At 37.3% G+C, this 72,089-nt stretch overlaps 1 protein-coding gene across 2 annotated transcripts; it reads right to left on the reverse strand.

Annotated features, from left to right (window-relative positions):
- Positions 1-10,773: 10,773 nt before the first annotated feature.
- On the reverse strand, positions 10,774-52,463 carry Pcdhac2 (protocadherin alpha subfamily C, 2). Of its 2 annotated transcripts, XM_071612305.1 has the most exons (5): positions 49,695-52,463; positions 40,635-40,693; positions 37,602-37,690; positions 13,364-13,465; positions 10,774-12,924 (listed from the first exon to the last, which is right to left on the reverse strand). In XM_071612305.1, the coding sequence occupies exons 1-5, from the start codon at positions 52,254-52,256 to the stop codon at positions 12,854-12,856; spliced, it is 2,883 nt and encodes a 960-aa protein (XP_071468406.1). In that variant the 5' UTR covers positions 52,257-52,463; the 3' UTR covers positions 10,774-12,853. The 2 variants fall into 2 exon arrangements, with proteins under 2 accessions (XP_071468406.1, XP_027783279.1); XM_027927478.3 differs by having other exon boundaries at positions 10,774-13,465.
- Between the last annotated feature and the right edge of the window lie 19,626 nt (positions 52,464-72,089).

Raw genomic sequence — 72,089 nt, forward strand, 5'->3', positions numbered from 1 at the left:
CAGACCCTGGCAACCACCATTCTACTTTCTGTCTCTGATTTTTACTCTAACTACCTCATATATGCAGAATCTTGTAATATTGGTGTTTTGGTTTTTTGGGGTTTTTTTTTTTTGTTTTGTTTTGTGTTTTTTTTTTTTTTGTGTGTGTGTGTGTGTGTGTGTTTGGCTTATTTCACTTAGTATAATGTTCACAATGTTCATCCATTGTTATGATTTAGATATGAGGTGTCTCCCAAAAGCTCCTGTGTGAGACAATGCAAGAAAGTTTAGAGGTAAAACGATTGGGTTATGAGAACCCTAACCTAATCAGTGAAACAATCCACTTGAATGGATTAACTGGGTAATAACTATAGGAAGATAGATGTGACTGAAGGAGGTAGGTCACTGGGGACTTGCCTTTGGGGTATGCGTTTTGTCCCTGGTGAGCAGCGCTCTCTCTGCTTCCTGACTGTCACATACTGAGCTACTTTCCTATGCCACACCCTTCTGCCATGATGTTCTTCCTCACCTTGGGCCCAGAGCAATGGATTAGGCTGTCTATGCACTAAGACCCCTATAACCAGGAACACCAAATAAACTTTTCCTCTTCTAAAATTGTCCTTGTCAGGTCTTTTGGTCACAGCAGTGAAAAAGTTGACTAAAGCATCCATGTTGTAGAATATATCAGAATTCCCTTCCTTTTTAAAGCTGAATAAAGGAGCTGGGGGTCTAACTCAGTTGGTAGAGTATTTGTTTTGCAAGCGCAAGGCCCTGGGTTCAATCCCCAGCACCACCACCAACAACAACAACAAAAAGCTGGATAATAGTTTACACACACACACACACACACACACACACATTTATTTATCCATTTATCCATTGATGAATACGTGGCCTGGCTCCATGTTTAGCTGTCATGAATAATACTGCATGGGTGTATTAATATTTAAGATCCTGATTTCAATTCTTTTGGGTATACATATAGAAGTGAAATTGCTGGATCATATAGTAATTCTACTTTTACTTTTTGGAGAAAAAGCCATACTATTTTCCATAACATTTTATACTCCCACCAACAGTGCACAAGGGCTCCAATTTTTCCACATTCTTACCAATACTTGTTATTTCCTGTTTTGTTTTGATAGTCACCATACTAATTGGTGTGAGTTGATATCTATGGTAGTGTTAATTTGCATTTCTCTAATGGTGTTGAGCTTGCTTTCCTGTGCTTATTGGCCACTTATATATCTTCTTCAGAGAAATGTCTATTTAAGTCTATTGCCTTTTTTTTTAATACTAAGAATTAAACTCAAGGATACTTTACCTCTGAGCTACATTCCCAGTCCTTTTTTGTTTTTATTTTGAAACAAGGTCTCATCAAGTTGCTTGAGGATCTCACTTAGTTGCTATGGTTTGGCCTTGAACTTGCAATTGTCCTGAGTCAGCCTCCTGAGTCACTGGCATTTCAGGTGTATACCACCACACTTGGCTTCTTGCCCATTTTTAAAATTTCTATTTATTTATTTATTTATTTAGAGACAGTGTCTCACTAAGTTGCTTAGGACCTTGCTAAGTTGCTGAGGTTGGCTTTGAACTTGCGATCCTCCTGTCTCAGCCACCTGAGCCACTGGGATCACAAGTGTGTGCCACTGCACCTGGTGCTTTTTCCCCTTTTTTGAAGTAGGTCGTTTGTTTTGTTGTTGATAGAAGTTCTCTATAAACTCTGGATTGATGCAAAAACATAAAAGTCACACATTCTAACTTAAAAAGACACAGAGGCATACAATCAGAAAGAGGATATCAGATTTTATCCCATAAAAATGTATTTAAATAAATTTTTATTATATTTTTTTGCTAGTCTTTTTTCTTTGTATTTCACTTTACATAGCAAGGTATGTGGCTTGTAGTAGGTGCTACAAAAATATTGATTTAATTATTGATGCCTATGTATTCTTTTACATCTTGAGTTTTGTCTTACAATGACATTTTTAGCAGATGCAACATAGGTGCATTAACCGTTAATGTATCATTAATAATAAAAACATAATGAAGATATTAGTGCATAAATCTTTAACTGTGATTTTCAGAAATGGATAAAATGCTTTGAATATCTTTAAAGCTTTGAGTACACTATGATAAAGGATTAGATTTTGAAAGGGATCCCCAAAATAGTACCCTTCTTAGTGGTCAATATAAAATGAAGACCAAAATATCATGTTTATCACTGACAAATCTGATTTTAGGGAATGTGCTCCATCTTCAGGAAAAAAAAAATGTTTTTTATACTAGCCTCTAGAATCTAACCCAAACTAGGCACCCCCATCACACCACCAGCGGAGTGGATTAGAATGTGGCTCCTGGTGAGTCATTTGAACCAAGAGAAAGCAGGGAAATGGAGTTGGTTTGTACATACCCAATTCATCCTTTCAAACTCTCTTATTAGGAAAGTCTTTTCCCTAAGAAGGAGGGATGGGTTGGGTGCAGAGAAGATAGAAACATCAAGTCAATAGCATGTTCCCAGAATGAAAAACAGAGTGGGAGAATATTAGCTTGAATCCGAGTGAGGATCAGAAACTGATTTGTTTTTCAATGCTAAATCTTAAACCCAGTGCCTCAAGCAGGCTAAGCACACAACTTTACCAATGAGCTCCACCCCAGCCCTATTTAATACATAACAAATAGTATCTAATTATTTGTTTTAACCTTTGATTAGTACTGAGGTTGATAGTTGATCATTTTCCACATTTTAAAATGCCCTTGTGAACAATCTGTTCACTTGTCTTGGAGCCTGAGAATTTTTTACATCAATTTTTGTGATTTCTTTATATAACAAACTATCCTTCATTGTATTTTCTGTTAAAATTAAGCAGTTCAATGGCTTTTAAACTTTGGGATTACAAAAGACGCTTATTTAACCATATCTATTTCATTTTTTGTGTTTTAATTTACTGCCTTGAAACTTTGATTCTCCTCACCAGGTGCTAAATAAATATGCTCCTTTGTTTTACTCTAGTTCTTCTATGGCTTAATTTATAGTATCTCTTTAATATAATTGATATCTATGCTTTTTAAACAGTAGGAGTAAAACCCCTTTTGTTTGCCTTCAATCTACCTGTATTTCTAAGTTTCCTCCTTTTAGCCCTCTTCTTCCTCTCTTATTCCATACGCAAGGAGAGAGGGAAAGAATTAAAAAGAAATACAAAATTAAGCCATTTTCATTTTCCCAATTAGAAGAGAACGATTGTTTCTGCAAGTGACCAGATTTTTCTAGACACTCTCCTTGTCTGATTAGTTGCACAATATGTGCATATTTTCTTGAAAATAAAAATAAATTTCAAAATATCCAGCATAAATTCATGTTAGAGTCTGTAAACAAGTCAGGATGGCGCCTGGCATTTTGCCAGAGGGAGTGGTTTGAGAAGTAACACCAGCGAGCCATTAAGTGTGGCGATTCCTTATTGTTTGACTGCTGTATCGAGTTTATGTTAATTAAGATAAGCTGTGTGGAATGTATATATATTCCTCCTGTCCTACAATAAACGGCTCCCACTCCTGCTGTATCAATGTACACAAGTTGCTCGTCACCCCCCCCCCCGCCCCGTTATTTTGCTGCAGCCGGACTGCGGCAAATTCTCAAAATGTGAGGGGAGAATATCAGTTTAACTACTTTTAAGCCATGAAAATATACTCAGAAGACAGCAAAATATGCATGTTCTATATGAAAGAGAGTAGATTGAAAAAAAATAAATTTTAATCTAATTAAATATTAAATAGACTCACTTTAATGTCAATTGATTTTATCAGTTCTTTATCAGAAGTTTCAACTATAACTTGTCTTTCACTAGAGATGAAAAAATGAGAGAAAAGAGTTTAATAAGTTTAGTATGGGAAGAAGGAGGGAGAAGAGGAAAGAACAGATAAGGAGAGGGAAAAATAGTAGGAGCATTATAAAAGAATCAGTGGAGGGGAAAAGAAAGTAACTGAGAGAGGATTGATTGTAGAGGGGGGAAGAGGAGGAAGGAGAAGGAAGAAAAAAGAAACAGAAATAGATTCCCAGTCACTGAAAATTGGCTCAGACGCCATATTGTCAGCTGTTTAAAAATGGCTCAGTGCTTCCTCTGTGCCTGATGCTCTTGTAAGTTCTTTACAAATATTAAGTATTTTAACTGAGTATCTTTCCTGATATGTAGTTACACATTAGTGTCAAAGCTTACTTTATTGGTATTATTAACATATATTCCCAACTTTTTCAATAAATGTAATACCTACAAAAATCTGACTCCGGGTCTGCTACTTGGGAAGTTAATTTTACTTCCATTCAAGTACCCAGAGAACCAGGAGTAGTGACATGTGGGCTCCTTTTCAGAAAAATGGAAGACAAAACTTGCATTCTCTGGTTTGGTCATTATGAAGGTTAGTGCTGTAGAGTCAAGGTAATTGGCCTCTAGTGTTTGATGGTTTCCAAGCTCCTGATCTAGCAAGCCCCTTGGGACACAGGCCTAATGCACTGTGCTTTTTCTACTGTAATGTCAAGTCTGCATTTGTTACAGTAATTATCCATTGCACAAATATATAGACTGAACATTGATTCTGAGATCTCACACTGCAATCTATCTAATATATCCACTGGGCCAAAAACACCATCAATATTTCACACAGTTTCAAAGCCAAATTTGCTGCTCAGATGTTTAAAGTCATCTTGTATTCTGGTAAATAGTTGATATTGTAAGCTAGACCAGTCAAATAATATTCTTAAGATGGAAAAATGTTCAAATTTATGATAATGAAAGAAATGTAAATTAAATTACAACTTTTACATATCACATTTTCAAAAATAAGAAAGACTAACAAATTGCAACAGTGGGCAAGGTGTAGAAGTTCTCATGAGCTGTTTCTACAATTTTGAAATATGTAGAAGTTTAATATTCCTGTTGTTTTATTTATTCCTTTTCTTTCTTTCTTTCTTTCTTTCTTTCTTTCTTTCTTTCTTTCTTTCTTTCTTTCTTTCTACAGAGGATTGAACGTAGGGGAACTTGACCACTGAGCTACATCTACAGCCCCATTTTGTATTTTATTTAGAGTCAGCGTCTCACTGAGTTGCTTAGCACCTCGCTTTTGCTGGGGTTGGCTTTGAACTCTCGATCCTCCTACCTCAGCCTCCCCAGCCACTGGGATTACAGGTGTGTGCCACCACGCCTGGCACGTATTCCCCTTTTAAGAATAAAAGTTAGCTCAGATCTCCGTTGGTAGAGTGCTTGCCTCACATGCACTAAGCACTGGATTCAATCCCTAGCGCGCTGCGCGCACACACACTGAAAAATGCATATTCTACCTCTTGATGATCTCTTTTGTGATACTCAATCACACTCTTAGCTTTTCCATACCCCTCTGTTCACTACCTTGTGAGATTGAAGTGATTTATTTGCTTGGCAATTTGTGGAAGAATAAACTGTTAATACTTGGCTCAGCTCTGCCTCTTTTCCTCCTTGGAATTGAGTTGTCTTCTGGGAATAATAGTTCTTTCCTTCTCCACACTGTCTTTTTTATTTATACTGTAATAGAAAATCTGACAAATTCAGGGGTAATTTTAACAGTCTCATTTGGTACTAACACTAACCTGTGTTCTCTAGCTCATCTTAATAATTAATAAAATGAATATTTTAATGTTTTTATGCCACTATTTTATTTATCAACTAATTCAATACCTTGGACAAGGGAGAAGTTGTTATTTATTAGGTATTTTCAACCATTCAGTTATATATGCATCAAAAAAGGAATGAAAGAATAGATTCAAAACTTAACAGTACCTCTCTGTAGATGTTTCACTTGCAAATTTCTACGTTCTGGACTTTGGAAATCTGTATTTTACTATTTATTCATTTATATTTATGTATCCCATTTTTATTTGTTCTTTTTAGATATACGTGAAAGAAAGTGTACTTTGACATATTATACTTATTCTAATTAGGATCTCATTCTTGAGGTTCTACATAATGTGGAGTTTTACTGGTTGTGTATTCACACATGAATGTAGGAAAGTTATATCCTATTCATTCTTCTGTCTTTCCTATTCCCATCCCCCCCTTACCTTCATTCCCCTTTGTGTAACCCAATGAACTTCTACTCTCCACCACTCCCTTTGCCCCCCTCCATTATATGTTAGCATCCACATATCAGAGAGAACATTCGGCCTTTGTTTTTTAGAAGACTGTATCATTTCACTTATCATGATAGTAGGCTCAGCTTGCAGAAGACCTCTTCCTGGGCTGGGGTTGTAGCTCTGTAGTAGAGCGCTTGCCTAGCACATGTGAGGCAGTGAGTTTGATCCTCAGCACCACATAAAAATAAATAAATAAGATAAAGGTATTGTGTTCATCTACAACTAATTTTTTTTTCCAAAAAAGACCTCTTCTTCACCCTATAATTAACCATCCCTAGGTGAGATCTAGCACTGCCTTTCTATCTCAGCTACTACTCACAAACATGTGCATCACCCATTGATGCTTACCAGATACCTGACTTGAGCTCTTATCTTGCTGTACCACTGTGAAAGTTGTGAAAGGAAGGATGGAGATTCCAGATTCCAAAGTCCCTAGAAAATTGGCCCTATCCTTGAGGAGAACAAAGAGGAAGATAATCTGGAAAATTCCTACAGCTGAGAAGAAATATGTGCTTTGTCTGAATAATGAGTTCGTTAACCATGGGGAATGGAATAAACCAAAGGACTTGGGAATGTCATTCTTAAAAGACTAGTGTGAGAGATAAAACAGTATTGATAATTTAGTATAAAAATATACTAAAGCAGATGGTTTTGTAATTGGTATTTTTTTTTAGACACATGAATAACTGCCTTGATATTTGGCAGTCTCAGATTCATTATTTGGTAAGCAATTGATATTTTCTTAAAATGAAATCATCCATTCCATAGATACAAATCTCATATATCTACTTCTCAGCCAAGATGTAACAACCTAGAATCAAATTAGATTGCTTTATGTCTAATGTTCAGACAAATGGTATTAAAATATCACAAGTCTGAGCAAGTATTTAAATTATATTTGAAGCTTCTGTTTTTCCTATGTGCATCTTAATCTGTGACTGGATGGAGAAATTTTGGGGTGAAATGGATTTCCCATGAAGTTGTTCTGGGTAGGTAAATGATGACAAATCTTTCTAACCTTTTTCTTTCTTATGAATGTTCGTCTCTGTTTTTCATCATCCACCTATAAGTAGAATTTTAGTTCACTGTTGATTACTAAAACAAGTGTATGTTCAGATAAAAGGATATGACTTTTATAGAGTAGGTCACATAAAAGTTCATAATGACTTTCCAAACTTCCTCTGAAATATACGTAAGCCAGGATTTATAAAGCTCAACTACTGAATTTATTATTGAAAATAAGTTCTCCTTTTGTTTTCAGTAGCAAAAATTTGGCTGTAACCCAAATGCCTTAATAAATAAAAAGCTGAATGCAATATGATCTGACCATCATATAGAACTTATACAGGAATTTAAAATATTTTTTTGAGTTGACCTGGAGAAGTTTCCAAGTTAATATAAGTTTAAAAAAATATACATGGTAACAATTATGACATTATTTTGTTTTTATTTTTAAATTTTATTTAATTTTTTAAATTTTATTTTGATCCTATGTTTATGCTATATGTATAAATGCATAGAGAAAAATGTGGGAAAACACACCTGTTAGCAATGGATATTTGTGTGAAGGGGAACTAAAAGAAATGAGTGAGGAGATGAGTGGGTTTTCTTTATATGTCTCTGGATTCTTGGATTTATTTAAAAGAACATATGTTACTTTTACAATAAAAATCCAATATGACATACAATTAATATAGAAAGGCTAGCAGAAGCAAAGCCTAAAGTAGGAGTTGTTTAACCAGTCCTCATATATGTTTGTGCATTAGTTGTCAATTTTTTCGGCTTTGTCCAGATACTGGCTGAGTAGTTGAGTAGTTGACTAAATTGCTCATGTTCTTTGTGGATCAATGATCTCCAGTTCACATTTTCTAACCTAACAAATTTCTGGGCTTTGTGCTAATTTCTTCACTTGACTCCTTTAATTTTTACTTTCTAATTTTATTGTAAAAACTAGACTCCATATTACAGAAGTCAATCTACTAGTGCACTCGCAGAGGAACTTAAGCTCAAAGACAAATTCATAGATTTTTTTTTTTTTTTTTTAGGGAAAAAGATTTTTAAGAGTTTTCAACAGACATTTCCTCATGAATCAACCCCAGGAGAAATCAGAACCACTAACATTTTACCTAACTGGTAATGTTATGTACCATTCTTAGGTACAATTTCAAAGGGAAGCTAGTACCATACTCATTTACTAAGGACCCCTTCTTAATTATAATAAAAGTCTCTCTCTCTCTCTCTCTCTCTCTCTGTATGTGTGTGTGTATGTGTGTGTGTGTGTACATGCACATAAAATCAGAGAGGACGTCTTGGTTACAAGATTTATCCTGCCAGTCAACAGCCAAGTTAATTCAGGGGAAAAACAATAAGATCAGCTTTTCCTTAACAAGAGGAAGTACATGAAAACCTGATTATATAGGGTCAAGGAATGTTCAATTTGCTATTTTTTAGGGAAGTTCTTAAGGTTTCAAGTCCTGATGAGGTACAACTGTAGTTTGTTTGTTTGTTTACTTATTTTAATGTATCTCTTGATGTTTTGTTGATTTTAAAATTTAAATTTAACACCAGAATAAGTCTTTGTTCAATTACATTTGTACTTTGGGATTTTGAACTTAAAAAACGTAAAATTCATGGCCACAACATCCTAAGACTAGAATCTTTACCTAGGAGCCTAAAAGCCACTAGCCAAAATTCCAGACACTAATTAGGGGACTCATCCTTTGAAATCAGTTGCAGTTCTTCTAAAGAGTAAATCTGCACTCTGATTGTGTGAGACCCTTACAAAGTACCCTAGCTCTTAAGAGAGACGCAAATTGACTTGTCCTTTATTACCTGTAGGATTCTAGGCAAATATGTAGGTGTGTTGGTGTTTCCGTTTTATCCATTTGCCAAAAAGAAGTTGTTGGAGGTAACATTTCTCTTTCCTAATGTTATACTTAGACTCATGGGATTTGTTCATTTGAACATGCAGAATGACTTCAAGCCTTTTGGTCCCTGGTTTTCAGATCACTAATCATTGAGGTGGAACACCTATAAACATGCTGTTCACTTAAACACTTAGAGAAGTGGTTTTTATTCATGATGGAAATAGGTAAGGAGTAATGAAACGGACTTGACTTTTTTTCCTCCAGGAATGAGCAAAACAGTGGAGTAAATAAACTATTTTAATGCCAAATCTATGTTGATTCATTTTGCCATCTCTCATTCATATTTTAATCAATAGGAAAAGTGTTCTGAGTCTAATAGCTGTTATCTGTGAAAAAGGGGTACAGAAGTGGAAGAAAAGGACTATAAATAATAACAACCGTTTATTGAGCACTTCAATAAACATTGTGTTAAAAAGTTTGAGATTATCTTGTTAAAACTTCCCCAAAAATCTCTAATATCTATTCTATAATTATCCTCATTTTAGAAATGAGGAAAATGAGGCTGAAACACAGAAGTAGTGATTTAGCCCAGGTTCCCATCTAGTCATTGACAGAACTTAACAATTTGTTTATAATTAGAATCCTTCAGCATTCCAAGTTACCTGGGAAAGTTCCAGTTTAAATCTTGATTCCTAAAGTAATTATTAACGGTATCTTCTTAACATTTAAAACATGGGTTAAACAAATTATATTGTCATTCTATCGCAAGGTTTTTCAATCTTGACATTTTGGGCTGGAAAATTTTTTGTTGTGGAAGGCTGTCTTGTGTATTGTAGGGTTTTTGATAGCACCCCTAGTATCTACCCATTAGATGCCAGTAGCAATGGCCGCCACAAGTAATAAAGATTACAATGTCCCCAAACATCTTCAAATGCTCCCTAGGGGTCGGGGAGTGGGGGACTGCTCCAGGTTAAGAACCACTGTACCTAAAGCCTATGCTAATAAAAAATTGAACTATACAAGGACAATATAACTTATTTGTTATAGAGCATGTACTATGAACTGAACCTACTCAGTAGGGTAGCATATATTCTATGCTCAATAAAAGTTAATTTCAGGTGCTTCTCACTCTCAAAATGGCCCACATTCTCTCTTGAATATGTAGCTCTTTCTTTCCCCTCAAAGCTGTCTCTCTCTTGAGATGCCCTGCATTCTCCCTTTTCAATGTGTATTAGCTTTCCTAAATAAAGCTGTCTCTCAAAAAAACAAAAAGTTGATTTTATAAGGCATTATTTGACTTTCCAATTATAGAGAGCTACAAGAACTGTAATGATCAAACTGACTGGAGGGGCTCTAGTAATAAAAAAACATTTTGATGTGATTCCCTTTTTTCAGTGCTGGGGATCAAATGTAGGGCTTTATGTATGCTAGGCAAGTGGAGTACCACTAGCTATAATCTCAGCCCTGGTCTGTTGCAATTCTTATTAAGAAGACTGAAATAATGTGAAGGGAAGTAATCAGCATCCTCCTGGCTTCCCATTCTAATAATATTATAGAGGTTTTTATTTTATTTTTTTTTATTCCATTGATGTTTTACCTCAGTGATGAACATAAAAACCAGTGTAATCGCCAGAGGGTGTTACAGTAAGTTTGATACTATGGCAATCTTCTTCAGTAATAATAGCTCATGATAATCAGTGTTCTATTTTTCCTACCCTTATACTTAGAAATGACCACCATTTCTTTCATACCACCAGTTTCCATTTATTAGCAATAACAGAGGAAATACCAATAGCACCAATTAAAAATGAATCCACATGACGTGTTTTATCCTTACAGCTGTAATGACTAGTAACTAACATGGATTGGAAAGCACTTCGCAAATTTAAAAAGTGCTGTACAGATACATTATAATTATCATCATTAATAAATTAGCCCGATTCTCCTAGTTCAAAAGGCACGTAAGGTCAGTTACATGGGCTTCAGTGGGGCAAAATGATCACAACCTACAATGTAGCAATGGTTTACATGTGTTGGCAACAAGTTTTACCCCATGCAATCCTGCAGAGCTGAAGTTACACACCCTTCAAAATATGGGAGAATGAAGCTAAAAGTAGACAAGACAGTTTTTTTTTAGTTTTTTTTTTTTTTTTAGATTTAATGCCTTTTTTTCTATGACAGACTCCTACTTCCTTTATATTAACTTTTAAATATAATCAAACTTGTAAATTGTACATAACAAAATTAAAATGTGTTATTTAAGGTAACAGTAAATTTTATTATTTTCTATGAGCTGATATTCCAGATAGCATTAGAATTTCAAGCATTCTGCAACTTCAAAGAGGTCAGATTGGTAAAATTTGTGCTTGCACACCTTCAGGGAATATCTCCAGTATTCATTCCAGAATTGTTACTAGAAAAAAAAAACAGCTTTATCCATTCTCTTGCCAGCAGGACTCTTGGCAAGAGCTAGCTCTTGGCTGACCATAAATAAAATTCCTTGAATCACCAGTATCTTGATTTAAGAAAGAAATTTTACTGTGTCTTTCATACACAAAAGCGGATTAACAATGGTTAAAAAAACACTACTCCACTTTTTCACAGGTGTACAAAAGGAAATATAATGGAATTACATTCAACAATAAAGCTTAAAGTTCACTCTAGGTAATAGTTGCATTAACATTCACATACACAAGCACAGAGTAAGTATATTTCAGGAGTCTTATAATAGCATACAGCATACATATGGGAGATTGATTTCAGGTAACATCATAGGTGTTAGTAAGATTAGCAATTCAGAGTGTTATAGAAAAGGATAACTAAACCAAAGAGAAGGTGTAGGCTAGCACACCAAGACAAGTCACAGAATTAGAGGATTGAAAAGTCTGCTCACTGTATGTATGCGAAAACAGTATTTTTCTTCAATTTCTGGGTCTTGATATAGTTGGTTAGAGAAGGTTGTGTATTCAAAGTGCACATCATTTTTTCTTAGAAAAGAGAAAGAAAGATCCTTTTATTTAGTAATTAATACATGCAAGAGGCAGCCCCAGAGTGACCTGAAAGAGTAAAGCTGTGATTGGCAGGTGGCCGGTATAATACAGATGTTTCAGGCAATTCTCTTAAAGCACTTCTGTAGCAGCAATGATCATTTAAATGGCTGTAGACTGAATTCTCTTTCAAGGGGAGTTTAGGGGAAATATTCATCATATTTCTCTTTAAAGATTTATAGTTATAGACTTTCTCTTTTTTAAATAAATCTATCAAATAACAAACAGCATAAAATGAGGTGTTGGGTTTTCTTTTTTTCTTTTGCTTTTGCATATGTGTTTGGAAAAGGATCTGGCCTTTTCATAAACATTGTGTGCAAAAGAATTTTTAATAAAGTGAGCACAAGGACATACACAGGAAACACATCAGATCTGCTTCTGTTGCCCTGGTTGACCCGCTGTTAAACACTGAACTGTTTGCTTGTACGTATAATGCAGGTTTTAGGTACAAGGACACCACAGCAAACAGACTTTAGGGACTCCTAAAGCCTTGTCAGTGGGGGAAAGTTTTGTCTGCTAGAGGTTGGCCACTACCTCTTGAGTTATAAAATTTAGAAAGTCTGGTTTCTTCAGTCTCACATTTCCCCTCCAGACTGATAACTCCCACTGTTTACTTGCCTTTATTTCCCAGCCCTTTTTGTGCAAATAGTCTAATCTGACCCACCTCAGCCAATATCTGGCACTGAAATATCTGCAGTGGCCACAAACACCCAAGCTGCTCAATCTCAAAATCATTCAGCCTGCCCTGCAAGTGTCATCAAGACAGGATCCCCGGAGCACAGGGCAGAGAGTCCAACCTCTCACTGGCGGGACTGGGATGCTTCTCCTTTGCGGCGGAGGAGAAAGGAAACTTGGGTCTGCTTTTTAGGTTCTGAAAACAAGCCAGAGTGGAGAGAAAGAGTTAACACCAGACTTAGGAAAGCTTTTAAGACAAAACCTGTTAAATTTGGTCTAAACATATACAGGGGAACTTTCTGCAGATTTCTGAGGTCTCTAAGAGGGCTCATGTTGATAGGAGAAGGGAGCAGGGAGTTGCTACATGGGAAGAGATTTGCCATTATTACAAAAACTGGCTAAGTGGCTTGTTTCCATTTGAGGACCTCACTGGTCACTGTTGTCAGTCGTGCTGTTCCCTTTCTCCTTTTTCTCCTGGGTCTTGTTGCCCTTCTTCTTTTTCTTCTTTTTCTTGGTCTCCTCCTTTTTGCCGAAGGTTATGAAGTCACTTTTATCAATTTGGCTGTTAGTAGGCTCCTGCCGGATGGAGATGATCGCAGGAGATCCTGGGATAATGAATTTGTCTGGCAACTCACCGGGACCGGATTGTTTCGGGTTGCCGGGTCCGTATTTAAAGGTCCAGCTGTTGCTGTTGACTCCAGCACCGACTGGAGGGGACACCTCTCCTGCCTCTGGTTCTGAAAGACAAAATGTCAAAAAATCAGTAAGAGTCAACATAGGCCCTTAAAGCCACTCTACTGGGAGAGAACAAGAAAAGCTGTGCAGACAGCTGGGTCCCCAAGAAATTGTGGGTTATTTCTTGAAACCTGAGGGGAGGGCCAATGTTTGGAAATCAGCAGGATGGAAGATTTTTTCACCAGGGTGTCCAAGAATTTAGTTTTCTAGTAACATATTTTTTATTCTTTGTGATGAATTTCCTAAACAACATGATTATGATGATCTTACTCATCTTACTTAAATACAAGATAGGAAATATATTGGATTAAAACAGAAAATGCAGCTTTTGGTGCATGGATTAGAGAAAACTTTTGCTACAAATGTACTTTGATTTGTATTCTACATAAAACATAAATAAACTTTTGAACAAATTAGTCAGTCCTAATCCTATTGTAATAATCTTGAGAGGTGGTGGGATGGAACAAACAAGAGATGGGAAAAAGTGGAATATAGATAGATACTGCACCACATAAGAGAAGGGAATCCTGTTATAAAATGGTCTTATTTGTTTGGATAAAACTTGGGAGCTAATCTCACTTTCCAAACCAAGTCCCCTCCCTCAGTGTAGTCACAGTCTAGTTGGGACATACACTCAAGCAATTATAAGTCAGTCTAATACATGGAACAACAATGAATTCATATAGTGGGACTCCAGAGAAGAAAATTTACTCATTTTACTTGAGAAAGATAGGGGGATCTGAAAGAAGAAGAGAAAATTGCACTGAGCCTAGGGGAAATGATTATGCACCCATGGGGGTTTTCAATACAAGACTTTCCCAAGAGTCTAGTTGGAAGACATACCATGGAGTCAGAGCAGAAGAGAAGAGTAATGGCATGTCAGGGCAGAGTGATCCCAGGAGTCATGACCCTGGAACTCTTTGACATTGCAGCAGTGTTTATGTATCTGACGCTGCTCCTTTGGTGGAGATGTGAAAACTTCTTCCAAATAATCCGTTTATGTTCAGTTGCAGTTTGGTATTATCTCCATCTGCTATTTCCATGTTTTACTCCCTATCACTTCTCAGTGTCCTCTAATTATCGCTCATGTCAAGCTCACTATATTATTTCCAAAATCAATGGTCACATTTTAGTCCTCATCTTACTCAACCTCTTAGAAGCATTTGTCATTTCCTTCCTGAAACACTATTTCTTTGTCATATAGGAGAAGAATAACCCATAGGTTTTTAGTTGGACTTGAGAGCTCTGTTACACAAGACAGATTAACAAGAGAAATCAAACAAGTTTATGAACATGTATGTTTCATATGTACATAAGAAACACCCAGGGAAGTAGTAGTTCTCAAAGAGGTAGCTTTGAATTTCAGCTTACAGCATCTGCAACAAAGAACAGTAAGCTTTTAGAGAAGTGACAAAACAAAGAAAGAGGACTTTGAGTCTCCATGGGTAGCAGCTTGAGGCAAGGCAAATAAATGGCAGACGAAGACTGGTTGGTAAAGGTTGTTAACACAGACTCTGCTGGGACCACCTCCAAGCTGAATCCAATGGTGTCCTCAGTGGCTAACCTTTGTTTTCCCTGGCAGAAGGTGGGGGAAATCTTTTATCTTTGTAAATCTATGTTCAGCTTTTAGGAAAACAGAAGGAAGACAGAGAGAATTCCTGCATTTACTACATCTTAATTGCTTTCAGCTCAATGATCTTCCATACTTCTGCCTTCTGGATCCCCAGAGACAAAACCTTCTCCTGACCTTTCTCTCTGGCTATTCTTCATCAGTTTCTTTGTAGGATACTCCTCTGGTATGTGTTGATGTTTCCTGAGGTTTGTCCCTAGACCTGCTTCTCTAATTTCTCTCTACTCTCTCCTTTTGAGATCTCAGCCATGTTTAGGGGTATAAATCCCATCTAAATATGCCAATGAGAAATAGATTTGTATTTCACATCTCTCTGTGTTCTAATATCATATATCTAACTGCCTATCTGATATCTCCAAAGTGGGAATTCCATGGAAATTCCAAACTGAAGGAATTTGAAATCAAACTCTCAATTCCTCTTATCTACTCCTTCCTAAACCTTTTCATTTTTTGTATGTGATACCCTATTTACCTCCCATTGCTCAAGCCAGGAAGTTCAGAGTCATTTTTCTTTCTTCTCCATTCTCTATTTATAATATATTATCAACACCTGTCTTTTCTGCCTCCTAAATATATTTTGTCTGTGTCCTCTTCTCCCCATTTTCACTCTGTTAGGACCTCATTATCCCTTTAATAAAGTACACCAATAGTTCTGTTTTTGCCTCTCTTCAATGTTCCACACAGTAGCCCAAGACATCTTTATTCCTTTAAGTCTTTCTCCCTTTTTAAAAAGGGAAGTATAGCATACGTTCAGTAAAATCCTTTAAAAATAGAAGTTAGATTAGATCATTCTTGTTTAAAATTATTCAGACTTTCTACTGCCTTGAGAAGAAAAAAAAAAAAAACCTCAAACTCCTTAATACAACATAAAAGTCTCTTCAATAATCTGATATTTTTTATTTTCCAAATCTCCACATATTCCTTTTACCACTATACTCCAGCCACACAGGCCTTCCTTCAGTTCTTTAAATGCCTCTTGGAGTTTTGTTTTGTTTTTGTTTTTGCCACAAGATCTTCACACTTATGGTTTCTTTTTTTCTTGAATAATCTCCCCTCCATTTTTAGCATGAATCCTCATTCTTCAAGTCTATGTTTAAATATAACTTCAGAGAAGCATTCTGTGACCATTCTAGACAACTGTTACCCCCTTCACCTAGTAGTATTTATCACCATAAAGTCTACAGAGGCAGGAAATATATTTGCTTATTCACCAATGTATAACCAGTGTTTAGCAAAACTCCTGGCCTGAACAGGTGTATAAATATTTGTTGGACTACTAGACTAAATACTAATCAGTGCCTAGAAAAGCTTGCAATGGGATAAGACTCTACAGAATGATAATGAAGGAAATGGAGAGGGGAAGCTGGCTACTTCTCTTGTCTCCAATATTCAGGTGAAGATCAAAGCAGAATGATTGTGGTTATAAAGTAAAGGGGTGTAATCATAAAACATCTGAAGAAACCCACATGCACTGTGGGTGTGCAACTATCCTATATATTTCCTGTGCTTATAGGCATGGTGCAGCCCTTCATTGTATCCCGGCCTGCCACCACTGAAGAGGGCATTAGTAATAAAATGTCCAAACCCTCTCCATGAGTCCTTATGTTCTTTCTTTGGGATAGGTAAATCGTATGCAGCCCTGGGGTTGAACATGGACAAATGAATAAAAGGACTGCTGTGAGAAGTGGAAGTGGCACCTACTCTTTAGCAGACCAAACAACGCTTCACTGATGGCACTTTTGGAGTCCCCACAGACACTGAGGTAATGCATGTAAAGTGTTAAGCTTGATCCTTAGCACAATGTAAGAGCTCCATAAATGGTATCACATATGGCTAACTATATATGGCACAGCTCTTGGGATTAGGAGAGCCAGATAAGGATATTGTGAATTTATAGCATGCAGTAGGGAGAAGGCATAAGCAGCTTTCTTTTCTCCCTCCAACCCTTTCCCTTATACCATGCTTATCCTGCCAGAACTGACACCATAACAGTTTGGGGATGGGACAATAGATATATATTTTTTTCCTTGAGGCTGAATTTTATTTGTCTAAGATAATCAGATCTGCAATTGAACCAAAATCTGCCTATTAACCTTTAAATATGGACCCTTTCTCTGAAAGACTGAGATTAAAAGAAAAAAAAGAAAGAAATATTTTAGAAAATGGTTAAGATCCTCTGATTTGGTGCCTAAAAGAGGGCTTCAGCACCACCCCACAGTTCTCTAGTTGCCCTCACAAGAGCCCAGAATGAAAAATTTTCCAGCTATATACAGGACTACCTGAGGTCTGAGGGCTGATATTCAAAAAATGCAGAGCTCAGAAATGCCTTCATTTTGTGGAGTTAAAGAACATTATTGGCCAGGTTTATTGGCCTAGGGAGTCCCTCACAGCAAGCCCGTCAAGAGTTAATCAATTTCTTTTACATGCCAGTAAGCTTCTCAAGCTTCTGCTGGGAGCATGAGTCTGACTCAGCCTAAATTCCAAGAAGCAATCAGAGATCTATTCAGGTGCATCCTCCACATGTTCAGCTTCTACAGAGCAGAACAAGATGTGGTTTCTTCAGTCCCTCACAGACATTGTGCCTAACATGTTCTGGTTGTTGTCTAAGCAAAATGTCTCTGAGGGCTGGCTCGGCAGCATCTCAATTGTGAATCATTCAGGTGAAAGGATAGCTCCAGGATCTGAAACAGCATTTACTGACCTCCTAATCTGAGTTCCTTTTGGTTAAAACATTGAAGAACCCTGGCTAATTTTGCCTATAAAATGTCCTGCCTTTGGGGCAGATTCAAGGACATAATCCCTCCTGAAGAAGATGGGAAGGGAAGATAAATCATTTCTGATGGAATCCAGGCTGGAGGTCAATCCCAACAAAAGATCAATGGAGGAAGCATTTCTTTTTTCAATGTTGCCTCCTTTCCTCCCTCCAGGGATCTCCTGTAAGTCCCTTCCCCAGTGCTCCCAGGACTTCACTCACCCTCAAATATGAGACTGAGATGCAGTCAAGACCCAAATAAGAGCCTAGAAAGAGGATTTATGGCAGACATCAAGCTTGTGGGAATCTGAATCTTTAGGCAGAGCCCTTCCCAGACATTCAGATTAAAACTAATAGGACTTAAAAAGTTTTAGTAGAGTATGATCATAATTATTTAAAAAAAATGGTGATGCTTCTTTTGGTGGGTATAGTATTCGTCAATGTCTTCACAGTGAATAGGGATACATTTAAAAGTCAGAAAAAAAGAAGTACTGGAGAATGAAATTGACCAAATTATGTTATGTGCCTATATAGAAATGTCACAATGAATCTCACTATTATAACTATTATATATAATTATGTATCAAAAATTTTAAGAACAAAAAGTAAAAATGAACTTTAAAAATCAGAACAACATACTTTTTTTGGGGGGGAGGCAGTATTTGGTATTGAACTAAGGTGTGCTATGTCTCTTAGCTAAATACCCAACCCTTTTTATTTTGTGTTTTGGGACAGGACCTCACTAACTTGCCCAGGATAGATTCAAACTTGTTATCCTCCTGCCTCAGCCTCCCAAGATGCTGGAATTACAGCCCAGCACAACATGTTTTATTAAAAAACACATATATCTTCATCTTTTACTATAAAAACTGCCCTCCAGTTGTAGTTGGCCACTTCATGTAATCCTATAATGCACTTTGGCCCTGCTCAGGAGTCTTTTTGGCAAAATTCCTAACTTTCCTCTTGCATGTTAAATTAAGCCTGGCTGTCTGAGCTTATGTAGTTGGACCCCAGGACTAGGACTGATTGGGAATCAAATGCCAGGGAAGGTTCTAATATTTTGAAGCAAATGACGCGCTTGTAAAACTCACCCTGAATCCCCCATTCTGAACTGCTTTAGATGATTACCAAGACCAGGAAAGAGTTTTCTGATTTACATGTTTCCTCTTTTTGGTTCTCACTAGAACCATATAAAACTGACATTGTTAACATCTATGTCTTTTACTGATGGACTTAGGACAAATGGTCACATGATTATTAACTGGTGGAACCTAAAACTCAAATCTAGGCAGGCTCCAGTCAAGAGATAATCTTGAGCTGTACAGCAAGGTCCTTGGAAAGCCCTGAAACATAATACAATAATAGCAATTGTTATGGTTATTAACTGTTTTGTTATCGTCTGGGAGTCACAGAGAGGTAGGCAGGATCCTCTAAGCTAGAATCAGTTGGAAAGGAGTGGAGGAGGAGGGGGGAGGGGTGCGGATGAGGGAGTGACAAGTCAGGAAAATCGCAGCACAGTCTCCAGGTTTCAGCTCCGCCCCTTCACTCCCCATTCATTCCTTTGTTACCATCTCTGGGATTTCAGTGCGGAGGTTAATAAAGAGCTTCCAGAAAACCCATCATTTTGATTTAAACTGGGGACTGTCTTGCCAGACAGCACTTTGGAGCCGGCCTACCGCCCACTTCGCTAAGTCAGTGCAGCTAGCAAAAGCTATTACATGATTACAGCCGCTTCCGGCCCAGTCAGATTGCTCCCCTGGACTGCTCCTTCTCTGGTGCGGGGCCTGCTGTTGCAGTCTCCGACTGCCCTGGGAAGAATCAGGGCTCTGAAGGCTTTGGAGATCCTCCGTTTGCAAATGAAAAGCCACAGGCTTTCTGCACGGGGACAGGACGCCTTTACTTTTCCTTGTCTTTGTCGCCTCTACCATGAAAGCCAACCCCCTGTCTGCTTTCAAGCAGCTCTGATTTCCTTTGCACCTTTTGGCTTTGAGAGACCATTTAATCTCTCTGTGTCTCTATTTCTGCCTCTCTCTCCCAGAATTTAACAGATTGTGGAGTTACACGTGCATAGCCTGACCAAAGGCAAAAGCCATCCACCCTCAATCCGCTGAAACACAGGGTTGTAAAACATTTCCAACTACCTCCCCACCCCCATCCCATTTGTGGGGTTTGTGAACCGACTGGATGAGCTCCTCCTCCCAATCCTTTATGAATTGGGCAAAGCTTGTCTGAGTAATAAGCCACAAAACACAGGAGAATCCTGGTCTGAAATCCAAATCCTGTCCTCAATCAGAGAGAGAGAGAGAGAGAGAGAGAGAGAGAGAGAGAGAGAGAGAGCTACCAACACCTGGCTTAGCATTTCCAGTGTTTCCCTGCTGCTTCAGTGAACAATGGAAAGAATTTTCCCTGGAAAGAAAGGAATGTAAAAATATACTCCCTGTTCTTTCTAACACCTTAGGCTCTGTAATTAGAATATCTAGGTTTAAGCCCCAGTACATCATGTAAATTATGTTCAGCAAAAGACTTAATGTATCTGGGCCTGTTTTCATCTATAAAGGAAATAATAATAGCACCCATCTCTTAGGGTTGTTTTACCATTAAATGTAATTGTCCTTATAGAGTCCATAGCACACTGTCTGACACAAAGTAAAACCTCATTCAATTATTCTTATTAACAAGATCAGAGCAAAAAAAGGTCATTTATTTGTTTAAGGATTACTGATTGCTCATCATGAGTCAAGCAGTTTATTGAGAACTTGGCAATGTATATTTATTTAAATACTTACTTTATGATAATTAATTAATTAAATTTATAATGTATTTAAATATGTATTTAAAGGATTTTAATTTATATGTAAGAAATCTGAAGACTGGGGCTGGGAAAGTAGCTCAGTGATAGAGTGCTTGCCCAGCAGGCACAGGTCTTGATTTGATCTCCAGCAGGAAAGAAAGAAATCAGAAGGCTTGAATTACAGCAAGATGATTTGCCCTGAATTGCACAGGGTTTTGACAATAAAAAGCTGAAAAATTCTTGTCCCACTGTTATTTAGTAATAATCCAATTGTCATTTGTTGGTTCATTCATTCATTCTTTTTTTTTTTTTTTTTACTTCTTGTGAAGCCTTGAGGGAAATGGTGGGAGACAGAGTTGAACTGGAATCACAGTCCAGCATTTTGAAATCTAGAATAGCTGGGGAGGATAGTGTAAGTGAGATTGCAAGCAAGGCTTGGCAAGCGGGAGGCTGATCCTATACCCTTCCCTAAGAGCCACTGGAGCTGCTACTCTTGGGTGTTTCACTCTCTTTGGGTGGGCTGAGCTGATCTGTAATAAGATTCTGTGGCTGTTTGGTGCCTCAGGCCACAGCTGGGCTAATTTTCAGTAATCTTGGAGCGGAAGAGATAAATACACTTGGCATATTTTTAAAGCCAAAGCTCTCTCGCTTTGTGCCCAAAATAACTATGCCATTTCTAGGTTAAGAGTATAAAGACATCATGTGCTGCGAACCCAGATTCAAACATTGGAATGGCTGGTCTCAAACCTTCATAGCTCTCCACAGTCAGCTTTTTAAAAAAAGAAGAAAATCACATTTCTTCTTTCCATGACCCCTGTAGCTCAGTAGGGCTCAGGCTACATGGTTTTCTCTATCTTATTTCCTAGTTGTTAAGGTCCCCCAGGATCTAGGGAGGGTAGTTTCCCTTTATAGCTTCTTCTCAAAATTCCCCCTCTGTATAATCTTTGGGGAACAGAGTGCTGAGAATGTAGGTTCTGCCCATCACACAGACTTGAGCTGGAATCTCAGCTTCCCAACAAGGACTTATTTGTAAGGTAACCTTAAGCAAGTCACTTGGCTTCTCAGCACCCTTTTTTCACAGGCAAAACAATGATAACAATATCTATCTAATGGGATTGTGAGCATTAAAAAGAGACAAGGCTCTTAAATTACAGAAAATAATGCCTGGCATGCAGAAACTCTAAAATAAGGATAGATATTACCACTATGTAGTATCCCTCTAGGACCCCCCCACACCAACACACACACACACACACACACACACACACACACACCACCCCAACAGCCAATTCCTAGAGAAAGTACTTCCAGGAACTCTATTTTCCCTCAAGGGTCATGGAGGACATCCAGCTGTGAAGTTTTCCAGTTTAGCAATGGTTGCTAGGGAGGGAGTTATGCTCCAGGGCCTCTGAAGGAGACACCAGAGTGGGTGAAAGGCAGATACACTGAACTAGGTATCAAAGTAAACAGCAAAAAGATCAGTAGAGAGAAGGAATAGGGGGTAGGAGGAAGAAAGGGGAAAATAAAATATTGGGGACTGAATTAGAACAAATTATATTGCCTGCTTTTATAATTATGTCATAGCATAATCTATTGTCATATATAACTAAAAAGGACAAAAAAGAAAAAAGGAGACTTGGGCTCAAACATCAGCTCCACCCTTCTGTTTTCTACCATTTTCTACTATTTGGTTAACATTGACTTTTTTAAATTTTATTTATTCTAATCAGTTATATATGACAGCAGAATTAACAATGACTTTTAATTTCTTCATCTATAAAATGGATACACTAGCTACCTCCCAGGAGCATTGTTACTCATTCAACTAAGCTGATTATTTACTATAAATTAGGCATTATGCTAGGAATTAGGAATATGAATGTGAATATTAGGTTAGTTACACTGTTGAAAAAGACAAGTAAATGAGTAAATACAATAATAGCTTTAAGGAACAGACAAGGTAGAGTAACTGGCATTGAACTTTCTGGAGACTTATGTGCAGTGGTTAAGGGCAGAGTCAGAAGTCAAACAGCCCCACTTCAGATCCTGTCCCCCTCTTACTAGATGCATAACCTTATTAAACCTGAGATGTCTCAGTTTCCTAAGCAGTAAAATGGGAATAATGATAACCTTCTTGGGCACAGTGGTGCTTACCTATGATCCTATGGCTTGGGAGGCTGAGACAAAAGGATCCTGAGTTCAAAACCAGCCTCAGCAACTTAGAGAGGCCCTAAGCAACTTAGAGGGACCCTGTCTCAAAAAATAAAATGGGCTGATGATGTGGCTCAGTGGCTAAGTGCCTCTGGGTTCAATCCCTGTTACCAAAATACTACTACTACTACTACTACTAATAGCCTTATCTCTGGGGTTGGAACAGATTAGAGGAGTTTATCCTTGAATAATAATTAGAATAGTACATGGTACATGATTTAAGTGTTCAATATATTTTAGCTGTTATTATTATTCTCAAGTAAATTTTCTTCCCTCTCTGCTTTAGTATTCTCTATCTGGAGACTAAGTCTCTTAACGGTGGTGTCACTGAGTTAAGTACATACAGCACTAGCTGGAGGTAGAGGGCAGAGGGAATTGTATAATAAGTGTAATCCAATTGCAGATAAGAGAATGCCAATTTGATGATGATGATGATGATGATGATGATGATTTTTTGGTACCAGGGATTGAACTCAGGGGTACTTGACCACTGAGCTACATCCCCAGACCTATTTTGTATTTTATTCAGAGAAAGGGTCTCAATGAGTTACTTAGTACCTCGCAGATGATGAGGCTGGCAGATGCTGAGGCTCACAATCCTCCTGGCTCAACCTCCCAAACCATTGGGATTAGAGGTGTGGGCCATTGCACTCGGCAATTTGATATTTTTATAGCCTACGACCCAGTAATCCTATTTCTGGAAATCTACCTTTTATAAGTACTAGTAGGAATGGATAAGATATAAGGATATATGTATAAGAATGTGTACTGCATTGTTTAAAATATGAAGATAGCAAAAGGAAAGTGGATAAATAAAATATCAGCATACAACATAGTACTATTCCCTTATGAAGAAGAATAAAGCAGATCTATATATACCAATTTAGGTGTGTGTTAAACATACACACACACACACAAGCTACATGCTACTATGCATAGAATTATACCATTTTGAGCAGGGTGAGGTTTAGCTCATGCCTGTAATCCCAACAGCTCAGGAGGCTGATGCAGGAGGATAGCAAGTTCAAAACTAGCCTCAGCAAACTTAGCAAGGCCCTAAGCAACTTGGCCAGACTCAATCTCAAAATAAAAAATAAAAAGGGCTGAGTTAAGTGACATACAGCACTAGCTGGAAGTAGGAGGATGTGGATCAGTGGTAAAGAATGCCTGGGTTCAACCCCCCAGTACTACTACTACTATTACTAAATATACTACTTTAGTAGTAGTTATTTCTGGGGAGTATGGCTAGAAGTAGGTAATGAGGCATTATTCATTTTTTAAAAATTCTGAACAGATTATTTTTTTCCTAATTTTTGTTTCTTTTTAAATAGAGAGAGATAGGCATTGAAAGAAACACTAACTTGATGTGGCTCAAAAACTAGCTAAGACAAAATGCCCTAAATAGCTTGAACCCCCTACATAATTTGTGGGATCGAGTGACACATAAAAATGGGGTGTGCTGGGGGCGGGAGAGCTTATTAACAAATTAAGAACCTCAAGACAGTGACTGTGTGACATTGAGACAAGCAGAGCCTTCTTTATATGTGGAGCCTCATGAAGGCAGCCTTGCCTGGACTTGAGTCCTCTGCTGGGTCTGGGTCTCTCCTTCAACATCAGCACTTAACAGTAACTTCCCAAAGGTTTCACACTGCCTGCCCCACCTGGAACTATGTGAGGCATGATCCTTTTACCTAACAGTAAAACAGCTTCTGGCTTTCGTTTAGTTCAAACTTTTCTTCTTTACCCTCCCCCTCTCACATTACAATCTGTGCTTCTTAAAATTTGGCAGCAATCCCAGGCTCTGTGTTGCTGTGTCACTTCTCAGCCTTGAGCAACCATTTCAAGACAAGTAGTGATATCTCTGCATTGAGCGTATGAAATGGAGATGCTGTCAGAATGCTGCAGTACACAGAGAACGAGATGCAGAGAAAACTCTTTCCATCACCACCATCACCCCAACTCTACACACTTCAATCCCATCCATTTAATCCAGCAAAAACATTTTGAATTCCATCTTACTGGGAGGCATGGTGCTAAGTGACAAAAGTATTAAATTGAGTAGAGATAAGATTCAGATAACATTTTTGAGTGTTTACCACAAGCTAAGAACTGTCCTGAGCATTTTGCATGCATTATCTCATTATTTATTTATTTTTTGGTACCATGGATTAATTTAGGGGCACTCAACCACTGAGCCACATCCCCAGCCCCTCCCCACTTTTTTGTATTTTATTTAGAGACAGGGTCTCAATGAGTTGCTTAGCGCCTTGCTGTTGCTGAGGTTGGCTTTGAACTTGGGATCCTCCTATCTTAGTCTACCCAGCCGCTGGGATTATAGGCATGTGCCACTGCACCCGGTGCATTATCTCATTTAATTATTACACAATCTACACTCTTTCCTCTTTTACACATTAATAAATCTGAGCACAGTTTGCACAATTATTAGGTGGTATTAACAGGGATTTGAGGCACTATGTAATGCTGCCTCTCTTAAGAAACTAATATAAGGCAAATTTTAAACAAATCTGTCCTTCATTGTCCACATTTTCTCTGACATGACCCACACCAACACACCAGAATTGCCTAAGAACATTTTCAAAGCTTGTCCTTTTGTTAAAAAAAAAAAAATATGCTATATTTATCTCCCCTTTGATTCTCCCTTTCTAGACACTTAAAGTTGTAATTCTTGGTTTGGGAGAAAAAAAAAAACACTGAGTTGTTAGTATTATCTCATCTTGTCATCTCATAGGTAGCTTTTCAAAGTTCAATAAAGCTAAGGGATCTTAAAAGAATCTCTTTTTCCTAAAAACAAACCTACCTAGTGGTTCTCCTTTGCCAGCAAATAAAACTTCACTTTTTAAACAGGATATTTAAAGCCCTACAAATCTGACTCTAGTCCACCTTTTTGGTTTCATTTCCCAGCAGCCCTATCCCACCCCATCTATCAGATGTACTCTTCCTAGTCATCCAGATTATGCACTTCTGACTTTTTTTTTTTTGCATGTATTATTTCCTTTGCCCAGATCTCTCTCCCCCTCAACATCCTACAATATCTAGTGAGTTGATATCTCTGATTTGAACCCCTAAATTCCCAATTCCATCTTCTGGTCTCCCACCACATTTATTATTCATGGTTGCTGAGAGGGGGTTTGTGAAAACAATTTTGAGGATCCTTTTGAGAAAGATGGACCAGCTTACTTTATTTACATAAGGTTTGTACTGTTTATGACAGTGACAAATCCTGGGCCCCATTCTGGAGGGACAGGCCCTGGCAATTTGTTCCAGCTTCCTTCTCTGACATTGCTCTACCTATGCATGACACAACTGTGGTCCTTATGACATTATCAAATTTCCACCTTATTTCTTTACATTTCTGCCTTATCCACTAGACGAAGACAGAACTATATTACTTTCAATATTTTATTCATATTAGAACAGAGCCTAGCCTGTATGAACTTAATACACGATGATTTGATGACTATATAGAGGGGTACAACCACATTCTATATTGAAGAAAAGACAAGGAAAGATCCCCTGGGCGGGATACTTTATATTTCACTTCTTTATGGGGGTTGGGGGTAGGGGTAAGGAATAAATAAGGATTTTAACAGAAAATGCTGCTGGTGATGGTTGATCATGGAGTTCTAGGGACCTGCCTGAGAAGTGGCTTGTGGGAGAATCTTCCTGGTGCCCTTCAAATCACAACCATTTAGAGGGCTATTATCCTGGAGGCAAGGTTGTAACACTGCATGAGAAAGACCAAAGAAGCTAATTTATATCTCTAATTCCCTAGACCTGGAGAGGATATACCAAAAAACTCATCCTCCCTAAAGAGATTTTCTAAAGGCAAATTTAGAAATCAGTTTGTGCTTGGTCTAACTGAAGGAAATTGAAGTGAAACTGACCACTGACTAAACACCGCCCCACTGACTGCAGATGACAGGGACAGTAGTTGGACTAACATCTCAGTGACACATGGGGCCCACAGGGGAGGCTGGCCTCTAGGAGAGCTCCTTCATGGAATCCATGGCCCAATCACTGTCAGTGGTATGTGGAGTGTCAAGTTGTGGAGAGTATAGAGAGGCCCTAAGTTTTAGAGGTGCCTTCTTGCCTTTAGAATCTCAAGGAGGGAACTGGTGTGAAACTAGGTTTTAAGCAAGATGCCACTAAAAAATCAGACAAATCCCAAGGTATTGTATGTATCCATAAAATTGGCCCCAAACCACTGTAACTCCTGTTCTCAATACATAAGCAGCACTGGGGGAAAACAGATGGGATTTAATAATATTGGCTGAAGCACTTCCTACTCCTCGGCCCTCAATGCATAGGTACATATGGATTAGGCCCTTAATTCTCCTCTTTTCAACTTCAGGGAAGTTCTGAGTATATATTTAATTTGCACTCACAGATGCTAGATGCATGCAAGGCAGCAACATACATTTTCCTGTTCCCTTGGATCCGTTGTGGACAGTGATTGTTTTAGTATCTACCATGTGCCATGATTAATTCCTTCCAAACTGGCCTGTGAGTGATCCAAAGACTTCTGTCCTCTCCTGCCTCCTCTCACCTCTTGGACTGATGTTCTTAAGCCTGGTGCACAGTGGTATCTCTTAGTCCTTAACATACTAATGTAGTGGGAACTCTTTTCCTCCTCTTTCCACATTGTCACCTCTATCCAAAGAGAAAGGAATGCCCATCAAATCAGTAGTCTTATGCTTTGGGGAATGTACTAGGAGGACAACTATCAGCTCTATTTTATTACTGGGCCCAGGAAGAGTTGCTTATCTAATTGGTTTATCTAATTGGGGTGGGGGTGTGGATTACTGAAAGCCTGATATTAAATGGATTGTGCTTCTTCTTTTTTTATTTTTATTTTTTATTTTTGGTGGTGCTGGGGATTGAACCCAGGGCCTTGTGCATGTGAGGCAAGCACTCTACCAACTGAGCTCTATCCCCAGACCTTGGGCTTCATTTTTAAATGGGCAAGGTTAGCATCAACAGTCATTGTTCTTCCACCTTAATTTTCCATTCCCTTTCTCTGCTCTACCTCAGCCTATATTTGATAATAATCATATCATCATCTCACCTTCTCACAAAGGGAGATGACTGCCATTTTTCAGTTTGGAAGTTGGAGACCCTATCACATACCCCAGGCCATTTTGTACCAATACTAAACCTGATGCTAACTTTGATCCTTCGATTGGCTCCTTATCTCTATTCTTAATTAATTGAAATTTGGAGGGAAAAGGGAATGACCAATCAGTCTCCACCAGATTTCTGACAATTAGTAGCCTTAAAAGGGGGTTTAAAGTCTAGTCCATACTCACTATACTCTCGTCTTGCTCCTAATATGCACCTGATTTTACCTTCACCTCTACTGTAGTACACACACACACACACACACACACACACACAGAGCTACTGCTACCTGAACTTGAAAGATCCTGTGGTAGGCAGAAGAATATCCCCCCAAAGATGCCCCCATCCTAATTTCTAGAACTTGTGAATACATTATGTTATATGGTAGAAAGGACCTTGCTAATAGGATTAAGTTAAGGATTTTGAGATAGGGAGATTATCCTTGAATATCCAGGTGAGCTCAATATAATCACAGTGTCCTTAAAAGTGAAAGAGGGGCATACAGATTTGTAGATGCCGTACGTCACGCTTTGAAGATGAAAGAAGGGGCTACAAGCCTAAAAATGCTGAGAGTCTCTAAAGATTGAAAAAGGCAAGAAAATGGGTCCTTCCATTGAGTCTCCAGAAGAAATACAGCCCTGCCAACTATAAGATAATAAATTTGTATTGTTTTAATCTTTAAATTTATAGTAACTTGTTATAGCAGTAATGTCAAACTAATACAGACCCTTAAAGTTGGCCTGGAATTCAGACAGTGACACAACTAAACTTTTCCCTTCACTTGTCATGTGGGACAAGTAATAGTCATGTGTTAAATGTATAGGGCTCAGCAGCAGGCAGGTATGGGTTCAAATACTGCCCCTTGTCATTGTATTTGTTCATGAATTCAACAAATATTTCTTAAGAATCAGTGTGTGTAGACATCTTGTTTGACACTAGGAATATTTAAGTGGGGAAAACACATTTACTAGCTATGTAAATGTAAGGAAGTCACTTAATTCCTATGAGCTCCAATCTCCTTATCTGAAACAATGTACTTCTCCCTTAAAGTTGCTTGACTATGCAATACACATGTGAAGTGCTTATCATAGTTCTCAATAAATAGTAGCTATTGTTAAGTCTTCCTTCCTCTTGTTCTATAATACAGGAGGCAACAGTACAGGATATGAAGACTTTAAAAGTTGACCAACAAAGACACTCCCACTGGCACACATCCTTAAGAAAAGAAGATCTTCCTTAGGCTTGCTTGCCCCCACCATCTCCACAAATAAGCTTTAGCTAAGTCGAAAAAATCTGTAGTCCATGGTACATCAGCACACCATCAAACACAGAGTGAAACTCACAGACTCAAAGGTGTCTTCCCCAGAGCTGTTTATACCTTGTGATACTCTTAGCCCCCCAAATCTGGCCTCTCTGACATGCAATTTAGTGTGCATCTAATGTAAGTCACTCATACTGGATGGGAATTCTAGTCTTAATACAACCCTTAGGGTACCTGATTCCAGATGAGTTTGGGAACAGAGATACTATGGGTATTCTGGGGTAAGACAGTATGTATCTATGATGCAGAGTCAAAAGAGACAGGAGAGGAATATCTATGGATTGTCACCTTGCTACTTAGCTTTGGCCCATGATGCTGCTTATAGAAATAGCTCTGGACACAGGATTGGTCCACTGTTGGAAGCAAGACCAAGTTGATGGACTTTCTTGATCCATCAACAATGAACTTGCTCATTTAGATTTTATGTACTCATTTTTAAAATTTGGTTGCTTTTTCATGTGAGAGATCCAGGACTGGGTATTCAACAGACAAAGGATATAATACTAGCAATGATAAATTTCTCATTGTTTCTGTTCTCTTGTAGATCCAAATTTGGTTCTTAAAAGTTACCTTTTCATACTCTACTGTTTTATGAATATGCCTCTGTGTATAAAGATTTTTTTTTTTTAATAAAACTCGCAATTTCCTGTTTTAACAGTAGCACAAACATCCTTTGTTCTCCCACTTCCCTCTTTAGGACTGACTTCTCCTGTCCTTCGCATAGCCCACTCCCTGGGAGATAGACCATTGTAGTCAGAGCTATTGCTGAGGAAGCTCTTGCTCTTACTTAGATAAGAGCAGAACAGCATCTATCTCTGCCACCCCCTCCGTTTTCTGATTGTGAGTAATGAGACTCCGAGTGCTGAGGCACAGAAAATCTCATCTCCAATCCACACATTCATTTCCAGGCTTTCTGGCAATGAGCAATCTTCTGACCTTTCCCTAGAGGCCTCTGGTCTCTAGCCAGTGCTTGACCTGAATATGTTTCTCCAGATTAGGCAATGACCTTCTCATCCACAAAGCTGAATGCTTCTGTGAAGATGAATTTTTCAAGTTCCTTTGGAATCTGGGCTGTTTCTCAGAAAATATTTTCATGAAAGTCCCCTGCTGTTGTTGGGGAAGGCTTTAATTTCTAGTTTACTAGGGGAGGCTCAGGGCAAGGCTTGCCAGAGATGCAAAGCTAAAAGGAATTACAAACTATTAGTATTCCTCTGCCCTAAACCCAGGTCATAAGCAGGTTTTCTTATTCAAATACCTCCTCGAGAGGAGTTCCAAGACTATTGATTCTAAACAATCCCAGCAATCTTTCCCACAGAATGAGATGCAGACACTCCACCCCATCTCACCTTTCCCACAAAGCTATCAAACACACAGGTAGCCTGTCATCTTTGGTGACTCAGGTGGCAAATTTGGTGAAGGAGTATCCTTCACCAACTAGACAATGACCTTCTCATCCACAAATTCTGATTCTTTGTGACACTAGGATCTCCCTGGCAGAAACCTGATCCTGAGAAGGGGCTTAAAAATTCAGCTACAAAGAATGGTTTGTTGTGAGAACTAGAAGTGTAATTCAGAAATTCTCCTGTTCCAAGTGACACTCTTAAACAAAAGGATAAAATGTATAATTTCTAAGATGTAGTCAAAAGTTGTTTCTGAGGATGAAGTTTTCAGGGACCACACTATATTACTTCATGTAGTTGGCACAGTAAAGGGATCAATGATAATCAAAAGAACTACAGTGAGGCTCCTCCATTTCCTTATCCTGTATCCTCCATTTCCTTATCCTATATTGGCCTGTATTTCTGCATGTGTGGGATTTGAAGGAAACTGTAGCATAAGGGAACAGTTCTTGCTGCTCTTTCCTGCTTACCATGTGTTTCATTAAAATTTGTGTCCCGGAGCATAAATCTGAGTCCCCATTTAATGTTCTCTGTTTGGGGCCACTATTATGGAAGAAATTCTTTTATTATATACCACGGCCCAATTCTGTGTTCTGTCCAGGGCTTCCAATCCTGGAAGAATTGTACAAAGGAAATGAGAGAGATGCAGGAAAATGCAAGGTATATAGGGAAAGAACTATCTCAGGAGCTATTTATTATACAGATATGTTTAATTTTAGAAAAACATGGATATCTCAATTCCAGTCCTTTACTTACATGACCATTAAAAACACTCCATGATTGTATACATATGTCAAAATATACTCTACTATCATGTATATTTAAAAAGAACAAATAAAATTTAAGAAAGAAAAAAAGAAATCATAGGGGGCTTTTAGCACAATGCCTTGCACCACCACGGTCATTCAATAAAGTTTCTCCCCACTGAAAACAAGAAATACAAGAACAAAACAGTGTTCCTCTAAGAAGGAGATGAAGAAAGTCACAAATGGATGAAGTCAGAAGCTCCATTCACTAAGCTCATGGCTTCTCCTAGATTCAGAATGCTAAGTACCCTTCCTACATCAGACTTGCTTCCTCCCTCCAGGCAAATCCAGAACAAATTCTTTGTTCATCATAACCTACATAGAGAACTCCAAGAAATATGAGCTCCACACCCCACCAGAAAGTGAAATTGCATCTTACGAGGACTAACTTTCCTCGGCTAGAGATTTCTAAGCTGAGTTGGCCCTCCTGGGCTGTCAGAAGGACAGTGAGAGTGGAGGACACTGACAGGAGGGAGCTGCCCCACTCACAAAATCTCTGTTCTCATTTTTTTTTCCCCAAATAAGGATATGTACAAACCTCCCAGGACTGTCATTGCCATGACAACGGCAGAAGTCTAGGGTGAGCAGGTTAGTGGAACAGCATGCTTTCTAAATTCTCCAACAAGGCCTGAGGCTGCAGTCACTCATGAGATGGAAAAATTCATGTTGACAGTGCTCCTAAATGGCTTCCAAAAATCTTAAGGTACATGGTTTCTTTCTGGGGAAAAAAAATCAGAGGAGTCTCCATGGAGTCTGTCCTTGGGGAGCTGGTTTTGTTAGAGAGGCAGGAATCTCTAAGACAAATAAGAGCCTGAACCTCTATAAAACTAGGGCACATAAACTGTGTACATCTTCCACAGAATAAAGAAATGTAGAAAATCAGGGAAAAAGCAATCCCCCATGGAAACAAAGAGGCACTGTAAATATATATATATATATATATATATATATATATATATATATATATATATATATATTCTCTATAATAACAGAGCTTTCTGACAGAGACTACTCAGAACAACTTGGATCTAGATTTTGAAGTTCAAGGGAGACTCATCCATTGGGAAAAAAAATCATAAAAATAGCTATTATTTACTACAGACTTGTTATTCTGTAATATGTGATTATTATACCATTTAATTCTTGTAAGAACTCTTATGAGGTAGATAGATACCCATCTTATCTTCATTTTACGGAGAAAGAAACTGAGACTAGAAAAGTTAAGTAATGGTTCCAGGATACAACTATTGAGGGGCAGAGCAAGGATTCAAAGGAAGGTCATTCTGACTCTGGAGTTCCAGCTCTCAGCAATTACTTATCTCTCTGGTATGGGAAAGGTCCCAGCTTCCCATAAGAATCATAAACATATGCCTTCCTTGCAGTTTCTGGGCCTCCAAAGATACTTGGCAACATTAGGAATATTTACTCTAGATGAATTTTTAAACTTTAGGGTACACTGGAGTCACACGGGTGGCTTGTTTGTACAGCCTGCTGAGAGTTTCTGACTTGGTAAGTCCAACATAGGGCTTCAGAATTTGCATTTTTAACAAGTTCCTAGGTATTGCTGGTACTCCTGTTCTGGAAATTGTACTTTAAGAATCACTGTCTAGTCACTGTAAATTAAAGTTCTCTAAGCCTCAATGCCTTAGTATTCTCTCCTACTTAATTATCTTTCACTGTTTAGTCCCAGATCCTCTGAGGCCTTGATCCATAAACTATAATGTTATCTTTGGCAGCTGTGTGCTTTGGGATTCCCTGAACACTTGAAGATAGAGAAATTGCATCTTACAGTTGTCCTTTGGTATCCATGGGGAATGGTTTCTAGGACCCTCATGGCCAAATCTGCAGATATTTAAGTCCCTTATATAAAATAGTGAAGTATTTGCATATGACTTATATACATCCTCCTGTGTACTTTAAATCACCTCTAGATGACTTTTAATACCTCATACAATGTAAATGCTATGTAAACAGTTGTTATAGTATATTGTTTGGGAGGAATGACAAGAAAAATGTATCTGCACATGTCCAGTATAAATGCACTTTTTTTTTCATTTTTTTTTTTCATCTGTGGTTGGATGTGGAACCTGAGGATATGGATGGCTGACTATATCTCCCACTCTAAAAGTAACTATTACCTTAAGTAAGTCTTGAGATCTCATGAAAGGTAGAAAGAGGACCCTAGAAAAACTAGCAGGAGATAGCAAAGCTTCTGGCCCACTGTGGCCAGATCAGCTCCCTGGCAGGCAGGGACCATCTTTTTATAACCTCACAGGATTCTCTCTAGGAACTAATCACAAGAGAGCATTCATTAAAACCTCTTCAGGGCATTCACATTCAGAATGTTAAAAAGAGTTGTAAAGAGAGTGACTAGCCCTTTAATACTCTTTCTGACTGAAAAGGAGGCTGTAGCTGTATTCTGTGCATTCCCTGTTTAGCTAATTTTCTTCCTTTGCTCAGTCTCATGAGAAGCTGAAAGAAAATAAGGGAGCCCATGATCCAGGTCTGCTCACACAAGAGGTAAGGCTGGAGAAAGGGGTCAGTAATCAGGATTAACCAGCTTAATGTCTGACGTATTCATCCTGCAGAAAACATCACCTGGTAATGCCTCCACTGATCCCTTCAGACTATGGCATCTTTATCCTAGGCTTTTACAGAGTGTAAAAATAAATCAACAGTTTAGTCATGAAGCAAAAGAATGAAAAGAGGAAAAAGCAACTTCAAGAAATACACATAAATGAGTACTGGAGCAAAAGGAGGCTCCACCCCCTTTATGCACATAGCCACAGCCCTCAGGAGTACCGTCACAAGTATCCATAGGAACACAGTAATGAGTGACTGGCTGGTCATGGGAAGGGCTCAGGCACAAGTGTAAGGATGCATTTGGAAGCAACCACACACTCACTATGAAGTACTAAGGACAAAAGAAACTAGACAGGCAGGCTGGGCCAAGTTTGGGGAACATTTTCCTTTTCTTTAGGCCACAACTAATACAACCTTTTTATTTCATCTCCAGAGGGGCTGCCGAGGGATAAATGGACTAAATAGATGTCAGGGAGATCCAGACTACCTCAGAGGACCTGTATCGGGGCCTACAAATGAGAACTATTGAATTCTGGCTATCAAGTTATCAATTAAGGCCATATCATAGATTGCACAAAAGTATTGCAGGAAAAAAAAAAGGAGTAATAAGATTAAATATTTATTAATGTTATATGTCAAGTCCTATGTTCAGCCTTTTTTTTTCTCTTTTTGGTCTTCATGGCAAATAAATAAGATAGGTGCTATTCTTATTACAATCAATTTAAACAAAGGATAATTAAGAAAGTGTGAACTTAAGCAATTAGTCTATGCTCACCCATCAAGCAAGTTGGAATTCAACTCAGAACTGACACCAAATCGTCCTCTTAATCTTTATGCCATATTCCATCCAAACAGTGCAGAACCTATTTTGAGTCCTAAAATCTAAAAGTACCAAAAGGACAGGATAGAAGGCAGAGGAAAAGCCTTTTAATTTTAATTGTTGACGCAGAAGCATGTTGAAAAGTATGGTTAGATCACCATTGAGTAAACGGAAGACTTGACCTGTAGCCAGCAAGGTTCATGAGGCCTGTGACTTCTGCATCACCAGTAGGAAAGGTAAGCAATGGAGACCCATTCCCTACCTTCTGTCGAAAACATCCTTTTGAATCTGAAGGAGAGACCTAGGCCAGGTGTATGAAATAATCAATAGACAGTTCCTCTTTCCTATTTGCCTAGAAATATACACCAGCCAGCATCACGAATGAGAGGGAGTACGCATTCAAAATCAGTTCCTGCCTCAACAGGCTGACCTACAGTGCTCCTATGAGAGAAAAAAAATAATAATGCTGAAATGAAAGCAGGATAGCAAGGCATGATTTCATGTGGCTGCTTTGATTGAGTAGCTCTCACTTTTCCAGATGCCTCCATATCCTGTAACATTTGGTAGTCTCAAACTTCTTTCTCCTACATCAATTCTTCACTTCAAATTGACATTGGGGTTGCAGATTTGTTCAATTAACTATTTTATGTTCTTCTCCTTGCCATCTGGCAGTATTAGCTCTCTAATAAATTGCTTCAACTTATGCATTTTTTCTGACAAAACTTACTTTCAGTTGAATTGTGCAACATTCATAAATAGCAAATGCTGGCTGATTATAATCAATGAAAGCCTTTCAGTTGCCAGTAAAAATAGTTCCTTAGGTGCACATGTTATTTAGCCTAATTATTTGAAAGGCACCTGATTATCTTTGGAAACAATTTTTTACACATACATTCTTATGTCATTTGTTATGTATGTATATATGTACATTTGTTATATATGTATATATGTACATATGTTATGTGTACATATTTGAATTCGGATGGACTCTTGCAAGACAGCCATTTTATGAAAATAACTCCAAGTTATATACACTTGGATTTGGAGCTACACAAATTTGGGTTTGAATCCTACCTCTGCTACTTATAAGCTGTGTGAACTTATATATATATTTCATAACCTCTCTGCATCTCCAATGTTTTTTTTTTAATTAAAACAGATATAAAAATTAAAACAGTTCCTTGCAAAATTGTCATGAGGAATAAATCAAACTAACATGTCATGTGCTTGGCACAGTGTCTAAGCATATTATGTCTTGATAATTAGTAACTACTATCATCATTGTGATGGTTTATTAATAGAAGATTATGGTAGACAAATTTAACAAGAAGAAACAGTATCTGCCTTGTTGCTGAAAACACAGGCTCTGGGGTTAGACTAACCCTGGTTTAATTCTGTCTTCATTACTTATTAATTCTGTCACCTTGGAGATGTTACTTAAATCTACATGATCCTTGGTTTCCTCATTTGTAAGATGGGGGTAATAATAATTTTCATGAGAAATAAATGAATGTAATTCATACAAAAGTTTATCATTATGTTGGTCATAGAATAAATAATGAAAATTCACTACCATTATTAACTAGAGTATAATTATTAATTAGTTGGATAATTTAGTCTCTACCAATAGTAATCCTCCCTTTCTGAAAACAGCCATAGGGCTGGGCCTCCAAAGCCATATATAATATGCCTCCAAAGCCATATTTCATATATATATATATATATATATATATATTTTTTTTTTTTTTAAATCATTTATTTATTTATTTATTTTGGTACTAGGGATTAGACTCAGAGACACTTGGCCACTGAGTCACATCCCCAGCCCTATTTTGTATTTTATTTAGAGACAGGGTCTCACTGAGTTGCTTAGAGCTTCACTTTTGCTGAAGCTGGCTCTAAACTCACAATCCTCCTGTTTCAGCCTCCCAAGCTTCTGGGTTGGGCAAAAGCCATATTTTTTATCTTATGACACTGCGTTAGTAATTGGGCAAGAATAAGGAAATGTGAGTTTAAGCAATTTTCCTTTATTTATTCATCCATTGACTGTTTTACCTAATGTGGCAGAATCTCTTTTTTTAATATGTATTTTTTAATTGTAATTGGACATAATACCTTTATTTATTTATTTATTTATTTTTATGTGGTGCTGAGGATCGAACCCAGGGTCTCGCACATGCGAGGCTAGCACTCTGCTGCCGAGCCACAACCCCAGCCCCCGCCCCCCTACCTGGAGAATCTCTTTCCTAAAAGTTTAGATTAAGAACCAGTCCCCATTGATCCTCTAAATGAAAAAAATCGAGGTGGTCATGTTTGGCAGTGTGAATGCCAAGGTAATAAAATTCCGTCTGCAGGAGGATATTGCTGTGCAGGGAGAAGCAGATCTGGCATCTCTATGTGGCTAGGATGGCCTACGCATTTGAAAGGTATCAGATCATTTTTTGAAAGAATTTCATTACACACACACACACACACACACACACACACACACACTCATGCTGTTTTTAACTCTTAACAAATAATAAGTATAAAATCAAAATAATTATGTATGTATAGAAATCAATATTTTCCCCAAAGGAAAGAAAGAATCAAAAGGGAGTCATCAACATTCTTGGTCTTACAAAAATTGGTCATTTGATTGTTTTCCAGAAACCAAACAGGAATATAGAGATCTCAGCTCTTTACCTGGTGTTGCACTGGATACCGTTGGCCACTGCTGATCAGGCCCTCCTGGACCAGCCCGTAGAATGCCAGCCTCCTCCAGGTGCACAGAGCTGAATAAACATATGGACCCAAATATATGTTAGATATGTTAGCACAAATGTCTTTCTCCTTCCACTTTGGAAACTGCTTACATCTATGGAGGCAGGGCTGCAACTAACACATTCTTCTCAAGCTTGAACTGCAGCAATTATTGCTGAGCAGTCACCTTACATAAACTGCATAATCATCACTGACTTACTTCCTGCTGTACCACACTGGCAATAAATATGCTCTATCTTTATGGGAATTTTGGTTTTCATTAATGCCATGTGGTACTCACTAAATCTAACAGGAGAACCACTGGATGGCTAATGGCATTTTAACATTTTAATGCTGAAGCAGATGAGGAGAGCTTGTTCTCAAGGATGCCAATCCTCCCTTGTAGGTTCTCTTGTTTCTGGGATCTCTATAGTAAAGAGGAAAAAAAATACTAAAATTATTTGCTGAAAACTGTAATATTATACAAAAATTGGTTATTTGATTGATTAATATGGTAGTATTAACATTTTGTCCAAAGCAGAGAGAGAACAAAAACTGTCCAAGGATAGAAAGAACATTGCATTTATGTGTGTGTACTGCTAATGCATATTAGACCTTCAAATATGTGTGGATGAATGAATGAAGGACAGAATAAACAGGAAAGATCTTAAGAGTCAATATCCAACTAGACTCTCACCAAAATGAGAGGACACTTCTTAACTAAACATTTGTTTATCTTGCAAATTAAATAACTAAAACAAAACTTAGACTACTGGCTGAGGGATTATGTGACGCAACAGATCAGGCAAACTTTAATTATTATGAGGAAAGGCAACTATAAGTTCAAGGCTCTCTTACTCTCTTACTTCAAACAACGTATCTAGTATAAATTTATTCATTAAGCTCTGACCTTCACCTTCAACTACTATTCCCTTTATCTTCAACCTAGAATTTCCTTTTTTGTATAAATATAATCTTCAGATGTTTTGGGATCTTACCAACAATTATATGGACTCAATCAGATTCATAAATTTGTAACTATCCTGGAACCAGTTCTGCTCAAAGCAGAATTTTCAGAAGAGCAGTTACATGATATTTGAGGCTGGAAAGGCCAAGAGGTCAAACACATGTATTGAAAAAAATGAGTATCATTTAAATTTACAACTCTAATATGTGTTCAATGTACTATACTATTTCATTTCTTCTATTTAAATCTTATAATATCTTAATTGAAATCTAAATAGGAGCATATTTGGCTTTTTTTTTCATTTGAAAGTAGAACAAGGATATAATATGTTTTAATATTGTATTTTAAATGTAGTTTTTAAGGTGCATCTCATAGTTTGGGTACTTTTCAAGCAAAGCACTAATTCAATTTCAAGAGTAAGAGTCAGTACTTTAAACATGTTTTTATCTATTGTGTGGTTCCACCAATAGCTCAGATACAGACAAAAGCATAAATTGGATTTTTTAGTATAAAGAATTCCTTCTGATACTTAGTGTTCTGGCATCTGCATGAGTGTTTCTGGCCTCAAATTATAACCCAGATTCCAATATGACATCCTACCAAGTCAACTACAATTTTCAGGCCTTTTCTGATTGCTTCTGATTCAGAAATAGTATCCATTAATAATGATTTTTGCTCATTTATAATGCTTGAGAGGATGTTAATTTATTTTAATCTAATGTATTTTTAATCGGCTAGAACGAATTTTTCATTAACTCTACATATACTCTGTAAGCCCACCCTTTAAACATGGGTCTAAGTTTGGTGAAGATTCAATTAACAGTTGCCCAGATATTTTGAGGGGCTTACGTTTGGAGTTTTATTTCTTCTTTAAAATTAAATCCTTTGGGTAATAGTGATCATTAACTTCTTGGTCCTCCCCATTTGGTTTCCAAAGACACTCACAAATAATGAATATTTTATTTGACCCCATAGCATGATATTAGATCAGCTCTGGGAATAATGGTAGTTAATCAATTACTGTCAAAAAGACTAAGTAGAAAAAGCAAAATTATATTCAATCTGAGTCTTAGAGTAATGCTATTACTCTAGGTTAATTTAAAATAAGCTAGATTTGGTCTCCAGATATTCAATAAAGGCCCTGCACGTGGTTTATCCTCTGAAAAGTTTATGCTATTGATGACAATAAGATTGCAAAAAGATGGAGAAGACACTAACAGAGGTGAACATTAACAAGAATAGCAATTATTTGTTTTGTTTTGTTTTGAGGATTAAACCCAGGGGCATTTAACCACTGAGCCACATCCCCTGCCCTTTTTTCTTGCTAAATTACTTAGGGTCTCACTAAGTTGCTGAGTCTGGCTTTGAACTCATGATCCTCAGCCTTCTGAGCCACTGGGATTCCAGACATGCACCACCACAGCCAGCTAGCAATTAATTGCTGTGGTTAACAGGATATAATAGTCAACGTGAGATAGAAAAATAAGATAGATGTGCATATACCTTGCATAATATACTGAAGTTTGAAAGCATCAATATTAGCTATATTTTTAAAGTGAGGAACAGAAAGTGTAGGTAAAAGGGATGAAGAAAGTTAAAATTACTTCCTTATATAAATTTTAAAAAATTTTAATTGACACATCCTTGTAGAAAATTTTGGTGAAAGTACACAGAAATCTGTCTGTGTGATTTTATAGAAGATTCTCATTTCCCAGAATTTGAGAACCATTTAACATCTATCACTTCCAATGTTTCAACTAATAGATCAAGATAAAAAATATTGCATTCTTGACAGAGCATCTATAATGGTTCATAGTTTTTGTTGTCATTGTTGTTTGTCTTATTTTTATAGTGCTGCAGACAGAACTCATGCTAGCCAAGTGCTCAACCACTGAGCTATACCCCCCGCCAAGTTTCTCAGTCTCTTCAGTTGCTTCTGGCTTATGCAGTTTATCTGAATCATACCCAGTTAACATATTCCTGAGTGAAGGAAGGAGGGAAATACATACCTGTGCATGCCTGCTCTCAGGGAGGCAGAGTAACGCCAGTCAGGATTGGGCTGTCGTGGCTGCAAAATCACAAAGGGAGTTTTCTGTTAAAATGGCAAAACAATTATTTTCCCAGGGTTGCTCTTAGTTGATTCGCTGTTCCCTTAAATATTTTCAGATAGCTAAACAAAAATATTGAAAGAATCATTTCATGTACAACTCTAGGATGATATCCCTATATAGAACACTTCAGGAGAAAATTAAATTATTAGCTCACAGATTGAATGTCATAAAAAACCACATTTAGTAACGTTATGAGGGCTAGCTTTGGCTTTACCTTGCCAATAAAGGTCTGTGATCCTAAAACACAAAGGGAAAGGGAGTCTGCCTTCAGACAGGAAAATCTTTCATTGCTTTTGCCCTCAAAGGCCCCATTAGGGGCATATCCTCAATTCGGAATTCTAGCTATCGCCGTGCTCACAACTATACAAGTTCTGCTGGCCTGGCTGAACTGCAGAGGACTGCAATCTGCTGCTGGATTTGCAGACTGCAGCATGTTTGACCCAGGATGGATGTGCCCAGTCATAATACCAGCAACTGATAAGAGCCAATTCTACTGACTAAAGACGAATACTAGAGAGAGAAAAACAAACCATGGCAGAGTTTGATCTTGTTTTGTTACCTAATCCTATTCATAAAACTGTACTTGTTCCCTGCTTTTCTCTGAGTGCCTTACCTCCTCACTCAATTACTTTGCTTAACAGGGAGTAGCTGAAATCTGAAAAGACCCTCACTCATTCTGCACCACATGTACAATGGGATTTCCCCACCTCCGTCTACAATCTGTCAAAGTGGAGGGGACAAAGAAGAAGATGTGGGCACCTGATGACTGCTGGTTAGAAGCTACTCAGAATCACTGGGGACAAAATCAATCACTATTTTAAATCAATTAACCCATATTTTACTATGAAAAACTTGTGATGCACACTTCTCTAGATGTTTTCTTCATGAACAGAAATTAAAGTGGCTCTGTCACTGAATATTGAAGTCTAGTCAAATAGAAATATGAGAGAATGGAGGTTGTATTTTGTATTTTCTTTGAGTTATAATTAACACATTTGGTAGACAAAAACCAAATAGTCTGTATACTATTTCAAAGTATCGATAATTCTTGTTCCTTTCCTTCTTACAATTAAGGGATGAAAAATATTTCCTAAACATACTTCTTCATAACACCCAGAGGAGAAGTGATGAGCATCTTAACCATCCAACAGATTTGGGACTGGCTAGATTGAGGTGTTCAAAGATTGAGCCGAAGTCAAGGTCCAGAAAAAGTTACAACTCTGGGATACTTTATCTCAAAGGTCCCCACATAATCAGCCTCCCTCTCTGATCCTATTCCACTCTGCTGGTAAGATATGAATATGCAGATGGCTTTATTTTTGGTTTTTAAGTTCATAAAATGCTAGGGATAGTCCATATAAAATAGCATACAACTATCTACAGACCCAATGAAAGGTGCTCTGATCTTTTACCAGTAATGTTAGAAGCAACAATTTTTATAGTGCTGCAGACAAAACCCAGGGCCTTGATGCATGCTAGGCAAGTGCTCTACCTCTGAGCTATACCCCCGGGCCCAGCTTCTCAGACTCTTCAGTTGCTTCCAGCTTATGCAGTTTATCTGAATCATACCCAGTTAACATTACTCCTGAGTAAAGGAAGAGGAGGGAAATACAGACCTGTGCATGCCTGCAGACCATTTATAAACATAAAAATATGACTGAAATACTTTTTATTAATTATCATCACCATATTCCCTTGACATTGGGAGCACTAGAGTTAGCTTTTCAGCTGACAGAACCTTCCTTCAAGAAAGATTTTGACATCTGTTAAGTAAATGTGGCCAACTTTTTTTTTTTCATGATTGGCTAACATTCATGATGAAAACTGCTGCAACTTGATCTTTGGAATGAAATCACCAACCTCATTTTGCTGAAAGGCACAGTTCTACCAGGATTGAATGGGAACTGAGTTCATTACACAATCTCACTTCCTCAATGATACATTTAATTTGTCATGCTGCTTGCTATTTTCTACAATAGTTCTTTGGCAACAACATGTTTCTCAGATTCATTTGTGAGAATCAGAGTTATGAGATTTCCTATGGCAGTAAGATCAGACAGGGAAAAGGCAAAGAGAAAGTAATTAATATGTTTTAAGTAGCCATTTGCTACTAGACAATAAAATATGCGTTGCATATATTATTGTATGTATCCTAATTCTTTGTCAGACCATAAATTCTGTGAAAGCAGTTTACTCACATGACATATGAGTGTCCTCAGATATTAAAAAATCCATAGCTATATCCCCAGAACCTAGTAGGGTTCTGGAATCTGGTAGGTTTTTAAAATATTTTAAGAAAATGAACTATCATGCAAGGTCAACATTATCATATTTTTGCTACAAAAATGAAAAAAAATCAAAGCTTTAGAGAGATTAAATTGTTTGCTTGACTGGTGATGAATTTGGCTAACAGTCATGTTTAGGTTCCTCTAACACAAAAGTCTGTGTTTTAAATAAATTTATGTGGAATGACATATATTTTTCTTTTTTCCTCCTTTTTATTTCCAAGTTCCTCAATAGTGATTTATTTTTTAAAAAATACAAAATTAAAAGTAATAATTGTTTCTTCCAGAATTTTTAATTAAATTCTAGAAAAATTCAGGTTGAAAAGTTGACTACTAATATATCTGACACAAGATATATATTAAGGCCTTGCACTAACCATTCTTTAGTTCTGGGATGTACTTGATTTCCATTGGTAAGGAACTCCAGTATTTACTATTGTTTTAGTCTTATAGTAGAACAATATTCACAAAACCCCAGATGTGGAAAAACTCAATCAACTAGTTCATGTGGGTGAAGCAGCATCTTGAAGAACAAGAACTCACTTGAGTTTCTATCAGAATTATATTAATTAATATATCCTGCAATAGTATTATATATGATTTATATAATAGAATATTTGAGTACAGAAGAATTAATCACTTCTTCTAAGACATATTTAAAGTAAAACAGGCTAAAACACCCTATTTTATTCATTAACTCAATATACTCAGTGAAATAATGTTAACTTTTTACCACAGAAATCTACGTTGATACCTTCAAAATATTTCTCTCTCAGACCTGAGACTACATACAATATCTCCTTTTCCTTCTTAATAGGACTCTATTCAGAACATATCCACAATATTTTTCATAGTGATATTTTGTGAACATTGATAAAAACTGAGACAGAATTCTAAGATTCTCCCAAGACCTCACATCTGATGTACCAAATAACAAGACTGTGATTGTGGTGGATCTTAGACCCTTGATTGTGTTACATAATGTGGCTTGGTTGTCTTTAAGAAAGGGAGATCATCCAGGTAGACTAACCTAGTCACATGAGTTCTTTAAATCTGAGTTCAGAGATCAAAGGCAGAAATCAGAGAGATTTGAATAAAGTATGAGAGGGATTCCATGTGAGAGAAAATTCTCCATCGCCAATTCTGAAGATAGCCATGGGACAAGACCTGAGAACAACTTCTGGAAGCTGAAAGTGACCCCCCAGCAAATAGTGGATCTCAGTCCCTAAAGAATTGAGTTCTGCCAACAATCTGAATGACCTAAATTTCTCCCCCGAACCTCCAAAACAGTATACAGCTCTTCAGCCCAGCCAACATGTTGATTTCAGAGTTGTGAAAACTTGAGCAGAGAACTCAACCACATGGTACTGGGTTGTGAGATACTAAATTAGTAGTTTAACTACTAATTCCTGGCAATTTGTTGCAAAACAGTAAAAAAGGAGTACATTAAGTCAAAAAGAAATATAATATTTCATCCAATCGTTACTATATTACCTCCTGATGTTCTAGTAAGTCAAAATGATAAGATGATAAATTTGAGAATTCTGGGTGGAATACTTTGCTTTGAACATAGTCATTTACAACCCTAAACCACAGAGCCAGGAAAATAAAATAAACATGACTTTAAAACATACCTAATAGGTTTCAGTACAACAGAAAGTGCTAGGCCTGCTTAATTCTGGATGCAGGGCCTGCTAGCGTAGAAGCTGCTCCCTCACTCAGAGCAGTATACCTCCCTGGAGCCCAGAGTTCTGATCCTGCATGACCAGAAAGGAATTAAAATCTCTCTTCACCTGTGCAATGTCAGATATTTCCTTACATAGGTCAAGTTCAAACTCTTGGAAAAAAAAAAAAAAAGCTTAAATAACTTTTAGATTAGTAGATTTAAAACACTACTAAGGAATCCTCTTAAACTTATGACTATAGATTATAATACTCAAAATATTATCATATTAAGGGGCAGACACATGAGGTTTAGGGAAAAATTCTAAAAACTAGGTCCATTGTGCTGACCCCCACATGCTTTCACTTTTAAAAAAGCAATTTACCGGCAGTCCTGACTGGCTCAGGCGGACAGGATATGTTACATTTCTCAACAAACAAACTGTTATCTTGCAGGAGAAGCGTAGGCCCCAAAATGTCAATAAGAATACAAGATACCCTGAAAGGGGAGACTTTTGTGACATACACAAACCAGATCCCAGAACTCAGGGAAATAAGAATAATTCCCCCTCACCATAAAATCTATAAGAACAGGTTCCAATTAGAACTGGTCAACATGGGCCAAAGTCACCTAGCATTGACATCGCAGTGGGGACTTCAAAATCTGATGTCATCATACTGTCAGTCAAAAGTCAAGAGGTGAACCTGGGTAGGACTCTCTGGAAATTTCCTTGGGATCCCAATAAAACTGAAGGACAGGAGAGGCGTGCCATCCCTCTCCACTCTGAGGGAATCCACTCTACCTTGAGAGTGTCCCCTGTCCCCTTTTCTATCCCTTCTAATAAACTCATGCCTATAACTCTGAAACATGTCTAAAATCTTTCTAACTTGATCATAAGAATTTGGGCTTAAAGGGGAGTCTCTGCATTGCCTCAGTTTCCCAGCAGACCGAAACTCTGTAACAATATGAATCAGCTAAATTTATGTTCATATTATAAATCACACAGAAACATTGATCCAGGTGAAGTCCTGGAGAAGTCACATTCAAAGACACCTTTAAAACTCAATCAAATTCAGCTAAATCTCTGGGACTGGTGGTGGCAAATTTTCCTCAAACATTTGTAAACCGACATCATTCTGACCTCTCATTGAGAGCAAAACTTGGTAGCCAACCAAGGCAAGTATCCAGAACTGGCTGCTATTCTGTCAAGCAGGCAGCACACCAATAGACAATATATTATATGCCAGGCTGTGTCCCTGCAGTGTACTGAGTTAGACCAGATGCCCATATCGTGGCTCACTCCTGGGTCAGAAGAAAGGGCAGGTCAATGACTTTCAAGTCATATTAAATAGATTTCTCCATCGGTCATAATATGTGCATAATGAAGAGGCAGAAGAACTCAGCCATAATTCCATCTGGCTCAGCAGTCTGTAGAAAAAGCAAGGGAGTAGGTAATGTGAAGAATTTATTATATTACAAACCAAAGAAAACAAACCTTTACTCAGAAAAGCAATCTGATAACCAAAATGAAATAACAAAACAAAACAACCCCACCCCCTAAAAAGTGGCCATCAGTGGATGGAACACTGGAATGGAAGTTCAAAGATACAATTTCTTGGTCTATTCTAACCATTGTACAATTTTTATAAGTTCACCATTATGTCTTTACAATGAGAGTAAACTGTGTTCCCGGACAGAGTCAGCAGATAGAGAAGTCAGTCCCAGGAGGAAATAAATTAGGTGGCACTGAAAAAAGGGTTAATTCTTTCTGGTCACAACAACTGGAATTAAGGTGAAATAACTGAGAATTTGATGTCTATAAATTGCTTCAAAATAAGAAAAAGTGAATGCCAAACTTGCTGTCTCTACTATTCTTTTGTTATTTCCACATGCTGTGCCACTTGGCCCCACTAAGGTGCAGTTGAACAAATCTTCCCAGAGTACTCATAGTGACTCATTAGCATTCGCACCACAAATAAATAGAATCTATCTTAAAATTCAGTTTCTTTTCACAGAGACTCTGAAGAGGGTGCCAAATTTTCAAAAATATCCAAAAAGAAATTCTGCCCTGTTGTATACAGATGCTTTAAAAACCTCAATGCACAGGTGACTCATGAAATAATATAATGGGGGGGGGGGGCGGTAAAGTCACCAAAAAGATTAAAGTCTGGTATTAAATGCTTATGTTTACTAAGCAAAAAGAGATCAGTGGAGGAACAGGGATAAAATATCCTAGCAAGCTTTGCCAATAGTAAAGCAAATAAACAAATAAAAATATATTAGCTGGGAGTAACATTTTATTGACTGATTGTCCCTTTTGTTATCTGCTTCCATGCATGAAATTACTCTTTCCAAAAACAGTTGGTTTAGGTTACTGGGTGAACTAATGATAAACTAAATGCTTGACAATCCTGTATCAAAAAAATATAAACATTGGGATTTCTGTCATTTCCTACTATTGAAAAAAGCAGAGTCTTTGAGTTTAAAAAAAAATGACTTAAAATACCATTAGCAGTGTAACTTTGTTATCTAACCTTTCTGAGCTTTCTTTTATGTTAGATGTTGATAAATGTTTGTTTAATGTATGACTTGGAGGGAGTGGAATCGCACATATACACATTGCAAAGCAGAGTATTTCTTACATAGCAGGGTGGTCAGTGAGTACACATTCCTTCACTCTCCCTTTTCAATGTCCACCCAATTTTATTGTAGGCATGTGGCATTAATTACACCTCAGGGCTTTCCTGTCATTTAAAGTAGCTAGGTAAAGAAAGAGAAAGCTCAACAAGGGAAATTAACAAGTTAATGTAGCAATAATGACTTTCAAAATTGAATTGACTTTTGCTTCCATTTTGCCTTGCTACAGCAAAGTGACTCACTGCTTCCCTATACCTGCAATAATTTGGGACTCTTCGTTGAATTTTCAGAAGTGGTTAGCAGAAATCTGCCTTTATTAAATCCATGCACTCTCCCGGCAAAATTCCAAAAGAAAATTCCACAAGATTTTCTGTCACAATTTTCTCCCTAGATTAAAGAGCTGTATGTCAAGGTACCTATTAACATACAGGTCATGTAAGACAGAAACACTTCATGTATCAAACTGCCCCCAAGCTTTGAGTCATGAGATGGAGAGTAAGAATGCCACGCATCTGAGCCTCCAGGTCACAGCTGGTGGCAAAACTGAGGCTTGCCTGGCTAGCTTTCCAAGCCTCTTCACCACCTGCAGCTCAACCAAAGCCCAAAGAACTTGCAGGAATTTGTTAAACAAATGTCTAGAGCATTCTTATTTAAAACTAAGCCCTTTCACATGCTTTCAAAAGCTACCATCTAAAGAATTCTGGAAACTCTTTGATATCCTCCCCCACCCCCATTTTTCTTGATCTGCAATCTACATCCTGTGGTTACACAGCATTGACTAACATCAGGGTCTTCTGATAACAAATCTACAATGTCTATGGGAAATTCTACTCTCAATCAAGGACAGAAAATTCTGTGCTTAAGCATTATATTACTCAAAGAAGAACTTATAATGTGACCATATGAACATTAAAAAAGTAGCAATATGTCAATGAAAAGACATTACAAAAATATAGGAGAGACAAATATTATTAACTCAATTTGTACTAGTTCTAAAAGACCTAAGTAGAACGTGGTTGTTTCAAAAGATAATTCATCACTATGTATGGGACAAAATTTTGTCTTTTGAAATCCAAATTTACAGTACCACAAAGACAATCTCTATTACTTCAAGCATGCATACAGAGACAAGTATAGTACACACTCCTGCACATCTATGCATTTTTCAATAATTTATGTGCATTCTTCACAATAATGAACTATCTGCCTATATAACTTCTTAAAACTAGCACATTACTAACACCTGTCTTCATGAAGCTATCCACTTTCTAAGCTTTCTGTAGTTCATTGCAAACCAAATTTTAGATCCAGAAAATGAACATGTGCTTTGAAGTATTGTCATTTAACTTAAGAGACATTAGGGGCTTGATAAAGTTACTTTATCTCATCAAAATTCCAGGAGTGGAAGAGGGAATCAAAAGTTTACAGATTGAACTTAACTAAATGCAGGAATATCCTTTTAAAATGAATTCAGAGTATGCCAAGAAGGGTGGCTAGGGGACATTTCTTTTTTTCTTCCTCCCTGATCCTAGCATGTCCAGGTTTTCACCATTCCCTCATATCTCTAATTCAGTCATTCTAATATCTCCCTTGCCCAACCATAAAAATGTATAATCTCTCTGCCTTACCATTATTCATTTCCTCTGACATGAGGAACATCACCTCCTTACAGAAAAGTGACCACATCATATGGCCAAAGGAAACTGGCTTCACGGTGAGGTCTATAGTTTATGGCTTTATCACCTCTGATGTGCATTTCCAGAGGATCCTATCACATTCATTCAGTGCAATCACCAGAGATTAACTGGACAGTTTGTACTACATACAGCCCAAGGTATAAACACCCAAATAGAGATAACTGCACCAGCCCCTAGAGGTCTCAGAGCTCAATAAATAGATAGATAGATAGATAGATAGATAGATACATAGATGTAAAGAACCATTCCTATGGAATTAAAAAATGATTTTTTTGAACCCAACTTTTCCTATAGGGGATACAACAGAAGCTCTTTCTCCTTAAGTTTCACAATGTTACTTCTCAAACCATAATCTTTATTCCCAGACCTGCTCTTTTGCTCTACAAAGCTGAACTTTAACATTCAAATATTTAAGACTAATCTTCACTTCTCAGACAACTTTATGAATAAGTCCTCCTACATGTGAAAAAAATGGGAGGTAAAACAATTCTCTAGTGCTATTTTTCTAGAGAAGAAACAGCAGATTATGACCAAATTGGAGGTACTATTAACACTTAATTTATCAGATAACCTGTCATTATTGTGAATAATTCAATAAAGCCAACCACATGATATCGGGAGGGGGCATGTGAAAATACAGGACTTTTTTTAATATACCCCTTGAACACTATCTCACCTCATTTTGAGAAACAACATCGTTTTTGAGAATAATCAGGTTTCCAGCACTCTGCCCACTTTGGCCTGTGAGGTGCCTGCTGTCAGTCACTGCTGCTTGGGCTCCCCCAGGCCCTGGTCCTGTCTGGGCCCCTGTGTTGTAAAACATGAAAGTATCACTCCCTGAGCCTGCTGTCAGACAGGCCTTGTAGCAGTAGGTCTTGGTGAGGGAGCCATTCCCTCGAACCTCAATGAAGTGAGGCTGCACCTTGAGGCCATGTGGTAACCTGGCATCAATATTGTTGTTGGCCTGTTTGTATAGTTCTGCAGGGCACCGCTCCCTCACTCCACAGAAGCCTCCACAGCATGAAGTGCCATATGCAGTGTAATGGTAGCACTTGATGATGCTCAAAACAATGATTGTCAAAAGAAATATAAAAGATACTGTGCTTAATGCTATTATCAGATAAAGTGTAATTTCAGAGTATGTCCGAGGACTCTTCACATGTCTCTGAGTGTCAGGGAGAATTTTAGAAACCCTATCCACCACAGCTACTGTAATGGCCACAGAGGATGAAAGTGATGGCTCCCCATTGTCACGGACCACCACAGTCAGATTGAAAGTGGTACCACTCTCATCTCCTATCTTTCTAGTAGTCCTAATTTCTCCTGTGTGCAGCTCTACTTTAAAGAGGTCCAGGTCAGAAGTCTGGGCTAGATGGTAAAAGAGCCAAGCATTTTGTCCAGAGTCTGAATCCATGGCTATGACTTTGGTGACCAGGTAGCCAGCAGGGGCAGTTCGAGGCACCATCTCAATGGCTGCTGACGAATTGGTTGAGGTAGGGTACAGAATGTGAGGGGCATGGTCATTCACGTCCACCACATACACATTGGCGGTCACAGTGCTGCTCAGTGGTGGCTTCCCCTTGTCCTGGGCCTCCACAGTCACAAAAAACTCTCGAAACTTTTCATAGTCAAAAGAGTTGACAGCATAAAGGCTGCCACTGGCACTGTTAATGGAGACATAGGAGGTGACTGGCAGCCCTTGAATCTCCCTCTCTAGGAGGGAGTAGGTCACCTCTGCATTCTCCTTTTCATCTGGGTCTGTGGCTTGCACAGTGCAGAGCAACACTCCTGGCAAATTGTTTTCCTGGATGTAGATGGAATAGGAGTCCTTCAGGAAGCTTGGTGGATTGTCATTGATGTCAGAGATTTCAACCTTCAGTGTCCGTTGGGATGTGAGTTGTGGTATTCCCCCATCAGTGGCTATCACTGTGATGTTGTAGGCAGCCACCCGCTCCCGGTCCAGAGGGCCACTCACCACCAGTGTGTAGGAGTTTCCAAAGCCATTCAACCTGAAAGGCAATGTGGCCTCCAGACCCAGGCTCACTTTCCGGTTGGGGCCCGAGTCTTGGTCATTGACACTGAGAAGGGCCACAACGGTGTTGGGTGCAGCATCCTCAGGCACTGGGCTATATAGGTCCGTCAGCACCACCTCTGGTGCATTGTCATTCACATCCACAATGTCCACCAGCACCTTGCAGTGACCCGCCATAGGCACTGGACCCTGGTCAGTCGCCTGCACATAGATCTGGTAGGAGGAGGCCTCCTCATAATCCAGCGCCCCACTCACTCGCACTTCCCCGGTACTGGCATCTATGCTGAAGAGCTGCCTTTCTCGGTCCGAGGTGTAGCTGCTCAAGGAGTATCTGAGCTCACCATTGGAGCCCTCATCCGGATCTGAGGCATTCAGCTTTACCACCAATGTGCCTGGGGGTGCGTCCTCCCGCAACTGGACGCGATAAGTGGACTGGTCAAAGGCGGGGGAGTTGTCATTAGTGTCTAGGACGCGCACAGAGATCTGCGCCGTGCCTGAGCGGGGTGGGCTGCCCCCGTCCACAGCCGTGAGAACCAGGTGGTGCAAGGCTGCCTGCTCGCGGTCTAGGCCCTTACGCAGCACCAGCTCCAGCACCTTACTGTTCTCCTGCAGGGGTTTAAGGTCCAGCTCAAAGTGTTCACTGGGGCTGAGCTCGTAGGTCTGCACTGAGTTGGCGCCCACGTCGGGGTCCTGCGCGCTCTCTATGTGAAAGCGCGCTCCAGGCGCCACCGATTCGCTTACCTGAAGGTGGTAGTCCGCCCGCGGGAAGCGCGGCGAGTTGTCATTGATGTCCAATATTTCCACTTCAACTGCGCTCACCGCCACAGGGTTGTGCGCCAGCACCTCCAAGCTAAGCAGGCAGCGAGGCCGCTGCTCACACAACGCCTCGCGATCAATGCGCTCGTTGACGAAGAGCGCTCCACTAGTCAGGTCCAGCTCCAGGTAGCGCGGGCTGGGCACACCCAGATGGTTGATGCGCAGGCAGCCAGGCCCCAAACGCCGCAGCTCCAGCCCCAGCGCTCTAGCCACGTTGCCCACGAGTGCGCCCGGTGCTTGCTCCTCAGGCACCGAGTACCGTAGCTGGGAGGCCGCCGGGCCGGGCAGCAGCACCACCAGCAGTAGGAAAGACAGCAGCAGCAGCCACGGCAGGGGCCGCCGGAGTCGTGGATGCTCTGTCGCCCACAGTCTCGTGCCAGCCTGCTCCATAGCCTCCGGCGGCGGCGGAGGCAGCCGGGCAGGGCCCGAGGCAGCAGCTTAGCCAGCCCTGCTCCACGCTTGGGCCCCGCCTCCGCCTCCGCTCGTGCCGCCCCGCGCCGACTCCAGTACAGTTCACGCGCTACCAAACGCCTGGGGCCGCTCCCCTCTTAGGCCCTCTCAAGGGGCCCCGGCCCCTCTGCCCCGGCTGAACCCCCATACCCCAGTTCCTCTACTCTTCTCCAGTCGCTCAGCCCGGCTCCGCTTCCTGCAGCTGGCTGCTGCCGTAGCTGCTCCGGGGGGAGGGAAAAGGAAGCTGAAGGGGAGGGGGAGAGGGAGGAGTGTTCAGCAAGTCCAGCTCCAATTCCGCACCGAAGTGGTGAACAGCAACCTTGGACTGCCCAGCCACTCCAGCCTCATCTCCTCCACCCGAACCCGCCAGATCCCAGCAGACGGCGGGAACACGGCCACTCCCTGTCTCCCTGCCCCCAAGGTCCTGTTCATCCACTCTCCAAGGTCTCTCGCCAGCTTAAAAGGTCTTGTAAGATTAGTCTGTGAAAAGCAGTTAAGACCTTGGAACTCAGGAGCTATCGGCTCCCTGAAAAAGATTTTCAAGCGCAATCCAGGAAAATAAACGGAGAACCTTAGCTAAGTACCGGGATCTGGGTGGCGGCTCTAACATTTAAAGGACACAAATGCAGGGGCGGTGCTCTGGAGCCACTGGGATGGGAACTGATTATTTTACCTGACCCCCACATCGTCTCAGGAACACTCTTTAGTACTACAGAAAGTGTTTAACTCCTAGGGCAAAGGGCAGGGGATAGCAAATGCTGTCTGCCTTTTGGGAGCAAACCTAAAACTAGCATCCTGGGATTCAATACTCAATTCTGCTCCTGTTCAAGCGGTACTTTCAGTGTGTACCTTGGCAAATAACCAATATTTCAGTGTTTAAAACTCCATTAGCTCCTTGAAGCTGTAGGCAAACCTCTTATTTGACCCGTTTAGGTCACACTAGGTAAAAAATTGGTAGAAATTTTAAGAGCTTCTTCCCCTAATCTCCAAATCTTTTTCATTGATCACCCAAGACATTTTCTTTCAAGAGTGATTTTAATTTTTTTCTTTAATAGATGACAATGTCTTCAAGAGCCTACAAAACCATTAAATTAAGAGTGTTACTCATGATCTTCTAAGCCAGGCTGGAATTTGAACTCCATTAATGCTTTGCAGTTAAAAAAAAAATCTGTTATTAAGCAAAATATGGAAGGCTGGGATTTATCTTACAATAGCCAGCAATTTCAATGGCTGCAGCTCATCTTCTATATGTTTCCTATAAACCTCTGTGCCTCTGGGTCCCTAAGCCTACCCTTATATTGCTGCAGAAGCAACACACAAATTCTCTACCTTGAATGAGAAGGCAGAAGGAGCAGGCAAGCCTTTCCCTGCTGTGTCATTGCCTCTGCTTCTCAGTTCTGAATATTCTCCTTTACAGGCCCTCTTATCTTTCCCACAGAGGTTTAAAATCTATTGCCCAGCGTGCAGAAAAGCACTCATTAAAATGTCCTTTCTCTTCCTCATTTTCCAGCATCATTGTATTTGTAGATCTTCTTTGTTGGTCATTTTCTAGCTAAGGACTGGAACAAAGCCAGAGCAAAAGCTGACATTTGGCATGCTTCCCTCCTTGAAGGGACAGTTAAAGACCCAGGGTTATAATCCTAACACCCAGACTTCAAAGGTCTGAACTAGCACATCCTTCCTGCTACCCAAGTGCACTCACTAACAACATTCCATGCATGACCTAACCATTTTTTTTTTTAAACAGAGAAACTCCCATCTTCTTCTTAGCACTGCTGTTTCTTATTTGTCCTCTTTGTTCCCTCAAGGGTGCAGAGTGGGAGGCAATTTCCATCAAAATCTATTCCTGTCTCCTTTCTTTGGTCTCTGGCTTCTCCTTCTTCTGTCTGCATCCTCCCCAAACATCCCTCAGTAATTCTGTCTCTGTTTGCTGTGGTAATTTGATCTCAGGGAGCCTTAATCTCTCAAGTGCACAAACTGTAGTCCTGGCCTATGTCCTCACCCATTACTTATTTCTGAAAACAAATGGCTTATAAGTGGAATCAAGTTGTAAATTGTCAGGAAAAGTGACCTTTCTTCCCCTCATCTCCTCCCAGCCCTCACAGTCACTGCCACCTCTGCCCATAGCTCAGAAACCTGCCTCTGGGTATTGACCATGTATGGCCCTCTGCCCCTGAAGTGATCACAGGCACTTAAGGAAGAGATTAAAGTGGCAGAGGCTTGTTGATGTTTTTAACAGAATCCCCTAAATGTCATGTCTCAGGAGAAAAATGGCAAATTGTCTTTCAGCAATCTCCTCATCTTCCAGCAAGGACACCTCCCAGGTTGTCCATTTTGATGTTTCAGGATCATAAGCTCCAACTAGTGTGTTCTCCCTTAATGACTGAGAAGGCAAACAGAGAACCAACACAATTAGCCTCCTTTTCAAAGACATTGTACTAAAAACATGGTATATTCTAGTTTTGGCACTACAATAATTTTGTTCCTCACACTATGGTCTGAGGCTTCTGTCCACCTTACCAACTAATCAAATGTGATTGGTCTCACTGTTGGTAAAGGGCCCTTTCTATAAATATGAATACTAGTGTTTTGAGCACACCTTTATGCATTCCTTCCCCTAGATCTTGCAGAACACCTGACTCAAAAACAGAATAGAACAGTGATTAAGAGTGCAGTATTTGGAGTCAGCCACACTCCTGCTAATGACTAACTATGTGACTGCAGACATGTATCTTAATGTAAGTTTCAATTTACTTGTTTCAAGTGTGGGAAATCATACTAAATAAAATTCAGAGAACTAGTATTATGATTACACAAGATAATGTATATAAAACAAATTGCATAGGGACTGACAATTGCATTATTATTATTAGTGGTATTTGTGATGGTGATGTTATTTTTTAAGTATTTATTTTTTAGTTGTAGTTGGACACAATACCTTTATTCCATTCATTCATTTTTATGTGATGCTGAGGATCCAACCCAGGGCCCCAGACGTACTAGGCAAGCACTCTACTGCTGAGCCACAACCCCAGCCCAATTGGATGTGATTAAATGCAACCATTTCTTATTGTCAAACAACATCTTAGCTAATAATCTACATGTGGCATGGTACCTTAGATAATAAACACAGATAAGCAACTGCAACTATATCATTTAAGAAATCAATGATGATGGGGAAGATGAGTGTGCACCAAAATTAAGCTTTCTCAATGGTTTCTACAACTTATTCTACAAGTTGGGGATATTTTGAAAACAACTCTATATTTTGAAAACAACTCCCCCAAATAGCCCCTGTTAAATTGCCAAGTAAAAGGAACTTCTTCCATAGGAATTCCTCCAGAGAATTTATTTCCTCACAAGAGATTCACTTTTTTAAGATACAAAGAAATAACCCTAGCAACTGAGTACAGAGTAATTCCAGAACAGCACGTGAACACTAATGCCTTGCTGTAATTTCCAGCACCCAGCATAGAGCAAGGCACAGAGGGCTCTATTCAATTTTTTAAACAGAAATTTGCTTATGTAATTTAAATAAAATAGCTTCTTCCTTGCTCTTCCTCATTCCAAATCCTATGTAAATTTCAAGGTCCTGCTCAAAACCCACCAATCCATGAAACAGTGTCTATTCTAAACATAAGGATCTTTCTTTCTCTTTCACAATCTGCAGCCTATCTCTGAATGCTAATACGTGTCCTTCTTTAATTCATACAAATACTTTACTATTCTCCAATTAAAAGCAAACTAAAAGCAGGAGCCATGTTTTATATTTGTGTCTCCTTCACAGTGTTGGAAATCTTATAATTCTCAATACATGTTAATTGCTTCATCTTCTTCAGACCCTATTTTTAGCAAATTCAAGAACAGCTGCTGCAACTCAGGCATTCCCACTTTGCTGTATGTGGATAAAACACATCTTACAAAAGGAAGGATCAAGAGCATGCAATGATTTTACTATGAATTTTTTCCTTTAAAGCTGTCAAATGAAAATATAAAACAAAGTACTTCAAACTGGGAGAACTAACAAAGTTGCTGAACCCTAGAAAGGGTTTTGCCCAAAGGTATTATGCTGTCATTTTTCTACTTTATATTAAAAGTATAAGTTATAAAATTAAGGTATTCTTTGCTTATAATAAGAAAAGTGACAAGATTAAAGAAGAGCCATAAGACAGAATGTTTGTTTTCCCCTAAGCTGGATAAGAACTTTGAAATAATGTTCCTTACTTATATTTCTTAATTATATTTGTAAAATACATCTCTCAGGAGATCATTGGGCACAGGAGCAAAACCAATCACAACACAATAGAATTAAGCTACAAGAAAAATACTGGCACTCAGTAAACTCTCCTAATTCACATAAATTTCCATTCTCTATTATCAACATCGATACAAATCATTTTATTTTGCAGAACCACAGGACCAAAGGACATGCTCATTAGTTTGATCAGGTTTGGGGATGACAATTATGAGTATCTGTCAAACAGAGAAGGGCCTAGTTTTCATTTTTAATTTGTGAATTTATGTTGCTCCACAGACTGAGTACCTGTTATATAATTAAAAAGAGACAGGGCTGGGGTTGTGGCTCAATGGTAGAGCATTTGCCTGGCACCACATAAAAATAAACAAATAAAATAAAGGTATTATGTCCCTCTATATATGTATATAAAGAGAGAGACAGATAGCCATCTCCAAAGTTTAGTCTAGTCCAAAGTGGTTTTAAAACTTTTCATCTTGTCAAAAATGGATGGTGGCTGGGGTTGTGGCTCAGCGGTAGAGTGTTTACCTAGCACACATGAGGCACTGGGTTCGATCCTCAGCACCACATAAAAATAAAATAAAGGTTAGTTAAAACAATGGATGGGACGCCTGATCTTCAGGCACCTCCACAAGAAAAATACTTTCAATATAATTACAGCATTATTTATAGAAATAGTGCCCCAAATTTTTCACATGAAATGACAGCTGAGTTTTTTTCACATCTCCCTTCCTCCAGAAGGAATACAGTAGTACAATATTTGGCATTAGCAATTGGCTTTTGGGAAGAGATACTTTAAATTTTTAGTTCTGAGAAATTTATATGATGGTACTTGGCTGAGATTTCTAGAAATTGCTGAGAATAAACAAAAGGGACTCAAGCCACCTTTGGGTGAGTATTAAAAAGGGAGAGATAGCTAACATCTTGGGGTGGATAACAGATAAAAATCAAACTTTACTTCTCCATCAATATTCTCAATTGAGAAGCCCTAATAAGATTCACAGAATATTAAAGGTGAAGATTTATTTAGACTCTTAGCCACATTCTTCATTTCTCATCAAAGAAAATGGCTACGTAAAACTTGAACCTCAAGATTGATGAGGAAATAGAAAGCACAAAAGTGATATGAGTCAAGGATCTGTAACCAGATAAATTATCTTCCAAGGTACTACAAGATCCTACAGATATGACTAGAGAACTAAATTTCCTCTTTTTAAAAAAAGTGCCATTGAGTTTGATATAAATGATTTCAAAATTATTGTTTATGAGCACTTTTAAAATAGTTTCTTCCTAGAAACTATTTTAAAAATTGTTAACTTACAATCTACAACATAGACTTAATTTTTTTTCAAATGGATGTTTTAGATATAGTAGAATCATTGATAAATGAAGTGCTACAAACACAGTCTTCTGGAATTCATGGAGACATAAAGTCTCCCTATATATTCATGAAGATAAGATGAAGAAAGATAGCAATACAGTATAGTTATAAGGTGAGGTGATTTCATAATTGTCTGTTGAACAGTACCGAAGAGTGTTTATTAATGGAATTCATCAGCCTGGAAGGAGAATTACAACAGGGACTATAGGGATTTATCCTTGGTCTTATCCTATTCAACATTTTATCAGTGACTGAAGACAAGGAGGCAGCAAGCTTCCAACAACTGAGCACCAAGTTGAGCTCTTCTGGAACAAGAATCAGCACTGTCTAGGTTAAGCTTTTGACTCATTAAAAGCACAAATATTCTATTTAAGATTCAATACGTGCCCCACATTCATAAGTTTGTATTTCAGCTAAAGTCTGGCTTCTACTATTGCCATTAAGATCTGTTCCAAGTTTCCATTCATCACTTAGGACCTCTTATTTTAATAGAAAACCTTGTTTGGCCCCGTTTCACTTCTCTAATTCTTAGAATTTTGGCCACAGAATAAAATAAGATGAGAATTTGGCACTAAAGAACATCCTTGTTCCCAAGTGGGTTTTAGCCAAAGCATTCATTGATTTCAATGTGTGTGGGTGTGGGCTTGTGTGCATTTTAAATTTAGATATTGCTGAGGTGTTTTGAATTTGAACTGTTTTCCAAGATATGGCCTGAGCTCAGTCTAGATGAAGGCCCAGTTTCTACTTTCTTTTCCTACTGTGTTTGTTGCCTTGAAGCAGACAAATCAACCTATCTGGTTCTCAAAAGTTCCCATTCATATATTTAGAGTACCATTGGCTTATTTGGGTTCCCTTTGTATTCTGATGTCTTGAGACTTAACAGTTTAATATATATAGTCATTTAATCCTTACAAAAGACTAATGAGGTTGGTATTGATGAAGAAATGAGATTCCAAAACAGTGAAGAAATTTTTCAGACTCTCTAGGAACCTTTTTCCCCATGCCTCTGTTTCTAGTGGTCTGATACAACATCTGCCTATTACACATGCACCCCTGCTTAAGAATCTTATTGGTCACAAGCTATTTAAGTATTTTTATGGAGCCCTATCTCAGTTGTTTTCACAATTACAAATTTCTTTCTTTTTTAGATATTTCAACTGGATCATTTGTGTATGTTTTTAAAAAATAGTTGGCCTTAGCAAAATCATGATATAAAAAATCTTTATTTATATTCTAACCTCTTCTTTCAGTACTATCTTGCCACCTACAATATTCTGTGAAGTTTTACAAATGACTTTAACTCTTCAGATATAAATCCCACTCATGTATTCCTTGTGATAGATTTTGTTACAAAATTCCTTTAATAGCTATGCTTGCAACATGATAAGGTTGGTAAAGTATTAATTCTCTAAATTAGCCAGGCTAAAATGTACTGTTTTATGAATATTAAAAGATGCTTTAAGGTATTTTGATAAAATACTAATGGTACTAAACCTTTCCTTAGCAAACCTCATTTTATTAAAATTATTGAGAAAGAAATTACCAAGTCTTCAATTTTTCTCTCTCTCTCTCATAATAAGCAAAGGAAGCACACTGTACTTAGCTGATAGAATTCAGAAGAAAAATCTGGCACTGGTTCTACTTATACAATGCCTCTGAACTAATGGTCTCAAAAAATCTTAAAGTCATTTAGCTTGATACACCTACAACCATATATCTTGATTGGTACCAATTTTAGCTTTTTAGCCCAGAACAGAAAAAAATATATACAAAACTCCCAAATACAATTAATAATTTGTGAGCTTTCTTTATCTTAATCTATTTTCAATTGTCTATTAAATCCAGTGAACCAAAGACAGTATGGTGATAACTTTAGCTAAGATATAAAAATTAAAACAGAGAGGTTTGATAATTTCCTAGAAATACAGAGTCGATTTCAAGGAGAACCAAATAAAATTTTCTTTTCACTTCAGTGTTACATCTATTGTAACAGAGTTGTCACCCTCAGATATTCAATATCCTTTGTAATTAAATTTTCATCATAGCCACCTGTGACTGGTTTTCTGCAGTACTCTCTAGTATTCCTTTGATCTGATTATCATAGTTCATTTAAAACCTCAACTGTGTATGAAATATTTATTGGATCATATATCAGTGTACACATAGTATACATTGGACAGCCATGCCTCATAGGATATGTGGACTTTAGTTCTCCTTAAACTAGCAGGAGTTGAGGAATTAAGGGGGATTAATCAAATTGCATAAAGTAATTCTTTTCAAGGGTCAATAAAGACTTCCAATAACCTATTAAGAAGGTAGGAACAACCCTGATTAAGTCAGACTTAGTTTACTGTGATTTATTTTCATTTTTCTTCATCTTCTACATAGTTACAATATTAAAAATCTATGCTACTTGGGCTGGGGATGTGGCTCAAACAGTAGCACGCTCGCCTGGCATGCGTGCGGCCCAGGTTCGATCCTCAGCACCACATACAAACAAAGATGTTGTGTCCACCGAAAACTAAAAAATAAATATTAAAAAAAAATCTATGCTACTTAAACTAAATTAAATTCATTCAGAATTATTAAAAATAATAAAAGTTAAAATCTTTTAAAATCATATTCCCTGTAAACTAGATCACTCACAATTATATATTTCTCCAGACTTTCACCTAAGTGCATATAAATATGCACACATATATTTTACCAAAGTGGAATCATACTCTACACACTTATATGCAACTTTATTTTTTAAAATTTTACTTAACACATATAATACACATCTTTTCATGTCATTACTATATCAGTTCTGCCTCTTTCATAGTAAAGAATATATTAATATATAGTATATGTATAACATTGTATTGAAATTTCATAAATTATTTTTACTCATGACTGAATGTTTAGATGTATTTCTAAAAGTGCATGCATGTACATGAGTATGCATTTATTCTGAGAGGTGCTCAGTTAAAAGAATTCACATTAAAGTGAGACATGCTAAAATGTTTACCCAAATTTTTGTGCCTATTTATAATTTCAATTAATGCTAAATAAGCTAGTTCACTTACTTCTGATTTGTCTTCAAAATTCTTAGTTCATAGTGTAAAGAAACAGAATTATGTTCACAGCAATACTTGGTTTTCCTTAACCAAAGTCTTAAATTATAATTTACTTCATATGACTCCCACAAATACCTAAATGCTCACTGAGAAATTCAGCCCCCTTGACTAAATGCATTATGGCATTTTTATATCATTTCATCATATGTGCAGCAAGGTTAAAATTTGTACCTTTAAGAATGTACATTCATTGATAACATGACTCTCCACATTCATTCCACTCTTCATCCAGAAATTAAGAAGTTATTAAATATAATTCTTGGAAAAAAATGATATATTGAAGCAAAAACTTAAAACATAAGGTCTGAAGCTGAAGTAAGCTCATGACAGTTCTTCCAGAGGTCAAAAGGAGGAAAGATTGGATAACAGATACAAAATCAGATAGTAAAAGTGTGTTTTAGAGTAAAATGACCATGGTTAACAATAATTTATTGTATATTTTATTTCAACATCTAGAAGATAGGATTTTGAATGTTCTTACCACAGGAAATAATAAATGAGGTGATATATATGCTAATTACCCTGTTCCATCATTACACATTGTATACATGTACTGAAATACCACACTGAACCCCATAAATATGGCAATTATTATGTATCAATTAAAAATAAAGTAAAAATACATAAAATGACTATCTAAGGGCTCTAGCGAATACAGTAAAACCCAGTATATCCAATTAACTGTGATTTCACTTTCCACAGTTTCAGTTGCCAATGGTCAATTGTGGTCTGAAAATACTGTACAGTACAATAAGATATTTGATAGAGAACATTCATTTAACTTCTACTGCAATATGTTGTAATAATTGTTCTATTTTAAGTTATTGTTAATCTCCTACTGTGCCTATTTGTAAATTAAATTTTATGTATGTATGCATAGGAAGAGCAAAGTATATGCAGGCATACCTTGTACTACTGTTCTTTATTTTCATTGCATTCCCTAGATGATGTGTTTTTTACAAATTGAACACTTGTGACAACTGATTCAAGCAAGCCTATCAACATGGTTTTTCCAATAGTTGTGATGGTCATTAGTATTTTTAACAATAACATTTTTAATCAAGGTATGTATATTATGTTTTAGGCATAATGTTGTTGAGCACTTGGTAAACAACAAAATAGTGTAAACATAACTTTTATATGCACTGAGAAACAAGAAATTCATGTATCTCACTTTTTATTGCAATATTTTCTTTATTGTAGCAGTCTGGAACTGACCCTTCAAAAATCTCCAAGTATGTTTGTATAGGATTTGGTATCATACATGGTTTCAGGCATCTGTAGAATGTCTTGAAACTTATCTCTCATGAAAAAAGTGGAACTACTGTGAACAAAAGCAAGCATATTTGGGGGAGCAGGGTACCAGAACTTAAGAAAGGAGTCAACATGGAGCGAATTTCTGTTTTTATTGTTTTGGTATGAGGGAAGATTGAGGTGGTGGCAAGCATGATGAAAGCACCCTACTCCTTGCCCCCATTTCTTGGTACCATGTCCCAAGCTGCTTTATTCCACCATCCTCTTTCACCTTGATGTTCCACCTCACCTCCTGCCCAGGGCAACGGAGTTGGCCATTTATGGACTTAGACCTCTAAGTCCCAAATAAACTTTTCCTCTCTGTGTTGTTCTTGTCAGGTCATTGGGTCACAGCAGCTAAAAAGCTAACTAAAACTGGTTTATTCCAGGAATGGAAGATTTTCAACATACAAAAATTTATAATCTAACTTATTTGTAAGAAAAAAGGAGAAAATCTTATGCTCATTTCAATAGATGAGCAGTAAGCATTAACAAAATTCAACTACTTAGGAGAAAGCTTTGACCAAACTAGAAATAAAAGGGAACTTCCTCAACTTAATAAGGCATTTATGAAAAATCTATGGCTAACATAACAGTTAGTGGTGAAATATGAAACTTTTCCCCTAAGATAAGGAATAAGGCAAGGATGCCTGCTCACAACACTTCATATTATACTGGAGGTCTTAGCCATTGCAATATAGTGATTAGAAGAATATTGAATATAAAGGTTGTAAAAAAAAAAAAAAAAGTAAAGTTGCTCCATTTGCAAATGATATGTTTTTTTTAACTATTAAATCTTAAGGAATCTATGAGTCCTAAGAAATAAGTTACCCAAACTAAAAAATGTGACTACAAAGGTCTCAGTATACAAGACTAATATATAAAAATCAACTGTTTCTATATAGTAGAAATAAGTAATTGGAAAATGCAAAAAATTAATATATTTATAATAGAATTTTAAAACCATGAAATATTTAGGAATAGGTATAACAAGACTTTCAAAACTCCAAAACTGAAAACAGCATAACATGGAAAAGAGGTTTTTAAAGACTGAAATAAATAGAGGTGTATATGTTCATGGATCCAAAGAATCAATATTAGGATGTCAATTATTCCCAAATTAATTTATAGATTCAACACATTTCCTGTAAAAAGTACAGCAAGATTTTTTAAAAATTGATAAGCTGATTTCAAAATTTATATGAAAGTGCAAAATATCTATAATAGCCAAAGTCCATTTTTTAAAGTAGGAAAAGTTTGGAAGGCTGACACAGCTAATTTCAAAACTTTATAAAGCTACAGCATAAAGACAAACTACTTTTAGTGAAAGGATAGACAAAAGAATGAAAAGATAAAAGGAATGAAACAGAGTCCAGAATGAAGTCTGCACTTATATAGTCATTTTTACAGAAATGCCAAGATTACTCAATAAAAAGAGCTAGTCTTTCCAACAAGTGGTATACCATATGTTCTTTTGCTTATTTTTTTACCTGTACAAATGATAAGATTTCCTTGTTTTTTTAAGGCAAAATAGTATCCCAATGTGTGTGTATACCTTTTTTCTTTATCCATTCATCCACTGATTGGCATCTAGGTTGATTCCACATCTAAGTTACTTTATTATTCAATGCTGTATGAATATGGGAGTACAGACATCTCTTCAACATACCACTTTTTTCTACCACATACCCAGTAGCCAGACTGCTAAATCATATGACAGGTTTTTTTTTTTTTTTGCATCTTTTGTCTTTTTTATAATAACCATTCTATCTCATGTGAGATGATATCTCATTGTGGTTTTAATTTGCACTATTCTGAAGATGAGTGCTTTTGAGCCTTTTTCACTTGTGCCTGTTGGCTATATGTATATCTTCTTCTAGGAAATGTACATTCAGATGTACATTTTTAACCAGGTTATTTGTTTTCTTAGTATTGAGTTATAATACATTTTAACTAGGTTATTTGTTTTCTTAGTATTGAGTTATATTTTTTACATATTTTGGAAATTAACCATTTACTGGATATATGGTTTGAAATTATTTTCCCACATTTCACAGGTTTTCTCTTCATTTCATTGTTTCCTTTGCTGTACAGAAGAAATTTAGTTTAATATAATCTCATCTGTCTATTTTTTATTTTGGAGTCATATCCAAAAATCATTGCCCAGACCAATGTCATGGAGCTTTTTCCCACATTTTTTTCTATTTATTTTTTTAGTTTTAGGTGGACACAATATCTTTATTTTATTTTTATGTGGTGCTGAGGATCAAACTCAGTGCCTCCTGCTTGCTAGGTGAACACTCTACCACTGAGCCACAACCCTAACCCAACATTTTTTCTTATAGTCATAATCTCAGGTCTACATTTAAGTCTTTAATCTATTTTGAGTAGATTTTATATGGTTTGAGATAAGTGTCTAATTCATTCTTCTGTGTGTGGATATCAAGTTGTCCCAACACCTTTTATTAGTGTCTGTCATTACCCTATTATGTGTTCTTAGCATCTTTGTTGAAAATCAATTAACTGTAAATGCATGGATTTATTTCTGGGCTCTCTATTCTGTTCCATCTATGTGTTTGTTTTTATGCCAGCAACCTGCCATTTTGCTTATTGTATCTTTATAGTATATTTTGAAATCAGACAGTGTAATGTCTCCAGCTTTTTGGTGAAGATTGCTTAGGTTATTCAGGGTCTTTTGTAGCTGTATATGAATTTTATGATTGATTTTTCTATTTCTGTGAAAAAAATCACTGGGATTTTTATTGGGATTGCACTGAATCCATAGATTGCTTTGAGTAATAAGGACATTTTAACAATATAAATTCTTCCAATCCATGAACACAGGGCTATCTTTCCATTATTTGTGTCTTTAGTTCCTTTTGTCAGTGTTTCATGGTACAGGTTTTCAGTGTACAGGTCTATTGCCTCCTTGATTAAATTTACTCCTAACTGTGTTATTAAATTTGTAGCTCTTATAAATAATATTGTTTTCTTGAGTTCTTTTCTAGATCTTTCATTGGTGTGAACAAACATTACTGGGTTTTGTATGTTGATTTTACATCTTGCAAACTTTACTGAATTCACTTATTAGCTTTAACAGTTTTTTGGTGGAGTATTTAGTTTTCTTTTTAATAAGATCATGTCATCTTCAAACAGCAACAATTTTATATTGTATTTTTCAGTAGAAAAGAATGAACCTTGACTCTTATAAAAATGAACTGAAATGGATCACAGAACTAAATCTAAATGTTAAAATTGAAAAATCCTAGGAGAAAATTTATAAGAAGGAAATTTTTTCAAACCTGGGATAGCAAGGTTTTTATTTTTTTAAAGTAGATTACAAGGGGCAGAAATCATAAAACAAAAAGGAATAATTTACATTCATCAAAACTTAAAATTTGGGGCTTCAAAGGCATTGCTAAGTAAATGGATAAGCCACGGGACAAAAGAAAACACCTGAAATACATATATGTAAGACTTGTATACATACTTTTATAACAATAATAACAAGACAATTAATCAACCTACAAAGGCAAATGATTTGTACACACTTCATAAAAGACCATAGAAACACATGAGATAATAACATGATTAGTCTTCAGGGAAATGGAAATTAAATCTACAGCAAGATATTAGTTTCATGCCCATTAGAATGGATAATATTTAAAAGATTAGTAATATCAAGTGTTTGTGAAGATATAGCATAATTTTACCCACATTTTTCTAGTGAAAATGTAAACTAGTGTTAAAACTTTGAAAAACAGTTGCATATTTCTTAAAATATATACCCATCATAAAATCCAACCTGTCTACTCACAGGTATTAAAGAAATAAAAGAGAAGCAACATATATTACACATATGTACACAAGAATACACAAAAGTCTTATTAATAATAGTCAAAAATTGGAAACAACACAAAAGTCCATCAATAGGTGACTCAAATTTTTAAAATATGGAATACAAAAAAAAATTGGGAACAGCACAAAAGTCCATCAATGAGTGACTCAATTTTTGAAAATATGGTATATAATAGAATACTACTACACAAAAGTAATGTACTACTGAAAATACACAACATAAAGAATCTCAAAGTCATTATGCTGAGTGAAAGAAAGCAGATGTAAAAAGTTCACACTGAATGATTCCATTTATTATTTTTAAAATGCAATAGTCTATAGTGATGGCAGCAATTGGTGGTTCTATGGGCCCTGGGTCAGAAGGAAGAATGACAATAAAACAGACAACAGGACACTTTGAGGGTGATGGAAATTTTTTGTGTCTTCATGGTAGTGGTGCTTTTAAGAATGCATGCAACCATCAAAACTCATTGTATAACATAATTTAAGCAGATGTGATTATATTAAAATAACTTTAACAAAGTTGATAAAAAATTTTAAAGCTAGATATCTTATTAAAATAATTATAATACTTTAAGCTTTTTGCAATTTTTATTAGTTCTTTTTAGTTATGCATAACATTAGGATTTGTTTTGACATAATTACAAAAACATGGAACATAATTTGCTCTAATTCAGTCCCCAACATTTCCCTTTCCTGTCTCCTCTTAAAGTAAAATTAATCAAACCACACTGAGTGCATACAACCTTCAATAGAGTATTTCTATAGAACTATAGATAAAATATTGATTAATTTATAAATCAGTTATAGAATAAAAATGGACATTATACTTCAAAGAAGAGGCAAATCTAAGTGAGGCAGATGGCAGCAGACATATAGATAATATTTCATAATTTATCACTCTGCTCATCTACATAGGTCAAATAATGAGTACCATGGTTAAAAACTTGAACATTTACTTTTTAACTCCTAACTACATAGAAGATAAAACAATTTTTTCAGTGATAAAATTAGTTTGAAGAAAATATTTGTGAGCCCAAGAGTGACAGATTATGAGAGTCATCATAAAAGAAGCAGAAACTAATGCTTATGTTCTCAACATTCTAAGGCTCTTTTCTCTGCACAGAGCTACAAGAAGCACCATGACAATTTAGACTATTTGATTTTTAAAAAGATGAAGGGAAGTTGAGACACATCAAAAATCAGATCAATTTCAAGCAATGAAATAGAAGATGCCATCAGAAGCCTACCAACCAAGAAAAGCCCAGGACCAGATGGATACCCAGCTGAGTTCTACAAGACCTTCAAAGAAGAACTAATACTAGTACTCCTCAATTTATTTCATGAAATAGAAAAAGAGGGAACACATCCAAACTCATTCTATGAGGCCAACATCTCCTGGATTTCAAAACAGACAAAGACACATAAAAAAAAGAAAAAAAACCCTTCAGACCAATATCTCTAATGAACATAGATACAAAAATTCTCAATAAAATTCTGGCAAATTGAATACAAAAACATATCAAAAAGATAGTGCACCATGATCAAATGTGGTTCATCTCAGGGATGCAGGATTGGTTCAACATATGGAAATCAATAATGTAATTCATCACATCAATACAATTAAAGATAACAATCATGATCATCACAACAGATGCAAAAAAAAAAAAAGCATTCAACAAAATATAGCACTTCTTCATGTTCAAAACACTAGAAACACTAGGAATAACAGGAACACATCTCAACATTGTAAAATCTGTCTATGCTAAGCCCCAGGCCAACATCATTCTAAATGATAGAAACTATACAGCAGAGTAGATGGATGGAAGAAATATTGACAAATTGAAAGCATTTCCTCTAGAAACTGGAACAGGACAGGTATGGCCTCTTTCATCACTTCTATTTAACATAGTTCTTGAAACTCTAGCCAGAGCAATTAAACAGATGAAAGAAATTAAAAGGATACGGATAGGAAAAGAAGAACTCAAACTATCACTATTTGCTGGCAACATGATTCTATACTTAGAGGATCCAAAAAAATTCCACCAGAAAACTTCTAGAACTAATAAAGGAATTCAGCAAAGTAGCAGGATATAAAATCAACACCCATAAATCAAAGGCATTTCTCTACATCAGTGACAAATCCTCTGAAAGAGAAACTGGAAAAACCACCCTGTTTACAATAGCCTCAAAACAAACAAACAAACAAACTTGGGAGTCAACTAAACGAAAAGGTCAAAGACCTCTATAATGAAAACTACAGAACACTAAAGAAAGAAATTAAAGAAGACCTTAGAAAATGGAAAGATCTCCCTTGTTCTTGGATAGGCAGAATTAATATTTTCAAAATGATCATACTACCAAAAGCAAAAAACTACAAAAAGCATTATACAGTTTTAATGCAATTCCAATAAAAATCCCAATGACATTCCTCAAAGAAATAGAAAAAGCAGTCATGGAATTTATTTGGAAAAATAAGAGACCCAGAATAGCTAAAGCAATCCTTAGCAAGAAGAGTGAAACAGGTGGCATATTACACCAGACCTTAAACTATACTACAGAGCAATAATAACAAAAAATGGCATGGTATTGGCACCAAAATAGACTTATAGACCAATGGTACAGAATAGAGGACACAGAGACAAATCCACACAAGTGCAGTTATCTCATATTAGACAAAGGCACCAAAAACATAACTGGAGAAAAGATAGAGTCTTCAATAAATGGTACTGGAAAAAATGGAAATCCATATGCAGCAAAATGAAATTAAGCCCCTTTCTCTCACCATGCACAAAACTCAACTCAAAGTGGATCAAGGACCTAGGAATTAACTCAGAGATCCTATCCCTAACAGAAGAAAAAGTAGGCCCAAATCTTCATCATGTTCAGATTAGTCCCCGACTTTCTTACAAGACTCTAAAGCACAAGAAATAAAATCAAGAATCACTAAATGGGATGGATTCAAACTAAAAAGCTTCTCAGCAAAAGAAATAACCAGTGAGGTGAATAGAGAGCCTACAGAATGGGAGCAAATTTTTACCACACACACATCAGATACAGCACTAATATCTAGGATATATAAAGAACTCAAAAATCTTAATACCAATAAAACAAATAACCCAATTAATAAATGGGCCAAGGACTGAACAGACACTTTGCAGAAGATGATATACAATCAACAAATATATGAAAAAATATTCAACATCTCTAGCAATTAGAGAAATGCAAATCAAAACTACTGTAAGATTTCATCTCCCTCCAGTCAGAATGGCACCTATTAAGAATAAAAAAAAAAAAAAAAACAATAAGTGTTGGCGAGGATGTGGGGGAAAAGGCACACTCATACATTGCTGGTGGGACTGCAAATGGTGCAATCAATCTGGAAAGTGGTGTGGAGATTCCTTGGAAAACTGGGAATGGAACCTCCATTTGACCCAGCTATCCCACTCCTTGATTTATACCCAAAGGATTTAAAAACAGCATACTACAGTGATGCAGCCATTTTAATGTTTACAGCAGCACAATTCACAATAGCTAAATTGGGGAACCAACCTAAATGCCCTTTAGTAGATGAATGGATGAAGAAAATGTGGTATATATACACAATGGAATATTACTCAGCATTAAAAGAGAATAAAATCATGGCATTTACAAGTAAATGGATGGAGTTGGAGAATATTGTGCTAAGTGAAGTAAGCCAATCCCAAAAAACCAAATGCCAAATGTTTTCGCTGATATGTGGATGCTGATACATAATGGGGATGGGGTGGGGAGCATGGGAAGAATGGAGGAACTTTAGATAGAGCAAGGGGAGGGAGGGAAAGGGGGGGCATGGTGGTAAGAAAGATGGTGGAATGCGATGGACATAATTACGCTAAGTACATGTATGAAGACACAAATGGTGAGACTCTACTTTGTGTACAACCAGAGACATGAAAAATTGTACTGTATATATGTACTATGAATTGAAATGCATTCTGATATCATGTATAACAAATTAGAATAAATAAATAAATTTTTAAAATATTAGAAAAGAAAAAAATTTAATTCATAACACACCAGTATGCATGTAGCATAACTGTACTTTTCCCAATACTTAAATGAATTCTTAACGGTAGAAGACAGGTGATAGGAAGATACATTTAATCTTATGCACATTAATAATTAACTGTCTGGCTCAGGCTGTCATTAACCTTAGGAAGATATGTTTTAAAGGCTTTGGTGGAGATTCAGAATATACTACTTTCTTATGAGAAGAAGTCAAGTGTAATTTTTTCTATTGCATAACATTTTCCAATTATCAACAGAACAGGAATGGGAAAGCTACATTTCTTATTCATTTTCTAGGCATCTGCATTACTCCTAGGTACTGAGAATAGAGACAATCTGATTTTGTTGGACCTGATAAAAAAAGTATTTTAGTATTATTTCCATAATAGCCCCAAATGTGGTTAGATAGAAGGGACTGAAGAAAACTATTTCTGAGTAAAAAAAAAAAAAATTGTAACATTCAATACTACAAAGCAGATCCAGTAGAGAGGTTAAAATCATTCACACAATCATTTATAGATGGAATAAGCCAATATCAGAAACTGAGAGCATAAAGAGATGTTTCTGGGATGATAGAAACTATGCAGCAGAGTATATGGATGGGAGAAATAAGGACAGTTCTAATGTCTCACTTCAGAACAATGGGGAAATAGGCACTTTTCACTGTGGAGTTCAGCAGAGTTGTAAAATACAAAAATGGTTAGGAGCAAAACCCAAAATTCTCTACATTATTGTTCCAACTGGTTAAGATGTTCCCAGACAAAATAATATGACAAATACTGTTAGAATGAATAGAATACAACATTGTACTTCTGCTGTACCCTTCTTTTAAAAATGATCGCTTCAGATATCAGAAAAATGATCTTCAAAAGCGATCTGAAATGATCACTTCAGATATCAGAAAAACCATCTTCAAATAATTAAACCATTGATTAAACCATTTAAAGTAGGAAATATATTCCTTCACACCACTAACAGCCCTCATCCCTTTAATTATCAACCCTCTATCTTCAGCCTTCCTTTTTTGATCTAGATAAAGCACTCCTCCCTGGATTTTTTTTCCCCCTGCATCTCCTACTGTTTCTTTCCGATTCAATATGGAATTCAGACTTCATAATGTATTCCACAAGATTTTGACCTTATCCCTCTCCTCACCACACATACACTTTATGCATTGTTTATCGTTTTATCAATACTCTAGCTCCATGGATCATGTTTATGTAAATGACTCAAAATCTATCTTAGAATCCAGCTTCTCTGAACAAATTCAACTATTATCTATCTCCACTTAGTGATATTTCTAAACTAAACTCATCCTTTCCATGAATCTTGATAGACTCTGTTATTTTACAGTTACCCCCACATTTAGTAACTAAACCCTATCGATTCTTTCCTTTATATCATAGTCAATTCCTTTCCCCTAGCCTCAGTTTAAACCTCCCAAGTGTCTAGATATTTTAGCAGTAGTTCATTTCCCTTTCTCCAATCTGGTCTTATCCCATGGATACTAACCAACATTGCTATAATAATGTTTTTTCAAATGTTATTCTTATAATAGAATGTCTACACCTTAATTTTTTTCCATTTTGTCAATATTTTTTCTGCATATTGATTCTTAGAGGCAATTTTTTTGAAAAAATTATCATGTTAAAAAATAATAAACCCATTAAAATTTTTATTGACACAGGACAAAATCTAGCTAATTTGGGAAAAACACCTTTGTAATATTTCATCTAATAATATATCATGCTACCACATTTATGCAAGATTTTAAATATTTTTCAACAAAATTTCATACTTTTCACATTTCTCATTAA

This window comes from Marmota flaviventris, chromosome 5, assembly GCF_047511675.1.
Source record: "Marmota flaviventris isolate mMarFla1 chromosome 5, mMarFla1.hap1, whole genome shotgun sequence".
In the NCBI taxonomy this organism is placed as follows: Eukaryota; Metazoa; Chordata; class Mammalia; order Rodentia; family Sciuridae; genus Marmota; species Marmota flaviventris.

Bases quoted from the DNA above. Each gene is read 5' to 3' on its own strand.
- Pcdhac2 (XM_027927478.3), bottom strand. From the start codon at position 52,256: ATGGAGCAGGCTGGCACGAGACTGTGGGCGACAGAGCATCCACGACTC. The intron at 37,691-40,634 runs GTATGTATTTCC...ATGTTTATTCAG, and splicing joins CTGAGAGCAGGCATGCACAG to CTCTGTGCACCTGGAGGAGG. The intron at 13,466-37,601 runs GTAAAGAGCTGA...TTTGTCTTTCAG, and splicing joins GGTATCCAGTGCAACACCAG to AACCAGAGGCAGGAGAGGTG.